At 42.0% G+C, this 60,948-nt stretch overlaps 5 protein-coding genes across 5 annotated transcripts; 4 read left to right on the top strand and 1 right to left on the bottom strand.

Annotated features, from left to right (window-relative positions):
• Window positions 1–2,846: 2,846 nt before the first annotated feature.
• On the top strand, window positions 2,847–4,731 carry LOC133960304 (serine protease 57-like). Its single transcript, XM_062394805.1, has 5 exons — window positions 2,847–2,903; window positions 3,051–3,204; window positions 3,670–3,799; window positions 3,925–4,179; window positions 4,270–4,731. Exons 1-5 carry the CDS (start codon window positions 2,861–2,863, stop codon window positions 4,420–4,422), a joined length of 735 nt encoding a protein of 244 aa, XP_062250789.1. The 5' UTR covers window positions 2,847–2,860; the 3' UTR covers window positions 4,423–4,731.
• Window positions 4,732–11,958: 7,227 nt separating this feature from the next.
• LOC133961296 (serine protease 57-like) lies at window positions 11,959–14,419 on the top strand. The gene is made up of 5 exons (XM_062396385.1): window positions 11,959–12,053; window positions 12,202–12,355; window positions 13,350–13,479; window positions 13,597–13,851; window positions 13,960–14,419. The coding sequence occupies exons 1-5, from the start codon at window positions 11,969–11,971 to the stop codon at window positions 14,110–14,112; spliced, it is 777 nt and encodes a 258-aa protein (XP_062252369.1). The 5' UTR covers window positions 11,959–11,968; the 3' UTR covers window positions 14,113–14,419.
• Window positions 14,420–15,862: 1,443 nt separating this feature from the next.
• Window positions 15,863–20,302, top strand: LOC133960301 (spindlin-1-like). The gene is made up of 5 exons (XM_062394802.1): window positions 15,863–16,138; window positions 16,607–16,645; window positions 16,987–17,234; window positions 17,347–17,580; window positions 18,279–20,302. The coding sequence occupies exons 2-5, from the start codon at window positions 16,626–16,628 to the stop codon at window positions 18,482–18,484; spliced, it is 708 nt and encodes a 235-aa protein (XP_062250786.1). The 5' UTR covers window positions 15,863–16,138; window positions 16,607–16,625; the 3' UTR covers window positions 18,485–20,302.
• Window positions 19,659–22,948, bottom strand: micos13 (mitochondrial contact site and cristae organizing system subunit 13). The gene is made up of 4 exons (XM_062394803.1): window positions 22,782–22,948; window positions 22,317–22,473; window positions 21,034–21,091; window positions 19,659–20,822 (listed from the first exon to the last, which is right to left on the bottom strand). The coding sequence occupies exons 1-4, from the start codon at window positions 22,808–22,810 to the stop codon at window positions 20,725–20,727; spliced, it is 342 nt and encodes a 113-aa protein (XP_062250787.1). The 5' UTR covers window positions 22,811–22,948; the 3' UTR covers window positions 19,659–20,724.
• A 1,931-nt stretch (window positions 22,949–24,879) lies between these two features.
• hsd11b1la (hydroxysteroid (11-beta) dehydrogenase 1-like a) lies at window positions 24,880–37,229 on the top strand. Its single transcript, XM_062394801.1, has 6 exons — window positions 24,880–25,104; window positions 26,967–27,097; window positions 31,846–32,049; window positions 32,130–32,223; window positions 34,165–34,330; window positions 34,439–37,229. The coding sequence occupies exons 1-6, from the start codon at window positions 24,909–24,911 to the stop codon at window positions 34,620–34,622; spliced, it is 975 nt and encodes a 324-aa protein (XP_062250785.1). The 5' UTR covers window positions 24,880–24,908; the 3' UTR covers window positions 34,623–37,229.
• The last annotated feature ends 23,719 nt before the right edge of the window (window positions 37,230–60,948 follow it).

Below are 60,948 nucleotides of genomic sequence, written 5' to 3'. Positions count from 1 at the left end.
GGCTAGTGCGAATGTTGCGCCAAGTGGTGAGGATGGCTTCACGAAGGGCATCCACTGTCTGGAACTGAAGTCCATTTTTGTAAACTTCCCTTGCCATCCATCCCCAAATGTTCTCAATTGGATTAAGATCAGGGGAACACGCATGATGGTCCAAAAGAGTGATGTTATTCTCCTGGAAAAAAGTCTTGGTCAGACTGGCATTGTGAATTGGAGCGTTGTCCTGCTGAAAAACCCAGTCGTTACCACACAGACGAGGGCCCTCAGTCATGAGGGATGCCCGCTGCAACATCTCCACATAGCCAGCTGCTGTTTGACGCCACTGCACAACCTGGAGCTCCATTGTTCCATTGAAGGAAAAAGCACCCCAGATCATGATGGCGCCCCCTCCACTGTGCCGCGTAGAAAACATCTCAGGTGGCATCTCCTTGTCATGCCAGTAACGTTGGAAGCCATCAGGATGATCAAGGTTAAATTGTTCTCGTCAGAGAATAAAACTTTCTTCCACCTTTGAATGTCCCATGTTTGGTGCTCCCTTGCAAAGTCTAAACGGGCAATTTTGTGGCGTTGAAGGAGACCCAGGCTTTGAAGATGTTTCTTGTTTTTGAAGCCCTTCCTTCGCAGATGCCGTCTGATGGTTATTGGATTGCAGTCAGCACCAGTAATGGCCTTAATTTGGGACGAGGATCGTCCCATGTCTTGACGGACAGCCATTCGGATCCTCCGGCTCAGCGTCGGTGAGATTTTTTTGGGTCTACCACTTGATTTTTTTGTTCCATAACCCTGAGGATCTTTTAAGAAATGCAAAATGACTGTCTTACTGCTCCCAACCTCAGCAGCGATGGCATGTTGTGAGAGGCCTTTTTTATGCAGTTCAACAATCCTACCACGTTCAAAGACTGTGAGCTTTTTTGCCTTTGCCATCAAGAGATCTTTACAGTGTGATTACTTGACAGGAAATGACATGGAATCCAAATTATTGCACAGATTTGGGCTTTAAAGGCTGTGGTCTTAAACTTTTGATCATCTGAACAGCCTATTTGAGTAAAATTGTTTTCAATAAATTGCCTGCTCACAACTTTTGGTCTCTTGTTCCCATTTCTTCTTTTTGCATTTTGAAGCTCTACTTAGAACCTTCCTAAGATCCAAAAGTGCAAAATGCAAATTCATGCAATTTTTCATCTTTTTTGGTCTAAAGATTTTGATCAGGAGTGTACGTGCTTGTATGTTTTTTTTTGATTAATTAATTAATTTTCTTATGATTAATTAATGTTCCCCGAGGGGAAATGTTTTGGGGTCCAAGTCACTCTTTCAGTGTTTGTTACAAAATACCATAAAACGTTTTCTTAATTTGTTTCCTATGATAACATTCTTCATATCACAAGGCAATAAAACATTTGAAAGTTTTTCCTGTCTTTATTTGAGCCGAATACAAATTCAACAGCGTTAAAATGCTTTTCTTTCCTGATTCACATCATATTCAACAAGAACATTCATCAAAGTTTAATACAGTTCTGGTGAATATATTAAAGATGTACTCTCTGTTCTCAACAGATGAGTTCAGTTTCAGGCTGTGGTATGTTGCATGACTCAAAACCACATTCTTTCTTCAGAACTGTTTCTACAAGTATTGTAAAAAGAGGAAACTGATGTAACTGTCATTAATTAAGCAATAACAAAGTCCACATTTTTCTGATCATTTTTCAATCATCTTAACTGTTGATCTTTGCTGAAGAAGAGTATGACATCAATTCATCACTGTCAGCAATTGTTGCAGTAAAGATTTACAATAAAATATTCTATATTTTGCATTTTGCATTTCACTTTTTACTTTTTACTAACCCTAACCCTAAATATTGGAAAAAAGTGAGTAAATAAGAAGTAAACAGTGAGTAAATATATACTGGTTTTCTATTTTTTATTGCTTTTCCTATGTATGTTGTATTTATTGTGTTTTATGTTTCTATGTTCATTGTATGCACCAATAACCAGAGCAAATTCCTTGTAGGTGTAAACCTACTTGGCAATAAAATACTTCTGATTCTGATTCTTCTATCATTTTAAAAAGTTGCAATACTTCATTAGTCCAAAACTATTACAGTAGATATCATGTTATTTTTTTCCGCTCTAGCATATTGTAGTAAATGATGGTTATAAAAGTTACTGTTGATAATAACAGTGTTTTGCACAAGATAGTTTGAACGAAGCTTAACATGATTTGATGGCAGATGTGGAGGAGCTCCAGGTGCTACCATCCGCTCCACACTAATATGCAGGCTCAACTTGAATTTCCTAAATGGCTCAGCCATAGAAGTAATAGGGACTGAGAGGAGGAACAACTCTGTGCTTTCTCAGGCGATTAAGGCCACTTGGCTTTTAGGATCATCTAATGGGATGAGTTTTGGTTGGCAATTAAATTAATAAAACAAATATAAAGTTGGTCTCAAATCAAAAAACTCCAAAATGGTTTTCAATGTTGTTTAACTACTTAACTGTTTTCTACCGGTAGGGCATGACCCAAGAAAGAACCCCCTATATTTTGGTGAATATCTAGATCAGAGGGTGGAACAAGGATTTTTTTATTTCAAATTATATATTAATCCTGATCATGATAAGAAAATAAATTTAGCAAACGTGAATTACAATCATGAGCCACTAAAGCTGTTGAAACATTAACCACAACTGTCCTGTGCATAAATTATGAAACCCTGTTTGGAAAATGAACCCATTTCTTTTGTCACAGCTTCACAAAAAGCATGTTAGCACCTTCACTGAAGCAATAAAGACCACAAATTAAGCAAGAGCTTTTCTTCTCCAAAAAACCTACAAAACAAAGAGTGGAAGGCAGATCAGAGCAGGGACCATGGCTGTCAGGTTCCTACTCCTGCTGGTCTTTGTCCTAAATGGTGAGCTAAACCTTCTCAGTGATAAATCGAAAATCATACAAGCAGCCATTTTTCTTTCTGGTTTCTGTATACGGTAAAAGACTATTGAAAAGCTACATATGATGGTTGGATTATGATAATTGAATAATGATGCCTTTTGTGTTTCAGGAGCTGATGGTTCTCATATTGTTGGCGGTCGAGATTCCGCCCCCCACTCTCGGCCCTACATGGCTTCGCTGCAAGTCCGTGGTCGCCATAACTGTGGAGGAGCGCTGGTGAAAGAAAACTTTGTGCTCACGGCAGCTCATTGTAAGATTCGTGGGTAAGCTCAAAAACTTTCTTCTTACAACAGGAACAATAACCTTAACAGATGCCTTCTGAAAGAACACGTGTGTCAAATATCTGAGGCAAGATTAGATAAAACACAGTAGACCAAGCCCTAATCTTTATCTCTGGTCTTCTAACCCAACGTTAGAATATCTCAACATGTCCACTGATGCAGACTCCAAAAATATTCTTTTTATAGAAGTAAAGGACAAGTTAAGGACTTTGAACCTTATATCTACATTTCATCACACATGACCAGGAGTTGTCCTCAATAACCTCTGAGAAAGGTTTAATAAATGATACAAAATAACCATCTGAAGCTCAAAGTTAATCTAGTTAGTCAGTGTTAATTCTCAGCATCAAACCTCTAAACACAGACCAATGTGGAAAATGATCTCTGTGTATTTGCAGCCATGACATCATATCTAATTTCTGGTCTTCATTAAATTGTGATTTCTAGACCTTACACAGTCGTGCTCGGCGTCAATTCCCTGTCAGCTAATGAGAGTACAATGCAGGAATTCAGGACTGTCAGATCCATTCCCCATCCTGGGTATGATGGGCATGAAAATGACATCATGCTCCTGAAGGTGAGGACAGTTTCAAAAGTTGTCTACTGCACTTTCACATTTTCATAATTGTCTCTAGCTTGCACAAAATCCTTCTAACCTGATATATTTTCTGTATTTCTCATTCATCAATCCTCTCATCTCAGCTCAATGGCAGTGCACAACTGACTGTAGCAGTGCAGTTGATCTCTCTGAAAACGAGCAGGGTGGCGACAGGAAGTCGTTGCCTCACAACCGGCTGGGGGGACATAGCAGATGACAGAAGCAAACCCAACACGCTTCAGGAAGTCAACGTAACCACGCTGTCACGGCGGACATGTCGTAGGAGATGGGGATCGGTTCCCGTCACTAGATCCATGGTTTGCGGTGTAGGAGCGAGAGGTTTTCAAGGCTTCTGCTCGGTGAGAGAGTAAACGAGCTGGACATTGAGCAAGATTTTTGAATTGAGCATTTTTAAACACACCTAATGTTATGTATCTTTTCTCTTCAAGGGGGATTCAGGTGGCCCTCTGGTGTGTGATGGAGCTGCAGCAGGCGTGGTGTCCTTCTCTGGCAGGCGATGCGGAGACCCCAAGACCCCTGATGTCTACACAAGTGTATCCTCCTTCGGCGACTGGATTAGAGAAGTGTTAAACAGCAATTAAGCAAATCAGATTTACTGATAATTTGCCGTTGTGGATGATGGGGTTGATTTCTTCAAGACAAAGAAAAAGTGTCGTGCTATGTTGTTTAATATCTGTGCAGTGCTGTGGTTTTGTTTTTGAGTGGGCACTTTTTGTTTTGAAATGGGTCAGGCAAAATTCTTTACATCATACATTTTCAAAGTATACCAAGCTGAATACGGAAATAAAGTTAGCATGAAAGTGTTGTGTAAATTGCATATATTTCTGTATTGTTTTGCAAATGTGAAATATGTATTAACATGATGAATAAAGCCATAAAATCTGTTGTCAGCTCTGGAAAAATAATGTTTGATCGGTCAAAGTTTTGTTCAGTGTCGATAATGTCACTAATTTGATCCTTATCAGCTGGGAGCAGGTCTAACAGCCTATAAAACATCAGTAAATGCAGACGTTCACCTTTACAAACGCGCCTGAAAATAAACTAAAAATGTTTTTTTAAAGATGCTCAAGCGTAGGTCTGAGTTTGCATTTAATGATTAGGGTTAGGGCAACTAAATGTTAAAAACTAAAAAACAAATTAGAGACCAGAATGGCACTCAGTAGAGTGTGTATACATCCACCAAGGCTCAACCGTCCCCTAAAACCACATTTATGTTCGCAAGATCCAGATTTGTATTTGGATCTTCACCAGGCACGTGGACAGATTAGCCCCTAGAGGTGCTCAAGCACTGGCCCTTTTGCCTTGGATGAGAAAAGTGCTCTTCTGCTGGAGCCCAATTTTTTCTTCATTCATCAATAGTTAAGAATAACAATGACTCTCTTTCATCAATTGATGATTGCTGGTTGTACATCAAATTGCCCTTGAAGGATATTAAAGATTTTCTTTTATGAACAACTTCGGTTAATCACAAGCTGCACAAACCAAGCTAGAGCAGCAGAGGAACCCAGCAGCCAGCAGGGGTCAGCCTCAGGACATCACAGCAGACAGTGAGTCTTGTAAGGCGTCTGAAGACAAGGTTGGAAAAGTACTGGGTTATTCTTTAACAATAGGTTTTTAAAGTTTGTTAAATCATCCAGTATCTAAATGCCAAAAATATAAAAGTACATTTTAAGTAAGGCTGTCAAAAATATGTAGTAAAGTAGAAAATATTTCCTCTGAAGCTTTAGTTATAATTTGTCAATGTTATTTTTCTGCTTAATTTCTTGTGGCAATCATCAGGTGGTGTGGCCTAGTCGGCAGGGCGTCCACTCTCCAACAAGAGAGACCCGGCTATGAAACCCACTTTTTCCCATCTTCTAGCTGGCAAAATACTGAACTCTTAAAATTAGCAGGATTTTTCATATTAATTGCAAAATATATTACACTATGTAAATTTGAATTAATTAAATATAAAAACAGGGGGAAAAAATGCGCGCGCAGTTACTGCGCAGTTCGCTTCTGCGCAGGATGTGCGCAGTTCGGTTCTGTGCAGGACGTGCGCGATGGACTTCTGCGCAGGATGTGCGTGCGCAGTTTTTAAAATTCTAATTCAAATTTAATTTAATTACATTTTTTTTATTTAATTATATATATATTTTTTATATTTTATTTTTCATCATCATCAACATTTCTCCGCTTGTTCAGGGGAACATGATGCTGGACTTCACAGGTGACTGAACTACGCAAGCCTGTAACCGCCACCCCCCCAAAGGAGATTAGGTGCTTATGTGTGTGTGGCCGCGGTGCTTCCCGGTTCTTCCCGGCACTACGCTGCTGGTGCGAACAGCCGAAGTATTAAACATTGGCTAGGAAAGGAGGCAGACCGCTTTTCGCAGCGCTTCTACCTCCGGTGCGTCCCCGGGGTTAGAGGCTGATGGTGTGACGTTAATGTATTGTTTGCATGTTTCACCTCATGATAAATCAGTCTCGTATGTCGCCTGTACCAGGAGCCGCCCCTGTCACTGGCTATCTTGGCTCGCTGTCTGGCCGGTAACCAGCCGTCCGGACCGCTCCGTGAATAAGGAGGAGATACAGATGGCAAGAGAAAGCAGAGAGGGATTTTTACACACTGTCTGATAAAGATGCCGACAGTAAAGGGGTAGTGATGGATAAGGTTTTCTTTAACAAGTTAAGACTTTTATTCTCACTTTCCACCTTAAAACTATGACATAAACTGAACTATGAACTAGTTAATGACGGTGTTTGTGCAATCCCCCGACGTTGTTTGGTGATAAATGAACCACAACATTAGCGCCGCTGAAAACATTACGTCGCAACTGGTCTGACGTTTCCTAAAAAATAAACAAACAAAAAACTCCGTGATTTCAAAGCCTCGTACAGCTGTTTACTGACGCTTGACATGTTTAATGAAGAGAGAGAGAGAGAGAGATACAGACAGACAGACAGACAGAAAGACAGGCAGGCAGGCAGGCAGGCAGGCAGGCAGGCAGACAGACAGACAGGCAGATAATTTAAAGGCAGCTTTACAGTTCTACAAATTAGACAAGTTTTGTTTAATTTAAAATCGTAATTCTTGAAATGAAAGGTAGGTCTTAAGTTGAGCTACATGACAGTCTGGAGAGGTAAATTATGGTATATTACTAGTTTAATGCTGCTTATGCTTCAACTCTGTCAGAAAACAGTAAAAAAAATGTAGAGATTATGTAAGTCACTCCTGATATCATTGATTTATCTCATTTACTAAATTTGCAGCATAATGCCAAGAAAAGAGAGAATCCAAAAGCAGAAGGACAGGGAACTGCAGCAAGCAGCCCAGGGTAGCAGCTCTCTTTTATCTTGGATCAGGCCATCAACTTGTAAAACAAATGAGGGAGAATCAGTAACCCTACCTGGTCCAGAGGAGCCCATCACATCACTTACCCTAACATTAACATATTATTTGGTTATTCAATATGGCCTTGTTTTGTCTATTTTTGCCTGTTATTCATTTATTTATTCAAATTGATAATTTGAGTTAGTTTAAAAATAAATATATAAGTTGAAAATATCCTACTGTGTTTTTTTATTAGGGCCCGAGCACCGAAATCGGTGGGAGGCCCTATTGAAATTGAAATCATTATTATTATTATTATTATTATTTTTCTCCCGGGTTAATGAATTGGATTTTTGAGGGCTTTAACATGCTCAAAAAGTTTTTAAAGTTTGCAGTAAGTTAGAAAGTCGTGAAAATGTAAGTATTCTGGGGTATTTGGAAGTGGGCGTGCCAAAATGGCTCAACAGCGCCACCAACGGAGCTTCCCCTCATTTACGGAGAGCCCCTCATTTAGCATTCACTGATCCTCACGGAAATGAAGACAGTTGTGTATCATGCCCAGATGCACAAAAAAGCCTCAAGGAGCATTATGAAAAACTCAACAGGAAGCCCGCCATTTTTGATTTAGTGGCCATTTTGGGCATATTCCATGTTTTTTACTTTGATATACTTCTCGTTGTTTATTATTATTTTTAATTTCATAAACAATTTTGGCGATTGGTGCCCTTTTTTTGGTTTGAACACCTGCCCCCCAAAATGTCTGTGCATGTGCCTGATCTGCACCAAATCGTACACACTTGTAAATACCAGTCCTTAAACATGACAGGTTTTTCTCATCAGGATCCATAATAATGATCTCAGAAATCAACTATAATGTTGAAAACACAACTTTATATAGAAATTAACTGGATCCAATGTGACGTTCTGTCATTGTAGTTTGTTAATTTCAGTGTCTTTGTGTTTTCTGCTTCCTATTTTATTTTGTAGTCTCGTTTTCCTTGTGTGTTTTCACTTCCTGTACTGGTGATTGTCTTCCATCAGTCCTCATGTGTTGCACCTGTGGCTTATTACCCCTGCCTTCCCTGTGTCTCTTGTGACAGAAATCTGGAGATTCAAGAGGCTGGAAACAACAAAGTTATCTACGTGTATTTAATAAGGGGCTTTCTTCAGAAAGGATCAACACACCAAGAGTCCTAAGGATCTCAGAGTGATGATGGAGAACAGTCAAAAGCCAGTGTTGTGCATGAACGAACGCAAAAGAATGCGTTCATTGAACACGTTCACTTTTGCGAGAACGATGAACTGAACGCACCTCAATTACAAATAATGAATTTGAACGTTGAACACGTTCATATTTCAGCGTCCTCGCTTATATACGACAGGAAACTTCTCTCTTTATGTGTAACTTTATTAAAGTCCAGCGAACACGACACACTTCTTGTTGTAACTCCGACACTCCTATCATCCACCACTGTGTTCTTCACTCCCCTTCCTCATTCACCCTTGACATGCCAAGTCAACAGCCAATGAGAGCCTGTCATGCCAGGTAACTCTCCAGCCAATGGTCTAGAACTGTCACTTGCCCCACCCCAATTGGTTCACTGACCCTCTGGAAATCCCAATACTTATTGACATGGTGTAGTTAGCTGAACATAAGTCATAACAAACACATAGCAGTCTAAGAGAACATAAACCTAACTACCAATCAGTTACAATATTATCTGAGGTCTAGCTAAACGTTACGGAATGTTTTCCTTTTCCTGAGGAGAGACGCTGTCTAAATCGAATGCTTGCACCATGTCGTTGCTCAGTGCCCGTGAAATGTCCGCGATGGAGCCTAACCTGAACCAAGTAACGCGACTTCGCACTACGTTACCCATGATTCGTCGCACACACACATGCAGACCAAACAAGCAACGTATTCCAAGTGTTTTCTTCTCTGGCCAGTGTCTCGGCCCCGAGCCGTAGTCTGGAGTTCGGCTCACTGGTTATCTTGGCTCGCTGTCTGGCCGGTAACCAGCCGTCCGGACCGCTCAGTGAATAAGGAGGAGGAGATGTTTCTTTACTTAGAATGCGGCCACTTTATTTCACGGATATACAGCAAGAGCGACACTCGCATCACCTCTAGGTGGTCCGCCACTTCTCGTTATAAACACACTTTTAACGTCTCTTCCCACAATGCCCAGGTGCACTATGTCACACACTACAAACTTTCCTTAAAAGGGCAGGCCATACCTGCAACACAACAGCTCTGGTCTCTTACAAAAATGGCTCACTTTCCACCTTAAACTATGAAATGAACTGAACTATGAACTAGTTCAGAATTTAAATGGTGAACTATGAACGTGAACTATTCATATTTACTTGTGTGAACTGAACTTTGAACTAGTTCATGAGAGGTGTGAACTTGCACAACACTGTCAAAAGCACAGATCTTATATAGGAGGACTTACGGCTGTCCTTCTGAACCAATCCAGGAAGGTTCCACAGGTGGGGGAAGAAGAGGAATCTAAACACAACAGATGATTCACATGTTTTTCCTAAGGTGATAAGAAGACATACACTACTTCCTTTGATGGGTAAGTAAGTCACAAATGATCTCACCGCATTCACGTCATAAACAGTTACGACCATAAAACAGCTCAAGTCATAAAACATTTGGTGTATGTAAATACAAGTCATAAAAGTCTCTTGACAAGGCTGCAGAAACTTACTATCCAAATAGAAAATAGTTTGTCAACCATGCTTAGTTAATTTTTCTACTTCCCTCTTTATTAGCCTCTGTGTTCCCCTGTGTCCTTTGTCGGTTCGTACTCGTTGTTGCTACTCGTTTCACTCTTTGTCGATTAAGGTTTGTCCTGTCCTGCTTTCCCGTCCTTAGCTTCAGTGTTCCCCGTGCGTCTTGACGCTCAGATTCTGCTCCTCTGTTTTGACTCTCCTGTAGTCACCTGTTAGTGTTTATGCTCTGTTTTTGTGTAGTTTTAGACGCTCTTTATATTAAAATTATATTTTCTGTTAAACCTCTGCATCCTGGGTCCATCTCCTTCCACAAACCCTGACATCCACAACCTGATGCAGATGAAAACATAAACTGTTTGGCAGAGGTAGCAATATTTTGTTTTTAGGATTTTGCACCGTTGCTAGAGTCTTATCTTTATATTCTACATGCTGAGATTAATATATTTTAACATTTGTTTTATTAATTTCCCCATTGGTTTAATATATACGATAGTTTATTTTATATTTACTTATTTTTTAAGTGCTCAGATTTGACTGCTTCTTACTGCTTCTTACTCAAGACTGTATTCTGAACAGTGGTGGGATGTAATAAAAGTACATTTTCTTTATTTCCCTTCTTCCACTCCTTCTGATGAATTAATGTTCCCCGAAGGGAAATAGGTTTGTATCTAAGTCACTCTTTCAGTGTTTGTTGCAAATTACCTTAAAACATTTTGTCAATTTCTTTCCTATGATAACATTCTTCATATCATTGAGCCCAAAACAATTTCAACAGCGTTAAAATGCTTTTCTTTCCTGATTCATGTCATATTCAACCAGATCATTCATCAAAGTTGAATACAGTTTTTCTGGTGAATTTAATAAGGCTGTGGTATATTGCATGACTCAAAACCACATTCCTTCCTTAAAACGTTTTTTTAAACACAATGTAACGTTTTAGAAAAGAGGAAACTGATATAACTGTCATTAATTAAGCAATAACAAAGGCCACATTTATCTGATAAATTTCCAATCATCTTAACTGTTGAACTTTGCTGATTAAGAGTATCAGCCTCAATTTATCACTGTCACAAATTGCTGTAGTTTCTGCAGTTTTCTTCATTAGTCCAAAATTATTACAGTAGATGTATTTGTATTTTTTCCCGCTGTAGCATATTGTAGTAAATGGTGTTTATTAATGTTACTGTGGATAATTACAGTGTGTTGCACAAGATAGTTTGAACGAAGCTTGACATGATTTGATGGCAGATGTGGAGGAGCATCGGTGGCGTCCATCCGCTCCACACTAATATGCAGGTTCAACTTGAATTGCCTAAATGGCTCAGCCATAGAAGTAATAGTGCCTGATAGGAGGAAAAACTATGTGCTTTCTCAGGTGATTAAGACCATTTGGCTTTGAGGAACATTTAATGAGATGCATGATTTGCAATGATTTTCAAGTTGCTGAACTACTGTTTTCTACCGGTGGGGCATGACCCAAGAAAGAACCCACTTTATTTTGGTGAATATCTAGATCAGAGGGTGGAACAAGGATATTTTATTTCAAACTATGTATTAATCCTGATCACGATAAGAAGATTCAGACCTGAGTGTTGGTATCAATGAGTGTGTGAAGATTCAAAGGAAAAGATGGATCTGGTGCATCTGAATGAGGATTTATAGAGAAGTAGTCTTTTTCAGACACATGGCAACAAGTAGAGCCAACCAATAACTGCCACTAATGTTTAGCTGAGATGCAAACTGTGGCTTTTGCTATGAGACTTGCTTCAATTTAAAGGGATTGTTGGGCCTTGGTGGTGTTATGCATTCTACTGCGTTCAAATCGGATTTCTATTTTATTAGCAACTATTTTTACACATATTTACTTTAAATTCTACAGTCAATTCTTGAAAGTGTAGACATGATTCAACTAAATCTGTTGAAGCATTAACCACAACTGTCTTGGCCATCAATTATGAAACCCTGTTTGGAAAATAAAACCATGTCTTTTGTCACAGCTTCACTAAAAGCATGTTAGCACATTCACTGAAGCAATAAAGACCACAAAATAAGCAAGAGCTTTTCTTCTCCCTAAAATGTATAAAACCAAGAGTGGAAGGCAGATCAGAGCAGGGACCATGGCTGTCATTTTCCTACTCCTGCTTTTCTTTGTCCTAAATGGTGAGCTACACCTTCTTAGTGATAAATCGAAGATCATACAAGCAGCAATTTTTTCTTTCTGGTTTCTGTATACGGTAAAATACTATTGAAAAGCTACATATGATTTAAGTTGGATTATGATTGAATAATATTGCCTTTTGTGTTTCAGGAGCTGATGGTTCTCATATTGTTGGCGGTCGAGATTCCGCCCCCCACTCTCGGCCCTATATGGCTTCGCTGCAAGTCGGCGGTCGCCATAACTGTGGAGGAGCGCTGGTGAAAGAAAACTTTGTGCTCACGGCAGCTCATTGTCAGATTCATGGGTAAGCTCAAAAACTTTCTTCTTACAACAACAACAAAAACAACCATAACAGATGCCTTCGGATTTTGAATCATTTTAAAGTGATGTATATTTTCCACAACTTCATAATGACAATCTCTGTCTTAATTTGAGAGTCTCTGAGAAAACAATGCATCACAGTCAGATCTGCACATACAATGATATTGACTCTGGCATTAAAATGCTCTCAGTGCACTTATTTATAAATAGACATACAGTGAGGGATCAGGATAACTAAAATATAGGTTAGGTTAAAGAACGGTACAAAAATATTTGAATACAATTATATTCTTTTTAGTTATCATTGTATTTATAATACAGTATTCAATTCATATATGATTATAGTGGTGGCTTGTCTGGACTATAGTGGAATGAAATGAATAATAAATACTGTATAAAGACAAAGACAGGGTATATACTGACTATTGATGATGTCATGCAAAAACTGTGCATATTAGGACTTGCACTAAAGTTAGTCTGTTGTGGATTTCCTGTTGAAGCACTGAACACTAATACATTAGAACCACAATTTAAAGTTTTCTTTCAGTCGAGGGGAAGCAAAAACGCAGTCAGCTGAAAAGTCTGAAAAAGACTCTTCCACACTCTCCGACAGACCACGTGTGTTATATGTCTGAGGCAAGATTAGATAAAACACAGTAGACCGAGAGCCCAATCTTTGTCTCTGGTCTTCTAACCCAACGTTAGAATGTCTCAACATGTCCACTGATGCTGAGTCCAAACACATCCCTTTTATGGAGGTAAAGGACAAGTTAAGGACTTTGAACCTTATATCTACATTTCATCACATGAATGATAAAAGATAACCATCTGAAGCTCAAAGTTAATCTAGTTAGTCAGTGTTCATTCTTCTCAGCATCACACATCTGAACACAGACCAATGAGGAAAATGATCTCTGTGTATTTGCAGCCATGACATCATATCTAATGTCTGGTCTTCATTAAATTGTGATTTCTAGACCTTACACAGTCGTGCTTGGCGTGAATTCCCTGTCAGCTAACGAGAGTACAATGCAGGAATTCAGGACTGTCAGATCCGTTCCCCATCCTGGGTATGATGGGCATGCAAATGACATCATGCTCCTGAAGGTGAGGATGGTTTCAACAGTTGTCTACAACATTTTCATTATTGTCTGTAGCTTGCACAAAATCCTTCTAACCTGATATATTTTCTGTATTTCTCATTCATCAATCCCCTCATCTCAGCTCAACGGCAGGGCACAACTGACTGCAGCAGTGCAGTTGATCTCTCTGAAAACGAGCAGGGCGGAGACAGGAAGTCGCTGTCTCGCAACCGGCTGGGGGGACATAGCCGATGACGGAAGCAAACCCATCAGGCTTCAGGAAGTCAACGTAACCACGCTGTCACTGCAGACATGTCGTAGGAGATGGGGAGCGGTTCCCATCACTACATCAATGGTTTGCAGTGTAGGAGTGAGAGGTTTTCAAGGCCCCTGCAGGGTGAGAGAGTAAACTTTCTGGACATTGATCAAGCAAAACTGAACACAGGGAAAAACAGCATCTTTAAACACCCCTACTGTTCAGTGACATGTATCTTTTATCTTCAAGGGGGATTCAGGTGGCCCTCTGGTGTGTGATGGAGCTGCAGCAGGCATGGTGTCCTTCGGTGGGCGGCAATGCGGAAACCCCGCCAACCCTGTTGTCTACTCAAGTGTACCCTTCTTCGGGGACTGGATTAGGGAAGTGTTAAGAAGCAATTAAGCAAATCAGATTTACTGATAATTTGCCGCTGTGGATGATGGGGTTGATTTCTTCAAGACAAAGCAAACGTGTTGTGCTACGTTGTTTAATATCTGTGCAGTGCTGTGGTTTTGTTTTTGAGTGGCCACTTTTTTTTTTAAATGGGTCAGGTAAAATTCTTTACATCATACATTTTCAAAGTATACCAAGCTGAATACGGAAATAAAGTTAGCATGAAATTGTTGTGTAAATAACTTTGCACACATTTCTGTATTGTTTTGAAAATGTGAAATATGTATTAACATGATGAATAAAACCATGAAATCTGTGTCAGCTCAGGAAAAATAATGTTTGATCGGTCAAAGTTTTGTTCAGTGTCAATAATGTTGATAATTTGATCGTTATCAGCTGGGAGCAGGTCTGACAGCCTATAAAACATCAGTAAATGCAGACATTCACATTTATAAACGCTCCTGAAAATGAACTAAAAATGCTTTTTTAAAGATGCGAAAGCGTAGGTCTGAGTTTAACATGACTGATTTTCCTCATCAGGGTCCATGATAATGATCTCAGAAATCAACTTTAATGTTGAAAAACACAACCTTATATAGAAATGAACTGGATCCACAGCCTGATGCAGATGAAAACATAAACTGTTTGTCAGAGGTAGCCATATTCTGTATAATGCACTAGCACCGGTGCTAGTCGTATCCATATATTCTACATGCTGAGATTGATTTATTTTAACATTTGTATTATTAATTCCACCATTGGTTTAGTTTAATTGAACATTGATTTTCGATTCAATCATTTCTTTTTTTAAGGGTTCAAATTCTACTCATGTGACTCTTACTCAAGAATGTCTTTTGAATTGTGGTGGGATGTGACACAAGTACATTTACTTTATGTATCTGTGTTTAGTTGATTTATTTTCAGGTACTTTCTCATTTACTTTACTTCATGTATTTCTCCATTGATCCAATCAGAACAGCAGCTAAAATAATATGACAATGTAAAAATTTCGGTAGAAACATCCGCATCATTCTTTTTAATTATGACAGAGTCAATACCATTGTTGTCTTAAACAGAAAACCGGTATACAGTTAAAGATGTAATAGTTTAATCTAGGCGCCAACCAAGTATACCATTGCATTGGGGAATAGACCACTCTCTCTACAAGTACTTTTAATACTTTAAATATATTAAAACCAAGTACTTACTTACTTTTGGTCAAGTAGAAAACGTATTTTTGCTTTAACTTAGTAAGATTCGTGTCTGTTTATTAGTACGTTTGCTTGAGAAAGACGTTTGAGTACTTTCTCCACCCGTCTGTCCTCTTCTTGTCTGTGATCGAGACATGTCCCCTCTGCTGAGGTGGTAACGAAGTCTCGACTCCCGGGCACAAGGTGACATTGAATGATCCTGTTTACAACTTCAGCAGCTGTCCCGTGCTTCCTGTCCGCAGAGGGTAGATGTGGAGCCGCCTCGGGAGGAGTCCTGACCCCCAGGGTTCTGATGCAGCGCGTTGTGCCGCAGCTCCTGACAGGTTGGTGAGCAGCGTGTGTATCAAACAGCTGACGTTTAAACCCCCCCCCCCCCCCCCCCATGTTTAAAGTCCACACCGTCGTCACCAAAACACCAACTCCCGGTGTGCATTGCGCCAGCGCTCACGTACCTCTCCGCGGTCATGGCGGCTGGATGCTCGCCGGGAGATGAAGTCCTTTTCGCCAACTCCCGTTTTACCGCCCCCCCCCCCCCCCCCTCCCCGCCCCCATTTACAGGTTTCGCGAGACTCACGCAGACGCGTCGGTGTGCGGGAGCGTTTGTCCGCCTGACAAACAGGACGATACTGATATGAAATCTGCGTCAAGGTAATCAAAATGCGTTTTCTGAGCAGAGGGCTCGGCTGCTAACGCGATGCTGCTGCTGGTGTCTGTTAGCTGCCGCAGGGGGACGGTGCTAGCGCAGCGTTAGCTAGCCGCCTCCACTTGGACCCACAGTCACATCTGCATTGAGGTAGAGCCAGGACCAACGGGAGGAGCTGCAGGTGAGTTGGTGGAGCACAGGGCAGCTCATTTCGCCTCGTCACGTTTGAGCTCATGTACAAGATGTTAGCAGCAACATGTCCCTGTCCAGCCTCCACACACTAGTGATGTGCCTGACGTGTTCTCCGGAAGTTGCCCCATTATTCACATTGGCGTCTTTAACCCCTCAACTCAGGCCATATGACAAACCACACGGTCTCTCCTCCGTTGTGCTATGTGTGTGTGTCACACACTGACCTCCATGACTGTGTAGTGGAAGTAAATACCCAGGAAGTTATTAGTCCATCATGCTAAACCATTGGCTGCTGGAGTTGTCAGTCTGTCAGGAGAGAGCAGGCTGCTTCCTGTCACAGCTCTGCTCTGACAGGAAGCACAGGCCCTCTGTCATGGTGGAGCAATACTTTGCATGTGAAGTTTGACAGCTGTCACCTTTTAACTGAGCATTGCCCTGTTTGTCCTTTAATCTGTAGCCTTTGACTTTCTGGAGGCATGTCCAAGAAAAGAGGCAGGTATGTGGATCTCTGTGTATGACATCATATGTTGCCATTACTGGTGTTTTTTAATAATGAAACGAAACAGTAAAACTTAAATGTCCCAATTGGAGAGGTTAGAAAATGGTTAATTAACGTGTAAGACATTGAATTGCCAAATAACGTGTGGCTGATCCAAAGGCTGCAGTGTTGATTTAAATAATGATTACATTCAAAATGAACCCACATGAGCAAGTAACTTCAGCTTAATCTAATTCTCAGATTAAAATTTGATCAAATACAAATTAGTGGCATGGCCTGAAATCTTAAAAACATTATGCATTTTGTATCAAGTCACATATTCATCCTGTTTTTTCCAGAAAGCGAAGCAGCGGGGAACTGAGTGACACAGTGAGCCCCGACCCCAATAGTATTCTGGGAGTGCGTATTCAACACAACTGGCGTGAGAAGGGGAACCAGAGCAAATGGAAGGGAACAGTGCTCGACCGGCTTAGTGTAAATCCCTCGCTCTTCATGGTGAAGTATGACGGCTTTGACTGCGTCTATGGCATCGAGCTGTTCAAGGACGAGAGAGTGTCCAACTTGCAAGTCCTGTCCGAAAAAGTTGGTGAGTTGGGAGGAGCTTCTCTATTCCTTTGAGCAATTTATGTTTTGGATTATTTTTGCAACAGTTGGGCTTTACAGTCTATCATACATCCACTGTGCCCGCATCTCCACAGTAAACAACAAAATAAAGATACCTCCCGGGGCGGAGGAGCTGGTGGGCAAAGCTGTTGAGCATCTTTTTGAAAAGGAGGATGGAGAGAAAAATGAATGGAGAGGCATGGTCCTCTCCAGAGCTCCAATCATGACCAACTGGTATTACATCACGTACGAGAAGGACCCCGTTCTTTACATGTACCAGCTGTGGGATGACTACGCTGACGGAGACCTAAGGATTCTTCCTGAAGCAGGTACTTGTAACGTGTGTATGACGAAGACAAATTGATACTCGACAAAGCTTCATTAAGAATCTGGTATTCGTGTTCTGATGCGTCCTAGATAAGATCAGGAGCAACCACAGTGTGTTGTAAATCGGTTTTCCCCTCAGGGGAGATTGCGTCGGTTTTGGTAGACATGAATGCCATGTGACTTCACCAACAGTCACAGCGGTCATGGAAGTCTTATTCATTCGCAGACGTCTCTATCACAGGTTTTGTCAGCCGGCAGTAGACAGGGAGAGTTAGAGAGTTATATCAGACTGTGACATCATTGCGGGATCAGATATTTATGCTCATGAAAATAATTATGAGAAACGGTTTCTTGAGGGTATTTTCTGAAGCTGCTCCTCTTTTAGTGCCAGACTCTTAAAATCAATACACAAGTGCGATACACCACAATTTATTACAATATATATACATTGACCTCCTTAGCTGTTGTGTGTGTGTGTATGTATGTTTATATACATATATAAAGACATGATGGAGAAACTGAGAAAACAAGACTGGACTAAAGAAAGATTCACAAATGAATCATAATTTGTTTGTACACTACCAGTGAACTAGAAGTAGCATATTTCCTCATTTCATATGATAAAAACTGGTGAGACTGGCATTTTTATTTGTCATTGTTTTGTTAATGTTCTGTTGTTATGTTTCATTCCTCACCCCAGAAAACAAGCACCTGTTGCCTGCAGACAGGAAGCCAGGAGAAGAGACAGAGAGTCTGGTGGGGAAACAAGTGGAGTATGTTACTGACAAGGGCGTGAAGAGAACTGGCCTGGTCATCTACCAAGTCCCGGCCAAGCCCTCCGTCTACTATATCAAATACGATGATGACTTTCACATTCATGTATATGACCTGGTCAAAACCACCTAGAGAGAGTGGACACTGACCGCACCCTCCAGCCCTCCCTCCATCTGCTTCTGTTCCACTCATCGTTACAATCTTGTTATTCAAAGCCAGGGCAGGGTTGGGTAGTTAATAGGCTTTATTGTTGAGAAGAAAGTGCAATCTTTTGTTGTATGCACAGCAGAACTGTAGCATCGCTATGCTTTGCTATTTTGAGGGAGTCAACTTGTTTTATTTGTGCTGCTCTACTTTATACTTTATACTTTAACATTTGGATAGAACAATATTGCACTGCCCAACAGCTGCAAAGTGCAGTTGATACTAGAATTTTGCAATGTTGTCCTGGACACAGTAATCTGCTTAAGATTTCCCTTTAAAGACCCTTTACTTTAGGTTTTCTGGGTAGTGCGTTTGGTATACACACTTTTGTCTGTGTAGAAGCATTACGGGAGACATTTATTTAATGTTATGGGTAGATAAATACCTCTACTGTATTTATCTAACATATCCAATCAATCAGTGTTAGTAGTGTAAGAAATGAATAAAAGCAGCATTGTAAAGTCACCTTAATGAGGCCCTTGTGTTGTCAAGAACAGTTCAAAAGAGTTGTGCTCATGAAGAAATATCCCCCTGCATCTTTGCACCATGTTTTTATTGTAATATCCATGGCGGAGAATTCACTTTTCTTTTTTCATGCTGTACATCTCTTCTTTAAGCCTTGAAGGAAGGTTTCTGCACAGATTCTATTTAATTAGTTTGAACAGCACAAGGAACATCAGATTCTTTGTCCTGCTAATTGAGATGCTTAATTCCCATGATCCCACACAAATCATCAAGTGCCTTCCGGCTTGTCATTTTGCAATATTGTACATACTGTGTACTCTGACTATCTACGCTCTAAATGAATCTTTGCGTATGAAGGCTGCTATTAGGTTTTCATTCAGAAGTGGTGCCACTGACAGCTTGTGGAACGTTTTGCTTTACATTAGTGCTGTGTTTTTGCTTTATAATGCAGTATGAACAAGTTCTTTAAATATAACACACATCATCATTGGTTGTGAAAAGTCACCGTTGATATTGTGGGGAGCACTTTAATTGTATAAAGTTTACATGTTTAGGTCATGTTATGCTGTTTCCCCAAAATATGGCAGAGTAATGCTTTATATCACATGGATTAGGAGAAAAAAATTGTTTCAATGCATTCAGATGACAGTATTTAATCTGTACAACTTGTTTATTGCCTTGTAATGTTGCCTGTTGTGATTATTCACAATATGAATATCTCACTGAAACACCACCACCACCCTTTAGTGAAAGGGTCATTCATACACAAAAAATTATAACCGGTGTAATCTAAACTGACAAACCACTTTGTAGACAGTAGCTAACTGTGGTTCCAGTCTGTCCTGTCTGTCTGGTATTCTCACAAACGCGACATGTATGCTTGCAGTATGGATTTCATCTCAACCTTCTGTCATTCAGTGTATCCCTCAGTAAACTAGTTAATAAGTAGGTGTACCGTTACTGTTATTTTTAACTGTCGGCGCTGCATGCACCATCTGGGCAGTGTCAAGAGATTTTCAATTTGAACTTTGGCATTGGAGAAGTGACAGTGTGTGGCATAATATGTACTGTTTGTTTAAAGCCACTTTTAAAATATCAATCCAAAAAAAGGTTAACACTGTACATCACCCCTAGTGGTGCTGTCGAGTGGAGTTACAAACGACTGTGCGCGCTCTTCTTCGTGCTTCAATCACCACCTCCTGTTCTGAAGTTGTAGCAGCATCAACAGGTAATATGTGTCGTTATTATTCTGTCATGGGTAATAAAGACTTTTGCACATTTGATGCTCTTGTTCTTCAAACACTTCAATTATAAGCATGCATTGTGTTGTACTTCGATTTAATAAATATACAGGACATGTTTTAAGATTGTTGTATTAGTCACAAAGTGAAACTGCATATATATATATAAATATATATATATATATCAGACACTCGTTATATTTTTTGAATGGTTTGGGGGGGTGTGTGAATTAGTCTGTACAAACAAATTTGTGGTATACATAAATGACATAACGTTTTGTCTAATGTATAACTCAGAGCAAATGCCGCTGAACCATTCAAAAGAGGACAATCCTCGTAGCTTAATTTTATCAAGCAGTTTTCTTATTTTCTTTTGAGGGGCGACAACATTTGAAGAAGTGATGTTGCTCAAGTGCAAGAGTCAAAAAGATGGATGAATGTCTGGTTGCCCAGACTTCCAGTTCACTTGATGAGGTCTTTCAGGTACTGCAGACCCTGACTTGAATATTCAGTTGCCTTCATTGGAGCCTCCGAAAGAGATGAAACCGTCCACCGTACTCCTGCAATAAGAGACAAATGAATGGCTTGGGTTGGCAGCATCAGAGACACATACAAGGTCCAGATATATAGAGCTAAAATAACGAAAGGAAAACAATTGAAATGGATCACTACACAATTGAAATTCCCATTCGTTCACACTCAAAAACCATTACTCATGACATGACTTATGTGTTACTCCACTTTAAAAGGAGCTTCTCGTTCAGTTCGTACCAGAGTTCCACGACTGAACGGGAGAGAATTCAACCTTCGGCATGGCTGGGAGCTGAGCCTGTGGAGAGGGAGGACCCATTAGTTTGACAAATACAAACAAGATCATAAATCAAATAGGAAAGAGCCAATATTGGCTGAACATTATTTTTTCTTGCGGTACTTCTCAACAGCATGCAGTGAAACAGTGAGCCACGCCAACTACTGAAATTAATGATCCAGCTTTGACAGTTGTGACATGAAATAGGAATAATGTTGTAGGAAAACATCGTCACTTCATTACTGAGTTTAGTTGTCATTTCTAAAGAGACAACTGGTTATATCACACCTTGATTAAACCAATGCAACATATTTACTGTCAGATTAAATGTTAGTATTTTACTGAAAATAATGTTATTTTTACACTCAGTGGCCTGGTTATTATGTAGAACAGTCAAATATATCGCAAAGCAATACAACTCAGCCAACAATTCTACGTTAATAAAGATGTTTCATTTTGATGGACGCTAGCAGAAATGAATTAAACTATCATGGTTATTGTAGTTAACTTGAACACATTTCAAATTATGGATTTCAGTACAACTATTACTGTAGTAGAAAACATACAGTTTTATGGATGAAACCTTTTGTTTTGTTTAAAAGCCATTGTAGGCTTTGTAGATGTCGACTACAATATTGTTTATCATTGGATTGCATTTAAATGTATAAAGCTGGACAAATTTTCGGTATTGAAAATAATTGGCATGCTGTTTTGGAAAAGAAAAAAATCCAATAAAATAGTACATAAATATAACTATTTGGTTGTTGTTGGTCTTTTATGACTTCTGGTTGGGAAATTAGTTGACCCTTTGTTCTTAGAACTAAAAAGATACCAGTAACATGTTAGATATTAATGACTAATGTCATCTAATGGTTGTTTGAAAGGATCTTGAATGACAACTTATGTGGTGAATCTATTGGAGTTCTGGAAGAAAATCTCATGATATTGAATGTTGATGGACGTGATCACATTGCTCGAAAACCAATGTTGAATAAACACTGTTGGGTTTTGTCTGCTCTGTTGTCGCATCAAATGAAGACAACTCAACACAGTCCAGTTGTGTCTTTATCCAACTTGTACAATGAAAACAGACACGACAGGCTTTGCGTTCACTGCAGTCATACATTGATTGTAGGAGCATCTACAACACTGACCCGACAGGATGCAGTCTGCTCACACATGTTGCCATGACCCATGACTGTGCTGGATCATGGTAAGATATTAACTCAGTGCATGTTATCTGTACCTCCAGGCCGAAGTACTTCATCCATTCCTGTATGGCGGGGGGTATTGCAGCCTTGGCCTTCTGCAGCGCCTCCGAGCCCTGCTCGCTGCCCCCCAGCAGACCAGAGTCACAGGCGACATACAGAGTTCCTCCTGCTATGGTCACCTTGGCGGCCAGTCTGGAAAGGAAAGGGCAGAAAGAGTTGAGCTGATCAGAAACATGGCCTCCCCTGTTTCCTTTAAACACTGACACAAAGCACGGGTACACTTCGCCACTATGACATAGCTCTACGAGAGAGTCTCGTGGAGATCAGATGTCAGAAGCTGTATCGATAAATAACGAATCTAAACACGACTGATGCACTGCTCCTGGACAGATAAACAACCAACCTAGCATCCGTTAGCTAACAGGCTAGCTGCGCTGCTAGCTCCTAGCGACAGCGGCAACGACTTGAGTGGAATTGAGGGAGAAATTAAAAGTACTAACTTCACTACGGGCAAAATCTTTGCCGCCATGATCCACAGTGGTGTCGTTTTCTTTCACGAACACGTATTCCGGGTTTGCTGCGGATGAAAAGTGGTGACTGCTTGATGTTTAGCACTGAAGGACAAGTCCTGGTTGTTCTTACAAGATGTGTGTCAATAAAGTTGCTCTTTCAAACGCCAAGTCTGACGGTATGTAAAAGCCGCAGATTCGTCATCTCGCTCTTTATGCATTTAAACCATCTAAATGTTTTTTTAATTATTTTGTTTTGTGTATCGAACAACTGTAATATCTGTTTGATTCTGGGAAATATATATATATAAATATGTATATATTGTTTTTTTGCAGAATCTTTGACTGTATCTTCTTTTTCTTCCAATGTTTATTGGCGGTTGGCAAACAACGCCTTTGGGCAATACCGCCTCTTACTGGCCTGGAGAATTTAGTATTTTCCCTTTTGGACGGCCCAGGGAATTCCTTTATCAAACCATATCCCTGAGAACATTTGCTTTCTAAGGCTGTTCTACTCTTGATTGTGTAATAACAGCTTACAATTATTTTCCTTCTATAAATATCCTCTTATCCATAGACTTTATATACAAATTATCATCAAGTGAAAATTTTAAACCCCCTTTGTATGATCACTTTGAATTTTTTTTGAAAGAATAAAAATGATGTATAGCTGGTTCAGTTGAGTTTGATTTTCTGCGCCGTCGAAGCAGAAGAACGACATTCAGAGTGAGATATCATACCATTACATAGAGACAACAGAGATGAAGATGACTCAGGAACAACAGGACAGGCTGGAATGAAATACAACCGGATTTAACGTACCAGCAAAACATTGGACAGATCTCTTCAATACCTCTGCCAACGTGATATCTCTATACACGTATAAGAAAGTCTTTCAAGAGCCATCTTCTTGGAGAAGTAAAACAATATTTACACATCAGGATCTGTTAATTAATCTAGAATAGTTAGTGTCAGCATAGAGCTTGTAGTCATGACAAAATCAGACATATTTAGGTCTACAGAAAATATGAAGAGAAAGAAAAGAAAACTCAAACTCAAAGTTATCTTCATTGAACAATAACAGTAGCCCATTAAATCCTTCAAGTATGTTGTTTTTGACATTTTCCACTGCCCCCCTGCTTGCAACTTGATGTGGAAATGAGGACCCACTGATATTATTGTTTTTCTATTTTAACGTCTCCCTTGCTGCCTTCTCCTGCAGTCATCCACATCAGAGGGGCTGTAATCAAAGGTTTCACCTTGGACTTTCAAACAGATCCAGGTGTTGTCCATCCAGATATGTTTTATTGTCACTGCCAGGAGTCGAACCGGAAACCTTCCGGTCTGATGTCCGTAACTTTCTGACCATAGTCCAATTTTTCTGCCACTAGTCCACCGCCTCTCCCATACAGCATGATCGAGGTAACATTGTAGGATATTCAATCTTGATCAATCAAAGGAGAAATTAACAGGATCATATTGTGGTCAAATGTTACATTTCCCTTACACTCTTTTGATGTGTCTATCCCCCCTGACCCTTCAAAGCAGGTGCCCGTCTCAGCAGGGAATCTGGGCGAATGTGGTGGGAACACAGACAAACTGGACTTTAAAGATTCCCTAAAACCACTGATTTACTTGGTTTTACTCACACTAGTGAATCTAAAGCCCATTTGAATTGATATGGGTCCAATTTGACCAGGAACAGCCTCAATGTACAAACACGTGTAGCACCTGCACAAAAGTACAGCATTTTTATATTTACATTTTTGTGTATATTTGGAGTAACTTTGGGTAGAGTCATACAGTTTCAAGGTATACGAATGAAATTTAGGATATTTTTATTACTTTAAAATATCAAAACTGTTCAAATTTGACCCAACCTGAATGCAAGGGTCAAAACGAACCCTGCAGCAGTTCGTCTAAACTCCACTTCAACCTCTGTGGGTAGTGGCAATCATTACAGTCGTTCTTTACAAAAATTCTGTTATAAAACCCAGAGCATCTCTGCCTGCTCTGAGGTTACTGAGGATCACTGGATTTGTGTTCGAGCGACACGCCCCCTTTCTACGTCTAGAAAGGGGAGAAACAGAATGACAGGGTTACATAAATGGCAAGCTTATGCGTGTTGCTTATTTCCTGTTTCCAGTTGCAGGCATTCACAGGAGCGGGATTTCGTTAGAGATCCGGGCTCACTGTACGACGAACACAACCGGACACTTAGCAGTTAAAATGGGAACCATCGCTAAAGTGCTGCTGGCGAGTATCTGCGTAGTTTTCCTGGCTGTGAAGTGGAAGGCGCCCACCTTGGATGCAGGTAAGAAAGACGCAATTTCCATTTGTACAGACTGTGAAGAGCGGATCTGTCCACTCAGTGACAGTCGAGTAGGTCCTCGGTTCCCAAACTGGGGTACATGTACCCCCAGGGGTACGCGAAGTGGTTCAGGGGGTACATGGGGAGAACATTTTATTTGCGTTTTCAAAGTGAAAAAGGCCATTTGCATTATCAAACTGAGTTATAAATAATCATGCAATATTAAATAGTCTACATAGCCAAGTCGCAGTGCGAAAAATACTCATGTATACCCATATTCAGCAAAATAATTACACTGCCAATAAAAGTTACAGGTAGGTTAGTGACTGTTAGTAAAAACGAGGGATCGACAATCGATTAATTGATCCTTAAGGATTTCCTAGATGACATTTTGACAACTGATAGATAAACTCTGTTTGATCTAAACTTCCATCCCTGACAATTTCAAAGTTTCAAGTGTTATATGCTGTATACGTGCGTCGGGGGGGGGGGACGTAGCTGGAGATTGAATGTCTGAAGGGGTACGAGACTGTAAAAAGTTTGGGAACCACTGGAGTAGATGATCGGTGATTTATTGCTGTACTTCTGTCTCTTGTAAAACTGCGGCAGGGGAAATAACGGCACAGGGGCTTTGCCCGGTGTGCGGACACCTGTCACCTTCTGATTTCCGTCAGTTCTCTCCAGCACCTGGGGGTCGTCAGGTGTGGCTGGACACTTTGTGCACTTTCTCAGCCTCTGTATTCTGCCCCCACCGACCCAGCCCAACACACCTGCACCGCAGGCTCCGTGGATCGTGGCTCGATGCTGTGCAAGAACAAATATCTGTGTATGATAAACAGGTTTGTGAAAGCTGAACGTTTCGGAGAGAGGAAGCCCGAAATTGTAGCGAGTGCAGCTTTGGGATGATCTGACATGCTTTCCGCTTGTGACCGAGGAATTACCAGAGAGAGAGCGAGAGAGAGAGAGAGAGAGAGAGAGAGCGAGAGAGAGAGAGAGAGAGAGAGAGAGAGAGAGAGAGAGAGAGAGAGAGAGAGAGAGAGAGAGAGAGAGAGCGCTGCATTTATCCTCAGTGAGAGAAGGCAGTGAACTTTTCACATGTAATTGAGTGATATGGTTTGAGTCAATGGGACAGTGTCTTTTCCCAAAGTTATCAACATTTCCAACGGCCCCCAATGAAACAGTTGCCTGACATTTGATTGGAGTGCAGCTGACTGATTCGTTTCAGGTCCACATGTGGAAAGGTGTGTTCTTGTGGAGGGACAGCTGGCTAGATTTATAAAGGGGCTGATATTTGCCTCTATATAATTTCAGCATCTATATTAAAGCAGCAGACAAAGAGTTGAAGCACCAGAAGGACTGATCAGGGAATCGCTTCAAAAAGTAGCAGCCTCTTGGACATAAAGAGTTCGGCTTTTAGTTAATAAATAAACACAATATCTCACTATTTTACCACCATAAAGATAAAAAAGTGTAGGAAGGATTGTGCCCTCAAATAATCTGTTATTTAAACCTTTAAGTGTCAATGTCCTTTAACCCCACATGCAGCCATGGAAGGACTATGCTTTCTTTATCTTGACTGTGTAAAGATATAATGTACTAGATGATTTTGTCAAATGAGGACAATTGTGTTAGATAACAATTACAACTAGAATGGCAGTAGGGGGCACCCCTGCGCCACCAAAGTTCGAACACTCCTATCTGTCCCCTTGGCTGATATATTTTCACCCAGATACATTAATTATTCCTGTGTATAATGCTAAATGCATAATGATACTGGCCCAAAGGCCAGTATCATTATGCATCTGTTTTTAACACAAGTTTGTGTGTTTGTAGTGTACCAAGTTAAGTGTATGAATCTGTTTCAGAATCTCTCCGAGGGGCCAGGGTGTTGGTGACTGGGGCCAGTACAGGCATCGGTGAACAAATAGCGTATCATTACGCCCGCTTCGGAGCCCGAGTTGTTATTACAGCAAGAAGGGAGAAAGTCTTACAGCAGGTCAGTGAACTTGTTAACATGTACCGTGAATGCTCCAATGCCCTGTTCATTATTCACATTAACATGTGTCTTAGAAGCAGTCATGCCTGTGCGTTGAGCTGTGCATGTGTGATCTGATCACCTGGAGGAGGATGGTTACGGCATGTCTGAACAGAGCCTAATGCACTAAGGCTTGCAGCAGTACAGGCTTTTAAGGTCTGATAACTGTTGCAGAAAATGTTACCTTGACTTTGTGACAGTTGGTAGAGCAGGATCATGATGTGTCTTTGCAGAGCTTGTGTGTCCCTAAAGATGTCACAGAATTGGAAAAATAGACAAAACTAAAATGGCATTTAATTATTTCCTGGAAAATCTGTGAAAACCAAAAAAACGTTGTATCTCACAATGCAATGGTTTAATCAAAAGAATTCCTGAATCCGTGCTCTGAATTGGTTTGGTACAACAATTTAATGGGCTCTCCTTTTACCTATACACCACACCCTTCCACCGAGGTGCGTGGTAATCCCTCCTGTAGTTTCTGCGTAGTACTGCTAAAAGACAAACAAACAAATGCAGAGGAAAATATTATTTTTAAAAAAAGCATGTAACTACAATGTGTTATGACTAAAGCGTGATCATCAGTGGTGGAGGAATTATTCACATCCTTATGTAAATGTTCTAATGCCAAATTGTAAAAATAGTGGATGCGATCTTATTCATCTTCGTGATTTACTGTATAGCCCTCTAGTGGACTTCTTTGATTTAGCCCTTCCTCCTCTGTAGATCTTTGCATTCAGGGTAACTGCACACTCGTCCGTCACCCACCAATCAAAGTCCATTCTCTACACATAGCGGCCCTTTTAAATATGACCTCCTCCGTACTGAGCCCTGCTCAGCTACACTGCCACTCATGCTCTGCTGCCGGCTACTTGCCTCCACCACCCAAGCCCATGAATAGTTATTAATAGGTTGAAGTTTTGACCTTTGGGACCTACTATTTGTGAACTATGGTCAGGTTAAACACAGAGTGACGCAAGACTAAGGACTTCAGCACGAGTGGCGACGAAGCTGACTAGCAGCAGCAGCAGAACCACACACAAACACCCCTCCAAACCTTCATTCGTATGTGTGACACATGCATACAAATACAAACACCTGTGTATAGTAAGTGTATTTTAGTTGTGTACACTTGAGTACATTGTGTTTTTACTTTTCTGATTTTCATAAGATATGTTTTATTGAACGTAGATTTTTTTCATATATATATAATGTTAATATTTGTAATATAAAATTAAATATATTTTATATTTGGTCATCCAATTAATTCATTTAATTTATTTGTTGACCAAAGGCACAACATTTGATGGTGCCATGTTTGAGGAAGAGCACTGTTAGCAATTATTCATATTTATGCAATATAAATTTGTTTCATTTTGGCCAATGCCAAAAATAGGTAGAATCTTGAACTCTTTAGTCAAGCCAAAAATCTAAATTCAATTCCACTGGTCTGTTACAGGAGTAGACATTCAACTGTATTTACAAAAAAATGTTACTGTCGTGCTGCTACTTAATAAACTGTTAATGTATTAATAAATTACCAGTTTATTAATAACTCACTCAATTTGAATGGATTTTTGAGGATTTCAGTTTAGTATTTCAATAGTGCGCATTCAATGCAAACTACAAGAGGTCTCAAAAAATGCATGTTAATTTGGAGAAAAATGCATGTTAATTTGGAGTGCTGTTTTAAGTTACTCCAAATTAATCTTCATCCCATGGGCCCACCACCTGTGGGAAGACCCGTTGGGGTCGGGTGCGCAGCCACATGGGTGGCAGCGAAGATCAGGGGTCTCGACGGACCAGACCCGGGCGGCAGAAGCTGGCTCTCGGGACGTGGAACGTCACCTCGCTGTGGGGAAAGGAACCGGAGCTTGTGAGGGAGGTGGAGCGCTATCAGTTAGATCTGGTGGGGCTTACCTCCACGCACAGTCTCAGCTCTGGTACCGTACTCCTGGATAAGGGTTGGACTCTATTCTTCTCCGGAGTTGCCGAGGGCGTGAGGCGCCGGGCGGGTGTGGGGATACTCATAAATTCCCGGCTGAGCGCCGCGGTGTTGGAGTTTACCCCGGTAGACGAGAGGGTCGCCTCCCTGCGCCTAAGGGTTGTAGGGGGGAAAACTCTGACTGTTGTTTGTGCGTATGCACCAAACAGCAGCTCAGAGTACTCGGCCTTCTTGGAGACCCTGAATGGAGTCCTGTATGGGGCTCCAGTAGGGGACTCCGTAGTTCTGCTGGGTGACTTCAACGCCCACGTGGGCAACGATGGAGACACCTGGAGAGGCGTGGTGGGGAGGAACGGCCTCCCTGATCTAAACCCGAGCGGTCGTTTGTTATTGGACTTCTGTGCTAGTCATGGATTATCCATAACAAACACCATGTTCGAACATAAGGGTGCTCATAAGTGTACCTGGTACCAGAGTACCCTAGGCCTCAGATCAATGATCGATTTTGTGATTGTGTCATCTGATCTGAGGCCGCATGTTTTGGACACTCGGGTAAAGAGAGGGGCGGAACTGTCAACCGACCACCATCTGGTTGTGAGTTGGATCAGGGAATGGGGGAAATTTCCGGATAGACCTGGTAAGCCCAAACGAGTACGAGTACACGCCCTCTATGTTGGAGGCAGAGCTCGAGGTTGATGGTGTTTCGTCGCCAATTTCCCTGGTGGAGGTCACTGAGGTAGTCAAACATCTCCGCAGTGGCAAAGCCCCAGGGATTGATGAGATCCAGCCAGAAATGCTAAAGGCTCTGGGTGTTGAGGGGCTGTCATGGTTGACACGCCTATTCAACATTGCGTGGGAGTCGGGTACAGTGCCAAAGGAGTGGCAAACCGGGGTGGTGGTTCCCCTGTTCAAAAAGGGGGACCAGAGAGTGTGTACCAATTACCGGGGTATCACACTTCTCAGCCTCCCTGGTAAAGTCTACTCCAAGGTGCTGGAAAGGAGGGTTCGGCCGATCGTCGAACCTCAGATTGAAGAGGAACAATGCGGTTTTCGCCCCGGACGTGGAACTACGGACCAGCTCTTCACTCTCGTAAGGATCCTGGAGGGGGCCTGGGAGTATGCCCATCCAGTCCACTTGTGTTTTGTGGATCTGGAGAAGGCGTATGACCGGGTCCCCCGGGAGAAACTGTGGGAGGTGCTGCGGGAGTATGGGGTAAGGGTGTCTCTCCTCAGGGCCATCCAATCTCTGTACTCCCAAAGCAAGAGCTGTGTTCGGGTCCTCGGCAGCCAGTCAGTTTCGTTCTCAGTGGGTGCTGGTCTCCGCCAGGGCTGCGCCTTGTCACCAATCCTGTTTGTGATATACATGGACAGGATATCGAGGCGTAGTCGTGGTGGGGAGGGGTTGCAGTTCGGTGGTCTGAGGATCTCGTCACTGCTTTTTGCGGATGACGTGGTCCTCATTGGATCATCGGCTTGTGACCTTCAGCACTCACTGGATCGGCTGGTGGCCGAGTGTGAAGCGGCTGGGATGAGGATCAGCACCGCTAAATCTGAGGCCATGACTCTTAGCAGGAAACCGATGGATTGCTTACTCCGGGTAGGAAATGAGTCCTTAGCCCAAGTGAAGGAGTTCAAGTACCTTGGGGTCTTGTTCGCGAGTGAGGGTACTATGGAGCGTGAGATTGGCCGGAGAATTGGAGCAGCGGGGGCGGTATTGCGTTCGCTTTACCGCACCGTTGTAACGAAAAGAGAGCTGAGCCGCAAGGCAAAGCTCTCGATCTACCGGTCGATCTTCGTTCCTATCCTCACCTATGGTCATGAGGGCTGGGTGATGACCGAAAGGACGAGATCGCGGGTACAAGCGGCCGAGATGAGTTTTCTCAGAAGGGTGGCTGGCGTCTCCCTTAGGGATAGGGTGAGAAGCTCTGTCATCCGTGAGGAACTCGGATTAGAGCCGCTGCTCCTTTACTTAGAAAGGAGTCAGCTGAGGTGGTTTGGGCATCTGGTAAGGATGCCCACTGGGCGCCTCCCTTGGGAGGTTTTTCAGGCACGTCCAGTGGGGAGGAGACCTCGGGGAAGACCCAGGACTAGGTGGAGAGATTATATCTCAACACTGGCCTGGGAACGCCTCGGGATCCCCCCGTCAGAGCTGGTCAATGTGGCCCGGGAAAGGGAAGTCTGGGGCCCCCTGCTTGAGCTGCTCCCCCCGCGACCCGACCCCGGATAAGCGGATGACGATGACTGATGAGTGAGTTTTAAGTTAGACATATCTCGCCACCTGCACTATGCAACAGGTTAGAAATGAGAGCCTGAGAAAGAGAGACAGTGTGCAGCCAGTCTACAACCAGAGCTACACTACTTCTACACGAGGTTCAGATGGTCCTACCTCACCTCAGTCTTTCAGACAATGTGATTCCGGTTACTCCGATTCACTCCCCTCCAGTAGTGAAAGGTCAACTCCCTCTTCACTCAGAAGATGGGACAGAATCCCATCCGAGCCCAAGTCTTTGGGAATCAAGTCACCTCATGAGCAACCACAGACATTTACATAAAATGCAGTTTGACCTCTAGGAAATATTCAGCCTCATGTTTTTCTCAGCCACTGTTACATGGCCACAGGTCAAGTGAGATCCTGAGACCGAAGGAGGGCGTTTGGGACCTACTACTTGTGAACCATAGATGGGTATCCCGACAAGACCAAAGGTGGTTTTCTATGCTATTTTCGTGAATGGTCAGTTAACCCTTTCCTCTTGATCTCTGCTTATAGGTGGCAGAGAACTGCACAAGATTGGGAGCCCAAGAAGCGCTTTACATAGCTGCCGACATGAGCAGCGAGCAAGATCCTGAAAAAGTGGTGGAGTTTGTGCTGGAAAAGCTTGGAGGGTTGGATTATCTGGTTCTCAACCACATCGGCACGAGCCACTTCAGAATGTGGGATGGAGATGTGGAATACTTCGAGTGGCTGATGAAGGTAATGCAGCATTTTAGGCATTCTGTCAGCACATAAATAGTGCCCTTATTAATACTGTATTTGTGTGTGTGTCTTCACAGGTCAATTTATTCAGCTATGTTCAGATGGCTTCGAAGGCTATGGACGCTCTTGAGCAAAGTAAAGGATCACTGGTGGTCATTTCATCACTTTTGGGTAAGACGGCTCTGCTATTTCATTCACGGAAATATTGAAGACAGCAAACTTGCACGTAAACAGGCTTATGAATGTATGTATCGATTACATTTCCATCATATATTATAAACTTTGCTTGAATAGCAGACAAAGGGTTACACAAGGAAAAAAAGATTAAATAATTCTTGGCTTGACTAATCTATGTAGGAAAAACATGAAAACACCACCAAGGCCCAACAGTCCCCTTGTGAAACGACGTTTATGTCCACTGCGACTGGATTTTATTTGGCTCTGCGACAAATTGCAAATTCTCATAAACATCAGTCCCCTAAACATACCGGATGTCCCCCATTAAATTACTCCTTAATCTTACGATGTAAAAGAAAGAATGACAAAATAATTCCTGGATCCGCCCCCTGATCTGGATAGACACCAAATTGGAATGGGTTCTCACCGGGCCGATGCCACATCCTTCCACCAAGAGGCGTGGTAATCCCTCTGTTTCTGTGTAATCCTGCTGACTAACACTCACACAGTTACAAGGGTGACATGTGCAATGTGTGGAGTACTGGTACTCACTTGACATAAATAGCAAATATAAAAAGGGGAAAGAAGTTAAAGGCCAAATTTACAAAGTTAAAATCTCATGCGTGAGACGATCACTGCACACTTTGAAAATCCTAACACAGGTTCTATTTGCACAAGTGGATTATTATTGCAGGTGATACTATACCATAAAGTAATAGAGGAGGGTCTCTCATCAACAGAGCCAATAACTCACAAATATTTAAGTCATTCCACACAGTACCCATCAACCATATTGCAAATTGCCCATTTAGCCAAGAACAAAATAAAATAAAACAGGGAAAACAGAAATCAAACAAATTAACCAGAAAACTAACACATTTTAAACAAGAGGCCAAATAATCCATATGAAACCTTAATGTGGGAAAAATAACAGTGAGTGTGAATATCCTGCCTGAAGGCAGCCCTATGACACAAACATGAAGATTAGGTTTTTAAACAAGGTAATAAAAATATTGTATAAAATTAAAAAATTAAACACAATAGTATTAATTCATTAAAATAGAGCAGAGACCCAGGCCGCCCGTATTGTCTAATGACAAATAATTAACCAGGAAAAGAAAATTACAGTCAAAGTCACAGATACATTAAAGTATAAACTCTTGATATACTGTATGTCAGGCGCATCTGCATGCACATGAGGCACTGATACCAGCACACGCACGCACTCACGCACACAGCTGTGCTCTGGGCTCATATGGACATAAATGCGTTTCATGTTTAAGCAACGTTTTCTGTGTGATCTCAAATCACGTGATAGAGACTTTCAGTTCATACAACTCTACAGTGCTACTACCGGTGTCCCTGCATAATCTTCCCCCGCTCCCTGCATCCTAAAGCCATCTCTGTTCTGCCTGTGAAATTATGTTTTAAACATAACCAGAAAAAGTAAATGAAAAGAATGATTAAAAGTAAATACTCATTTGAAACATTTGCAAAAACTTATATTCAGACTGCAAAAAAAAGGAACTCTGTTACATAACTAAGGTGAGATTGAAAGCTCAAGAAAGCTCAAGAACAACATTTAAAGGTGAATTAGTTTAAAACGTTTCATAGACTTTAAATCTTTCCCTCTGCTGAGGGGGGATTATGTTTTCACCCCCCACAATTACACAAACATAACTGAACGTATTTCCACAAAACTTGATGGAAGGATGATGTAAGGGTCAGGAAATGCTAGTGCATATCCAGATTAGTTTAGATTATACTTTTTTTTATCCCTTCATTTAACATTGCTAGTTCCTCTTGTCTTTGAACGTTTTTTCATTTTTTTGAAAGAAGCGTTAAATTTGTCCGTATGCACAGATCAAATCTGTGCGTCGGCCCCATCAGTCTTATATTTCACATCTGACTCCAATCGTTTTTAATGCTTCACAGGCAAAGTGGCAAGTCCCTTTATGGCACCATATTCATCAACAAAATCAGCCTTGAATGGTTTCTTTAGGGCGCTCCACCATGAGCTGTCACTGAAGAAGAGCAACGTGTCCGTCACTATATGCACTCTTGGGTTCATCGATACTGATGCCGCCATGGACAAAGTCGGGTAATTCAAATAAAATTGAAACTAACTATGTGGCATCATTGATATTCTTGTAGTATTTTTTACTGTGTGCCATCCAGTGGCTAAGTGTATCATTTTTCTTCATCCCAGGAAACTCACTGATGTGCCGGCGGCCTCTGCCACAGATGCAGCCTTGAACATTGTCATTTCAGGAGCTCTGAGAGAGGAAGAGCTCTTTTACCCTTGGAGCACCTACCTTGTGACTCTCACCAAAGACTGGTACCCTCCTATCACGAACCATATCATGCAGAGCATATTCAAGTATGAACCATGACAAAAATATGAACCTCAATATTTTTGTAATATAGTGTATTAGGGTCATTTTAGATTTTTAAAAATGACAAAATATGAGCTGGGATATTCTTTATTCCCACCATTGCCTTGTTAATTTGACTTAATTTTAAGATAATATCTTTTTATATTTGTTTTACATATTCCCTATTATAATCTCAGGGAATATAAACACTGCTGAAAAAAAAACCTTGATCCTCACATTACAACACCTAGTCAGTTAAACTTCAGGGATATCAGTCTGTCCATTAAGGAACCACTAGTGATTGTGAATCAGTTTCACTGCTCTGGTGCAAATGGAAGTGACAACAGGCGCAATGGAGAAGCAAAAGCAAAATAACCCCCAAAACAGATTTTACATGTTGTGGCCACAGACACTTGTTTTCTCCTTCCCCTTCCTGAATGAGTCTTCGCTAGTTTTGTGTTCTGCTGGTGTCCTTGTCACTGCTGGTAGCATGAGGCGGTATCTGCAGCCCGATTAGGTTGCACAGGTAGTCCTGCTCCTCCAGGACGGCACGTCTATACGTGCCGTCACAAGGTTTGCTGTGTCTCCCAGCACAGTCTCAAAAGCTGGTAGGAGTCACCAGGGGATTGTTGTTGAGGAGAACTGGATAGGGCCGTAAAAGGGCATCAACCCAGCAGCAGGACCGGTAACTACAAAATTACCTCCAGAAGACCAAACCGTCAGAAACAGACTCCATGAGGTTGCATGAGGGCCCTGCAGCCTCTAGTGGGACCTGTGCTCACAGCCCTGCAGCGTGCAGCTCGATTGGTATTCGCCAGAGAACACTATAGGGTTAGGTCCACCATTGGCGCCCCTTCTCTTCCCATATGAGAGCAGGTTCACGCTGAGCACAAGTGAAACGCATGAAAGAGTCTGGAGGCGCTGTGGTGAACGTTATGCTGCCTGTAACATCATCCAGCATGACCGGTTGGGCGTTGGTTTAGTGATGGTCTGGTGAGGCATATCCTTTGAGGGTCGCACAGACTATACTATAGGCGACCTAAATCCAATTGAGAACCCATCAAGTACCGCCACACACTGTCCAGGAGCTCACTGACGTTGTGATCCAGGTCTGGGAGGAGATCCCTCAGGATACCATCCGTAGACTCATCAGGAGCATGCCCAGATGTAGTCAGGAGGCAATACACACTACTGAGTCACCGTATGAGTTACTGTGATGAAATTCATGCAAGTTGGATCAACCTGTAATATCCATTTTTTGCTTACATTTTCTATACGGTCTTGAGTCCAGCCCTTAGTGGCTTCATGATTTTGGTTTCCATGGACCGTTGTTACGTAATTTTTCTCCTCAATGTACATCAGTAAAGATGTTGAACTTGAATAATTCATTAGTCAAGATCTGATGTGTGATTTAAGTGTTCCCTTCATTTTTTTGAGCAGTGTAGATTTTCTGTAAATTTGTGAGCTTCTTTAATGTTTCAAAAATATTACTCCCCCCTCAGCTCTTTTTTTTATACCATAAAATGGCCCTAAAGGACTGATTTTGACATAATATGTATAATGTAGTGATATATTTTTGACATGAGCATGGGCACGTCTTCCTATGACTGCTGTCGTCCACTTCCCAAATGTATCCATTATGTTGTGGTTGACCCAAATTCTTTATCTTTAACAATTGAAAAAAAAAAAATCCTCACAGCTGAACTGATGAAGTTAATTTGTATACAAAGCATTTTGTAGACAGATAGCATCACATTGCTTTGTTTTGGTGGCATCTGTCATTGCAGCCTCATGTACTCTGAGATAAACTCCAAACCAGTGTTATTTAAAAGACTATTTTTCGTAGCAGCCCTTGCTTGTACCAAATCATGTATTAAAAAAAGTTTAAACTATCTGACACACTTAAAAGTAATATGTATGCAATCAATACTATAAGTGTTGAGGAAGAGAATGCGTAGTACTTTATATGTCCACATGAGGGCAGTAGTACTTAAGTCATGAACAGAGATTACCTCCTGAAGTCCATACCCTGTTGAGTGAAATAAATCATCTTAAAGGAAGACCATCATGGACATTTATTTGTTCCGAAATAATAAAGAATGGTGCTTGAAAGAATGTCTTCAGATTTATTTATTAACTTTGACTTAACTCTCATCAACATATCAATCCTCACCCACCCTGTTCCTCCTCTTAATGTATCCATTATGTTGTGGTTGACCCAAATTCTTTATCTTTAACAATTGAAAAAAAAAAAATCCTCACAGCTGAACTGATGAAGTTAATTTGTATACAAAGCATTTTGTAGACAGATAGCATCACATTGCTTTGTTTTGGTGGCATCTGTCATTGCAGCCTCATGTACTCTGAGATAAACTCCAAACCAGTGTTATTTAAAAGACTATTTTTCGTAGCAGCCCTTGCTTGTACCAAATCATGTATTAAAAAAAGTTTAAACTATCTGACACACTTAAAAGTAATATGTATGCAATCAATACTATAAGTGTTGAGGAAGAGAATGCGTAGTACTTTATATGTCCACATGAGGGCAGTAGTACTTAAGTCATGAACAGAGATTACCTCCTGAAGTCCATACCCTGTTGAGTGAAATAAATCATCTTAAAGGAAGACCATCATGGACATTTATTTGTTCCGAAATAATAAAGAATGGTGCTTGAAAGAATGTCTTCAGATTTATTTATTAACTTTGACTTAACTCTCATCAACATATCAATCCTCACCCACCCTGTTCCTCTTCCTGTCCCCACTGTTCTCTACCCCTGGATCCCAGCCCCATCTCTATTCTTCTCTTACTATAACCATGTTATTAAGTTTAATCTTTCCAAAGCTGGTCACAGCAGGCGTCGCAGGCTTCCTACAGGACTTTCTCCGTGGGTTCCTTTGTGTCTTTGTTCCTCATCCCCCAAAAGGCTTCCTGTGAAGCTGCTGGCTCAGTCCATCCTGGTGGTCTGTTCCTTATTGTAATACAGCCTATAGGTTGTGTCCTGCTGACAGAGCACTTTTCTACTGTCTACCTTGAGTGAGTAGTCATTGTCAAAAAAAGAAAGCAAGACAATATAGAAGCCTTACTAAATCTTATAATTTGATTGGAAAAGCTGAGAAAGAAAAACAACTGCCATTTCTCCTGCAAAACAAGTGGCCTTCCCTGTGTAATGGAAGTTTGCTCTTTGCTGTTATCTTGTGGTCCTTCACTTGATAGAGAAGTCAGTGGATCCATCTTCTCTTTGTCCTCGATGCTGTGGCCAGTTTTTAGAGGATTTTGGAGGTGGTATAATCTCCCTGCAGACACTTTGGAAAGAGAAGAAAAATCTCGCTCCTTCTGTCCCTTTCTCTGTCGCTCACACACACTCACAGGCATACACAAATAATTGGGGCCTCTTGAGGAGGAGAGCTTGCATGGCCTGGGAGAACAGCCAGAAACACCTGCAACAGATTAGTGCTCCTAATGCACAGTCATAAATCTACTCACCGTCTTCCGGCATCTCCATCTCCAACATGCAGGGATCTCATAGATCTTATAGGAGCATCCAACCACAACCAACACGCATACACACACAGACAAAACATAGAGTACAACACCTTGATAGATAGATAGATAGATAGGTAAATAGATAGAAAGATAGATAGAGAGATAGAGCGATAGATCGAAAGATATGTTGATTAGATAGATAGATAGATAGATAGATAGATTAATTGATTGATTGATTGATTGATAGACAGAAAGATAGATAGATAGATAGATAGATAGATAGATAGATAGATAGATAGATAGATAGATAGATAGATAGATGGATACTTTATTAATCCCGAGGGAAATTCAGATCATCCAGTAGCTTGTACACTTAACACATCACTGACAAATATACATAAATCACATAAATCACATATATCACATACGGAGAGCATATATACAGATACAGGTATGGAATGCAATGATGTGATTGTGTCAGTATCCAGTATTTAAAGTGATTTTGTGCTGGAGTGGATAGTACAACAAAATATAAACTGTATCTATATTATAAAAACAGCAGAAATATATATATATATATAAATATATAGGAATATCAATCAATCAATCAATCAATCAATCAAATTTCCAATCAGATTTTTACCTGTATAGCCCATATTCACAAGTTACAATTCTTCTCATGGGCTATAACAGGGCATGACAGGGCGTGACACCCTCTGTCCTTAACCCTCAACAAGAGTAAGGAAAAACTACGAAAAAAACCTTTGACAGGTAAAAGTACATAGAAACCTCAGAGAGAGCCACATGTGAGGGATCCCTCTCCCAGGACGGACAGCAGTGCAATAGGTGCCACGAATATTGTCATTTCATGCCGGGAAGATCTCTCCTCCCCACTCTCCCTCTGTGTGGCGTTATGAAGCCGAATGGCTCTGGGGACAAAGGACCTCCTCAGCCTTTCCGATGAGCATGACAATGACAGGAGTCTGCCACTGAAAACGCTCCTCTGGCCAATGAGAGTTTTGTGAAGTGGGTGGTGCTCATTGTCCAAGATGGACCGCAACCTACCCAGGGTCCTGCTCTCAGCCACTGTTGTGAGGCAGTCCAGTTCAGAGCCAACGACAGCTCCCGCCTTCCTCAACAGCCTATCCAGTCGCCCTGCATCCCTCTTCTTTATGCTGCCTCCCCAGCAAACAACAACATAGAAAAGGACGCTGGCGACAACAGACTGGTAGAACATGCGCAGGAGTTTGTTGCAGATGTTGAACGACCTCAGCCTCCTCAGGAAGTAGAGCCGGCTCTGACCCTTCTTATAGATTGCGTCCACATTTGCTGACCAGTCCAGTTTATTGTCCATATGGACTCCTAAATATTTGAAGGTGTTGACCACCTCCACACTGACCCCCTCGATGGAGACGGGGAGCAGAGGAGGCTGAGACCTCCTAAAGTCCACCACCATCTCCTTGGTCTTAGTGGTGTTCAGCTGCAGGTTGTTGAGTGTACACCACTGCACAAAGTTATCCACCTGGCTTCTGTACTCCCCCTCCTGGCCATCTCTGATACATCCCACAATAGCAGAGTCGTCAGAGAACTTCTCGATGTGGCATGACTCCGAGTTGTAGTTAAAGTCAGATGTGTACAGGGTGAACAGTACTGGTGAGAGCACAGTCCCCTGTGGAGCGCCGGTGCTGCACAACACAGTCTCAGAGACACAGTCTTTCAGCCTGACGAACTGTGGTCTCTCTGTAAGGTAGTCAGTGATCCAGGAAACTAGGTGGATGTTCACACCCATCTGCAGGAGCCAGTGAATAATCATGGATCTTGATGAAACAAATCAGACATATTAAGGGAACTGATATTCATGAGTGTATGCAATTGGGTGCAGCTTGATTGAATCTAAAGTGGTTTTCAGACATGACCTGTGGGTCAAATCCGGAGAATTGGCTATGCAGGTTACCCGCAGTCTATCTTTCACAGGCACACACCACAGCAGGATGTTTCTTGCAGAGATGCGTTCACGTCAGTAACAAATCCTCCGCTGCAGGGACCATGTGGTTTTCTTGACAATCCGCAGACACTGATGTCAGTTCTTATCACCACAAACTCTTTTGACATCTTCGTCCGTGTCTTCTACGTGTGTCACTGCCTTGTCACCGAGAGATATTTGTTTCTTTTAGTTTTTACATGTATGTGCCGGTCACACATTAGAAGCATCATTAATCACCCCCCTCACTCTCATTTACGTTCACACATGCACCTCCTCCGGAGAAAATACGGAGGAACTGCGGAGTCCAGTGCATGTCTGAATGCAGCTGTGAGGGACATTTGGGCCATGGCAAAGTCATGTGCTATACTGAGTGCCCTACGGGTGTGATCACTGTTTCATGCCAAACATGCAAGTACACTATGGTAACGTTTAACAGGATGTTGCCACATAAAACAAATGCAAACAGTTAGTTAAAGAACAAGTGTAAATGTTAGCCTTCCTGAGTCTATGCATTTATTTGCTCTTCAAGTTGAAAGCAGCCATTGATCTGTTGTGTGAGCCAATTAATTTTGAAAATGTGTTGTTGAATGTTAATCCTCCTGAATACCGAGCTTGTGCATGACCTCTGAAAAGTTTTCACAAAACACTGAGCGCTGATAACAAAGGATAGAAAGAGGGAGAAAGAGAGAGAGCGATAGAGAGAGAGAGAGCAAGAGAGAGAGAGAGAGAGAGAGGGAGACTTCGTAGGGGAGTGCAGTGAAAACCTATGGAGCGTTGGTGTGAATAAAAACTGTGGGTGTGAGAGGTGGCCCTGCGACCCCTGACCTCCTTCCACCAGGTCCATTCAGAGCCGACACAATGGTTGACACCTGTGTCCTTTCAATACTGGCACTATTATTATTTACATCAGTCAGAGGGAGAGAGAGGGTCAGACAGAAAGAGGCCAGAGGTTCTGTGAAGCAGGGTCCAGCATCACACCAGTGCCCCCACCCAAAAAAACATCCTCTTTCTTTTTTTGAACACAGGTGCCTTCCAATCTCTCTCTCTCTCTCTCTCTCTCTCTCTCTCTCTCTCTCTCTCTCTCTCTCTCTCTCTCTTTCTCCCTCCCCCCCTCTCTTTGTGTTTGCCAATCTCTCTCTTTAATTACTTTAGATAACTCCAAACCCATCAGCGTAAGGAGAGGATCCTCAGAGAGGACAGAGGGGCTGTTTTTACATCCTGCACCTAATGGTCTGACGTGGCTCTCTTCCTGCATCAGATAAATGTTAAGGAGTTTGTGAATCTTCTTGTGCATTGTTAGCAGAAATACACTTTCAACTGTCTTCAACTACTTTCTAAAGTAGCTGCTCGTGAGCTGAGGTTTGCTTGTTTGATATTTCGGCACCTGCGGAAACAAGGGAGAATAATTAGTGTCTGCAATTTTTCCAAAAAACATCAAAACAATGAAATTCTTCTAGTTGATATGCAGGTTTTTCCAAATTCAATTAATTTCGCACCATGGACCCTTTCAGTTACATCTCATATGATGAAATATGGAGCCGGACACACAGATTTGTGTGCATCTGCAGCGTTTAATGACGTTCACCGGACAATCCATTCGTTATGTCTTTGTCATTTATCCCTCGCTTGCTGATCGGGCTGGTGGGCCGAGTCACAGGGCGCATGGGTGGCAGGCAGGCTGGGGGTTACATGAATTCTTTTTTTTTTCACTGGGGGAGAGAAAGCCCAATTAACAAAGGATAAGAAGTGAACCGTAAACACCCTCAACAAGGCCCAACAAACCTACAAGAACAAGAGCTGTCTCTCCCTCTCTCCCTCTCTCCCTCTCCCTCTCCCTCTCCCTCTCCCTCTCCCTCTCCCTCTCTCTCTCGTCCCCCCCTCCCCTGCTGACCTCCCTCCTCATCCCCCCTCTTGCTCGCTCACTCTCTCTTCCACTTCCCTCACAAAAGGAAGGCTCAGAGCTTACAAAGTGCCAATTAACACTGAATGTTTGCCCCTCGCACCTCCCTCTCTGAACTGCTGACAGCTCTGGTGTTTGGGTTAATACCAAAGGCCTGCAAAGAATTATAATTCTCCTCCTTGCTGCCCCATCCCCCTTCTCTCCCTCTCTCCTATCCTTTTATTTAGTTTCCAATGGGGTGGTTTTACAGTTCAATGCACAGTCAAAGGGTGATATAAAATGACTTTCCAAAGAATTTCATTTAGGGAGAAGAGGGGCTGTGTTGCATCGGGGCAGCCTGGGACGGACCGGGGATAGACGTGGGGGGAGGGAGGATTATAGAGAGGGAGAAAGAGAAAGAAATAAAAAAATATGCACAACTTAACTGTTAAAGATACTGAAAATATTTCCATCAAAATATTTGCATCGTGTGTTGACAAAAATTTTGTTTTGTTTTTTTAAATATTTTCTTTCACTTCAAGGTTACATCCACCCTACTATGTCTGGTATCCACACTACTCCAGAGTTTTAGAGCTAAAACAGATTGGAAACGCTGCTGGCCCCGTTTCAGTTTGAAAACTACTGGGCTGTGTTTTAGTCTGGACGGGCAGAAACAGAGATAACAAGGACGTAGACACGGCCAGTTGCTGAGTGGGTCTTCTCTGTCATGTCGTAGCCTTCGCTGATTCGTCAAACTCCTATCACATGACTACCTACTGGAGGACAACAACCTAAATTAGCCTCAGCTATCAGGGTAGAACGCAATATGGATAATCAATCACAAGCATTACTGACACTGTTGTCTTTACAGCTGTTGTGCAGTTAAATTCTGTGATTTATGATGATACATCTCTTTACCTGCGTCGGAGATGAGCTACTGTTGTAGCATTCTCAGAAAAGGATTGTGTCCAGTGGGATGCCCATGTCTTTTTCCTTTTAGCAGCTTTCAAAGTTTTGTGGACGTCAGGCACATCTGTAGCAGAGTTGATGTGTTTCCAAATGAAAACGTAGTAGTGTGGATGGAGCATGATTTCGGTCGCTAAAGAACTTTACACACAAGTCAACACACAGAAACATACACACACATCTATTCATATATATGTGTGTGTATATAAATGGTCTCAGACTTTTGGGCCCCCCACACACCCTGTCTCTGTCGTTAGAACTGTAGGTCCCAGTTGAGATGAAGATAGCAGCGTGGGTCATTTATCACAGGCCGGGCTGACGGCTGTGCTATGCCTGTTTTTATCCCTTGTGAACTCCCAATAAATCAGCCTCCTGAATAAAAGAGTGGCCAATGAGAAGAGGTGAGAGGGTTAAACTCTGGGAGAAACCGAGACCACTAAACTCTTTGAGGGAGCTTCTGCCTGGACTCATTTCTGTGTGCAAACTGGGTCTGCCTCTACAATTTATGACCTCTTGAGACCCCATCTCCTCTTTCTTTAACTCTGGGATGAGGTCCCCAGTTTAAAATGGGTTATTCCTGGGGAGGGAGATTTGGGGGGATTGAATTGGATTTTGCTTTCTGTCGGGGTAAGGCAATATGGGTATTGCTAGATCACATCATGGTATGGAAACAATTCATAACTTGCATTTAAAGTTCAAGATTTGTGGAAATGATATTCGCTTTCTAATACAAAGTTAGATCAGTAGATTGATAACCCTCTGTCTGTCATTTAAATATAAGCTAACCAGCAGATAGTAAGCTAAGGTCACACAAAAACCAGATACAGGAAAAGGTGTCATTTTACAATGGGATTTGATTTGAATTCAGCGGTTTTCAGACACGAACATCGGAAAATATTTGTCATCATATCACAACGGGAAAATCACATCAGTGTTTTCGGGCTTTCAGTGGACTTTGTACTAGGGGACTGATCGGAGAAAGCCCGCAGACAGTCTGTAGTCTCTGAGTTGAACATTTGTTCGACTCCGGAGAATGTCTGAAGGTGGCAATTGTAAGATTAATTAGTGCTGGTATTCTTTATTTACATTTTTTGGGACAAAGCAGAGGCTACATGATTCCCTTTGGTCAAATCTTATGTTGAGCTAATCTAGTTGATGGATCCAGCTACATATTAACTACAATGAGAAGATAGTGGTGTTTGTGAATTTTCTGAAAACGTAAAAATTATGATCCATAAAGTATATTAAATGCTCAACTTCATTATTGTTAACGAAGAACAAGTTATTTTGAGAAAAACCTTCCTGTTTGAATGTCATCTGTTGGCCCTGACAAAAGAGGGTGAGCAGGACCGCTGGTGTGGAACAGAGCCAGACTGGCTTTATTTACATTCAAGTAAGTGGAGCTGAGCAAAGAGCTGACATGACCTGACACGGTTCATGGTTCCACTCGTAGGGCAGACTGGGCCTCCACCTCAAGCCTGGGACCCTGAGGTCAAGCTGCTCTGCAACCTCTCAGGGATGAAGGCGGCTGACGAAACATGTGACTGTTGCTTAAAACCCTCAATTCTTGGATTTACTTCAAGTCCGATAGAAATGGGAACTTGAGGAACTCTGGGCTATAGATGAAGAATTCATGGGGGAGTAAAAGAAAAAAAAACAGGAATCAGATTTCCACATGTCCAGACATATGATCAAGCTACAGTATATCATATTTATCTGGAGATTTATGTGGAAACAGGTGCTCCTCCTCTGGCCGAGCTGCCAGGCAGCCCAGGAGCACTCAGTCTCCTCTTAGTAACATCTGATTCACATGAACTATATTTTCTGCTTGCCAAACGACCAATCCAAAGGTCAGTGATGTGGCGGTGTCAAACGAAGGTCGTGAGAAAAGCAGAGCGGAGCACGTGCCTGGAATTAGACCAATGTCCAAATTTGCTCCGCGTCTTTTTCAAAAACGTACACATGAGTGGATTTGACCTGAGTGCAATTGCACGTCTCTCACAGTAAAACAGAATTTCCTGTCCTTCATTTCAAACATTCTTTGTTTTTTCTTTATTCCTGTCGAACCCATAGGAATTTCCTCCGATGGGACCATGATGTGAGTGGTTTGTGCACGTCTGGAGTCTGAGTGACCCTGTCAGCGATGAGCTGAGCAGAGGGAAGAACAGAGCCGACCGGCCACAGGGGCCGAACGCCCTGGGACACAAATTCTGGCCCTGGATCCGGGAGCGTTCCGCACCACATTGGATCTCAGGCTGTAACTCACCCTCTGTCAGTGGTTTGTGATGGTGCGGAGGTAGGGGTGAATCGCAGGTCAGCCATGGAAAAGCTTGCTTTATTGTCTGTCTCGGGGAATGAAGGATGGAGGGAAGAGGGGGAGAGGGAGAGCGAAGGTAGGAGGTGAGGGTGGATGGGACAGGAGGGCAGCTGGTGGTTGGACGAGAGAAGAGCATAGCAGGGAGATAAAGGAATTAATTAAAAGAGTCTGAAGGTAGAGAGGTTGACACCTCTAATTCCATATGTCAGTCTCCTTCATCTGTGATTTGCAGCTATTCCAAATGGAGGAGTGAAAGACAGCTTCCCCTCAGCAGAATGACTGTAAGCTCATAGTTATGTTTCAAACTGAGCCAATGCCTTTGACACGGTATTTGTATCAAACAGTAGATCAAACGCAACTCTTCAAGTATGTATGTGTTCTACACATAGGCTCTACACTATAAGTGAACGGCTTGTTATACTGAGTACACTTGACAGTTCTGAAGTGCCCACAAAGAATAGCACAGATAGTTGGACTCAGAGAGAACGTGGACTTCAACAGATTTTTAGAGTTATCTAGGTTATCAATCGAGGTGATTTCTACCAGACTTTGGGTGTCAGAGTTCTTCGCAGAAAATGATTGATGAGTGCTCTGTAATTGTCCATTGTGAGGAGATGTCAGGGGGCGACGGCGTGTCACCTCGCAGTGAGAGTAAAAGAGCCGGCAAATGGAAGTGATTACGTCTAATATTCTCCATCTGGGAGTGATTGCCTCAGAAGACGAGTTTCAAAGAGGGAGTTCAGTGGGGAGAAAGAGAACGAGGCAACAGTAATTTGCACAGGATTTACAAATCTTCTGAATCGAATTTGGGAATCTCTGTGCACATCTTGTTTTATTCCCTCGAGACCATCACTCATGAAATGCACGCACACGTGCATAAACAGCTCCGCACAAACAACTCACGCTGCTCTACGGCGCAGATATGTTCACAGCTGGGAGATAAAATTGTGCACAAACCTGAACAATCCCAGGGAATAAAGTCATAATATTCCATGCAGCACGCTGGATTTCTGAGGCTCACACATCAATACTCAATATATTTCGCTGTCTGTCTGCGAGCAATCACAAACCACCCAAGAAATGGTTGCCAGTGTGTCAGAGCTGAGCCAGAGCCAGGTCAGAAGTGATCAAAGACTCCTGAGGAGGGAGAGAGAGAGGGGGTTATCTGGTCCCAATTACATTCAATCATGGGAAATTGGCAATGTGCAAAGCGAGAGAGATCTTCATGATGAGAGCAGGAGGCCAGATGAGCCGAGGTGGTCTGTCGACATTTCTGACTTCACAGAGAGGATGGGAAAATTAAGATTGGGGCTCTAGTCAAGACTTTTTTTCCCCTCCTTTTTTAGTATTAGTATTATTTTGAGGGACAAACGGCAAGAACATCATAATAGGATTAACCTGATGATGTCAAACATGGTGTAAACTGCAGAAGAAATGGAAAAAAGTGGACAAAATCTGACAAATCAGAACTGTAAGTGACTGAAACCTGACCAGGGACATATACAGTATTCTGATGATCCACGTCAGTGTGGGTCGGGCACAAATGTATTTACCACGCATTGCAAACAATATCATCAGTTTCATTCTGACAGACCAGTACAGCTCTTTTTCTTTGATTATTTAGGGGTTTTCAGTCTCTCTAGAGCTGATTTCAGACATGCACAGAACTCTGCAGTTCCTCCATATAAAATGGGAGAGATAGACCCTCGGTTAACACTACATTCAGCAATCACCGTGGTTTTTAAGGACCAGCAGTTAATGCAGTCACTAGGGATGAAGTAAAGTTTGCTGCTGATGGTCAATACCTCTAAACTACTGAAATCAGGGTAACAAGTTGCATCGGACTCACATGAATGTTTTGCATTAAAGCTTGACAGTTGTTGCATGATCAACATAACAACAACAATCACAGTTTCACTGTGTTTGGGACACGCAACAAGGCTGGCTTTCATGCTAACGTGCCATGCTAGCTATCATACACAATGCTATAGTGACAGACACAGGAAGTAAAATCGACACGCGGTGAGGTGATTTGATTGGCTGGTGATGTGATTCCGCTGCCACATTAAAACTTCTGCTCAATGCAATGGAACCACAATGCAGTTTGGAGTTTGAAGTAAAATGATAAATTAAAATTGGTATTTGAACAGTAAGTCGTTTCTTTCTTTCAATGTGTAGAGAAGAGATCAGGGTTTTAAGACCAAGAATGTAGGATTTAAATAGCCAACAGTTGATAAGTGTGACAATGGGATGGACGATAAGTTAGAGAAACTTTAAAAGATGATCAACCTCAAACAAAGGCTTGTCTTCACATACAAAGGAAGAGAACAGACTTCATTTCCCCACCTAATGAATGAATGCTGATAAAGTGAGCGGAGATAACCAAACACGCATAACAAAAGGGATTTCTCTCACTGAGGCTTTCACTCTGATTCGCCAAGTGAGTCCTTCTCCCGTCTGATTGGTTAGAAGCTCTCACCAAAGAATACCAACAACACAGAAAGTGACCACACCAGTGAGCACCTCCTCCCTCAAACGCCTGCATCCCCCACCTCACACTCCACGCTCTGCGTCCCTCAACCACCCCCCCCCCACTCCCTTCTGCCCACCACCCCCACCTTACTCCTCCACCACCTCACTCTCCCTCCCTCTGCTGTTCGCTCCCAGTTGCCTCACGACTTGCTGTGACCCATCTTGCACCTCCCCAAGCCCACAACAGACGCTTGGTGTGTGAAGAAGGTCAGGAGTTCAGGCTTGGCTGAGGCTCCATCCCTCCCTCTGCACAGAGGAGGCCTGCCCTGTGGGTTTATAATTATCTGCCGTTGGCATTCAGCACAGGTTCAAGCACAGTGCAAGCGCTGGCACCAGCGTGGGGGGATGCGCTTGGCTACACATTTGGTGATTAGTTGTCCCTAATTGTCAGTTCCTCGTTCCTTTTTACCTTTCTCTCCCTCTCCTAGTCTCCCCACCCCTTATCAGTTAGCACATCTTTACATAAAACTCAGTGCATGGTTTGTTGTCCAAAAAATGCTTGCATCTTATTTCCATTTAATTGTTGTTTGGATCGGTCTCGCAGCATTTTAAAATTCCTCTTACTCACTGAAAATATATTTTCTCTCTTTTGGCATCTGGACACGAGACAACTTTTCACAAACTCTTATGTCCCATAAGATTCGAGCAATCGGAACATACATGTCTGTCTCTCGATGCACCTCCAAGCATTTCTTTCTCACGACACTCAAGTAAATGCAAACAGTTGAGAATTTAATTCGGAACGATTAATGAATACTGTTTTACGTCCCATTGTGTTTTACGATGAATTTAAATATATACGTGACTAATTCCAGGTTGTCCTTTAAGTGGGATGGCTCCTTAAACCTCACTGATGGCAGATGCAAGAAGCAGGCAGTAAAATCATTCCTAAAGAAGAGCCGCAGTTATACAGCCTCCACAGATGGTCTGTGTGAGCCACAGTCACTTATATGGGAAAACCAGGTGGCCTTGAAGCTGTCGTATTCTTGTCAACATTTGATTATTTATTTCACTTGTCGTGTTTTATTCAATTTCATAATTCAACAGGAACCTGTATTTTGCCTTCTTTATTTGTTTCCATACTACCTGTATTTAGTTTTTGATATTAAAATGTATACAATTTTTTTCTCTCAAATCTGTATAGATACTCTATGTTGTGATTCTATTGTGGTACGAGTGAGTGGGCTCCACTCAGAAGTGAATATGTGCCCTCCATCAGGCATTAATATTGGCACCAACAGGCGACGTGACAAACGGCATTGGATAAATCCATTCCTCAATGCCTTCAGAGATGTCTCCGCGCCATTAGTCACTCACACTCGAGATCTCTGCGAGAGTCCATCATTGCTGCTCTGAGACACACATCTGCAGACCTTGAAACAGACCCTGAAACGGGCTGACAACTGAACCAATACTGTGAGGGGGCTGCCGGGGGGAAAAGAAAGAGAGGAACAGCAGTCAGGCAGATGTGGGGCCTGGACGGCTGCCAGGCAGCACCCTGTCATCCAACAGCCGACCCTTCATCTCAAAGTGAGTGAGGGAGGGATGGAGAGATGGAGAGATGGAGAGAGAGAGAGAGAGAGAGAGAAATGTGGAAAACAGCAGGGAGCAGGAGAAGGAAGAGGGGGGGCATGGATGGATTTTATACAAAGGCTCCATGACTATTCCTCCATCTGAGAACATCCTCTAAAGCTCTTGGTATCACAACGCCTTGACTGCACACCCAAAGCTCAATCAGCAGCGCCAGCTGATGTTAAGGAGACAAAAACAAATTGAATCTGTAATAATTTATTGTCCAAACACCTCGCCGAATGTAGCACCTTGAATGGCCTATTATTCTTTGACATTTCAGTGGAAAGTAGAACTAGTCCTTTGAGCCTTCTATAAAGATCTATATTTAACACACGCACAGATGGTTGGAATAAAAACCCACATTTGCCCTTCTTCCCCTCTGTTTTCGGTGCAAGGAAGAAGTCGAGATTTTTGCCAATTTCCAAGAGCTATGTGTTATGAGACATGGACTTTTGACAGGTGTTTGTTTGACTATGAAACAGAGCCACAGAGGCCTGCAGATGGCAGGCAGATTGCATTCCAGACAGGGGCATCAGTCTGGGGTCGGAGCGGTGGGGGAGAGCCCCATCTTGGCTGTCCGGTGGTTCTCCAGGTCGGACAAACCTATCGTCTGCATGACCATCATCATCATCATCATCCTCATCCTCGTGGACAGACACGTGTCTGTCCACTCTGGAACAGCACGGCACTTTGTTTTTCCATGATCTCTGCGCAGACATGGTCTCAGTGTTAGGTCACAGCCAAAGATTCCTTTTTAGTGTTTGATGACAGCATCTATATATATTTATGTACTTTATCTATGTACATTGTCTAAGAGGAAGTAAAGGCCAAGGTTAAAACCATAGAATGTGTGCTAAGAAAAGGTGGTTAACTGCATTATAGATAATATATCCCTCCTTTCCCTCCTCTATGTCAGTGGATGGGACATGGGTCAAATGGCTAGGTCCACGTCACATACATTTTTCTTGAAGATGGTGTCTGTCATTTCAGACTGATGTTTGTTCAAGTGTTAATTTTTCCCAGTAAGTTTTGTTTGAATTAGTTATATGATGCAATAAAAATGGGGTGAAACAGCAGGATTGAAAGCTGAGACTGTCACTACCGCGGCTCCACCCCTGAGCCCCAGCACATAAATGGCAGCATGCGTATCCATTTGCTTTGGTTTAATTTCAGGATGGTATACAGTCTGTCTGTTTTCTTGATTATTGTTCAAACACTGCCTTCCTGGCTTAACACTGAGTGACCATATGTAGGTTGGGTCTGCACACAACTTTCCTCTTCACTGAAGAATTATTAAATGTGTGATTAATATTAATTTCCTACACAAACAAAGTAGTTTAGATTACCTGGATTGTTTAAAATCTGATTGCTCTGGACGTCTGAATGCTCATGTATCTTCTACAGCTGTTGTAGCGACGTCACCACGTTTCCTGGTCTCTGAAATGACTTTAGTGAGCATCATAACTAACAGAAATGCTCATAACTATCAGACCCAAAATGCAATAACTCATAATTTCTGTCAACCAAATTTCACATCCCAAAATGATTCTGGTCCAGATTTGGCCCACATACCACGTGGAAGGATGGCACTTGGGTGGTCTGTCAAGTATGGCAAGTAGGTCATAACAACACATGTCAACCAAAGGTGTCAAAGGTGGCCTGAATTAGTTTTGTGCTATTTAGGCCACATTTACCATTTACAACCTGTCCCAGCAATTTTGTCCAGGTAACAAGAAGGCCAGGAGTGCTGCAGCATTGCCCGAAGTTATAAACTGTGTCTCTTAATCAAATACATTCAGTGAAATCTAGAGGACATAAGTGAAATAGCTTAGTAAGTTTATAATTATCTCTTCTACCTGCTTACCTTATTTTCACTTGCCTCAAACATACTTATCTGAGAAGATAAAGGTTTTCCATTGCTTTTTCCTTATCTCTTAGTGCAATTGAGCAAACAAAACCACAAAGAAAGTAAAGACCAGATTGCTTATCAGATAGATTTTCCCATCTGGGTCTCTGGTTGGCTGGCTCATGTGCTGGTTAGCTCGCTTTGCTGAGTTGCTGGAGAAAATAAAAAGTGGGAGGAAAGTATGAATAGCTGGCAAGGTGCTCCTCAGTGAGTCAACAGACACCGAGCACTGCCAGAAAAGCTCCATCGGCTGTTGGCTAATGCAGGAGTAAGTCAGGTTGTTTGTTCTAGCCTCCATGCTCTGCTTCTCGTCATTACGTTTCTTTGAAAAATCTTAAATGGACATCAGTTTATAGTGGTTTTCGCTGCTGTTTACGTCAAATCTGTAATAAGAGAAAAGCGACGTTGTGGATTTGCGATAACAAAAAAGGGAGAAATGGTGAAGAAGAGCTGAGAGCCCTGAACACAGGCCCCTGTCGTTCCTGCAGACTGGTCCCGAAGAACAAGGCCAATGTCAACAGCAGCCAGGCCACAGCTTGGTGCTCCAGCCCACGCATACATCACCTGTTTGGGCTTCAGTACATAACCTCTTCAGAGAACAACTGGTCGAGTGTGGTTCTGTTACTCCTACGGACATTCATTCTACAGACTCAAGCGGCCTGCAGCTGTATCAATGTCCAGGTTTTCCATGTCCCATGGAACCAGAACCAGCAAGAATAAAAGTCCAAAGGGAAGGTTAAAATTCCCCTACAGTTACATTTTTTGTCGGGATTTTTTAAAGCAATTCAAGACCATCTGCACTTTTAAGACAAAAAAAAGTAGTGCACACAACAAGTACCAGATGTGCTTTCGGGCTCCACCGCCAAGTCTCCATCAGCGGCCTGCACTCTCCTTCCCCTGAGGGTGGCAGGCCGGCAGCATGCATAATGCCTGAGCTGTTTCATGCAACAGGTAGCCTCAATTTCCACAATCACCCCCCACAGCTTTGGAGATAAAAGGGTAATCTGCAGATCCCTCACTGTGAGCGAACCCCAGAGAGGAGAGGAAGGAGGGTCTGATCACCCTGTAGCTCCTTTGTGATAACCCCCCCAGACCCCCCCGTGCTACTTTCTACTGTAACAATGACCCGTGGATGAATGCCCCTGCCCCCAACCCTTCGCTGACCCTGACCCACGCTGAGGTAAAAGAATGAGGTTATTTTCTTAACCCCTGATTCAAGACAAGTACAACGTCCAAAGAGAGGATCCTGCCCCAAATTTGTCTTTTAATTCTAAAAAGATTGCCTCTGAGGGGGATACATCGGCTGGAATGTTTGACTGCATCTTTCCTAGACCAGATGGGGGGGGGGGGGTCAGATACTAGTCAAGCAGAACAGAAGACTTGGCTAAAAAAAGGGAATTTTTTTTCTTTTCACCGGGAGGGTTCTCTCTTTAAGTCAGACAACTTCAATCACATTTCCTCAGAATTGTTCCCCCTATAAAGACGGAACATTTTTCATTGTGCTTTCACTCTGACAGAAACCACATGACATGGGTAATTGTGAAAAGCCAATGAAATTTCCCATATGCTAATACTGACATTATGACAACACAGTGTGGCCACCACAGATAAACAGATCGAGGCCACTTTGCCAATATTCAGGACCAGAGAGACTTTTTACTGATAATATAAATTCAGTTAGGTGTTACATTTAGTTCCATAAAGGCCAACACGGTCGCAGTAACTGATCCTGGCCCCTGTATGTGGTTGGTTATGTCTACTTGTCCACAAAAAAGAGTTCAAGGTGAGAAAAGACCCTGAAACAAACACAAACTTTGAACAAAAGGAGGACGGAGGAATCTGCGCAGAAAGAATGTGACTCCTCTTTCAACTGTCGGTGTGCTCGCGGCACCTCCTATCAAGAGGAGCAAAATCCCAGGAAGAAACAAACTGAAGAAATGCAAAACAATGCCAACCTCCTGCTGCCTGCTGATTGATTGATTAGGACCTGTCGCATTTCTCTTCTTTTGAAAACTCCCAAGGCAATGAAAGGGTAAGTTCAGACATCTCAGTTCATTAACACTGAGACAAAATAAATAAAACAAATTAAATAAAACCCATTTTTGCTCATATTAATGGTCGACATTCGAACAACAATAGCCATTGAATCTGTTGTACTTACTTATTACTTTACTAATTACCTCAGTCTTATTTCTAAAAGTACTCAGAGGAAATGAACTGTGAATATAATCCGTCAAATATAATAATTTTACTTTAGATCGATATCAGCACTCTTTTGTGGCCAGTGCAATAAAGAAAAGAGCCTTTCTTATAAAGGGGTAAAGATCCAGCTACCAAAACGTTTCAAACAATACTAAATTACATTTCAGCCTCACGGTTCATTCCATAATGTGTCAAAGCAAAATCTGAGTTGTTACTGCTGTCAAGGAGGTTATGTTCACAGCCCTGTATGTTTGTTATTCACCAAGATTACACAAAACTACTGGACGCATTACCATGCACTTTAAGGATGTGCTTTGGGTCAGGAAGTATCGAGAAAATGTTGGTGTGGAACCACACATGGATTTGTCTGTAGGGATGTCTTTCAACATTTTCTCAGATTTCATAGGGAATCTTGATTAAAAAAAAGAAGATCAGACATGATCTCTACGTTACAGCTTGAATTGAATTGTTGAGCCTTGGCGGAGGTTTGTGCTCTACTCACTGCTTATTTTTTCTCTCACGCAAACTGAGTTTTTCCACTGATGAACAGGATTCTATTATGCTATGGTTTATTGTAAAGCCATCACAGGTCACCTTATTCTCCTTTAAAGAGTCTGTGATAAAGACAATTGTTTCCTCAGCATGTCATTTAATATGTTTTGGTGTTGGATGATGAGCTGCAGACAACAGGCTGCACAACTCCAACTCCTCAGCAACGAAATCAACTTGAACTTGTCCTTGTGTTGCATTTATTTGAAAACAACAAAGTGTTTGTGTAGCAGCTGTTCTTCTGTATTACGTTTCTGACCATGTAATTGCTCAATACAAGTTTGCTGTTGTATTTAACCATACTTGATGATACCATGTTAACCACAGGTGTTACTAGGACTAACATATTACTGTTTATGAAAGAGTTGGAAATGTCCCTGAGAACTCCTCTATTTTTATTTTGTTTTACCTTTTTGTATCAAATAAACCTATTATAACTTTTCACTGCTTTTTGTGTACATGAGAAAATCGTAATACTAGAGAAGAAGAGAAACATCTGAGTCACACACAAAGCCGATTGTTGGCTTGTTTGCTCTTTCCCTCTTGTTTTCCTTTCCTCTCCTCAAGCTGCAAGTCTTTAGTCTGAGCTTTGCTTTGACAGGTGAAGATCAACCGAAGTCATCGCTATTGGCAACCATGTGGGACTGGGAGGGGGAGAGGTGGCGGCGGGGTCAGTGGCAGAGGAGTTACTCTATACCTTTTCTATAGCTGCGCAATAACACACCCGACTGGGCCAGAGTTCACAACAGGCCTTTATCCTCCTCTCAAACAAATACACTGCAGCACCAGTTCAGAATTAACTCCGAAGCCATCAACGAGAGAAGCACTACTTATTCACTACCTGTGTTGATTGCTCTTCTGTCAGCAAGACATGATGAATGTCTACGATATAACTACCCGTGTTAACCTACTGTTAGTTTTCCTTTCAAGTGTGCCATTACAAGACAACTCTGTTTTCCTGTTGTGCCGAATAGTCAGGGAGGAACAGTTGAGCCTCACCGACTTCCTCTCCAGACTTTTAAAAAAATAGCGGCCGCGTGATTAAGAAGCAATCACATTTGTAATTATGATAATGTCAATTGAGCTTGTCAAGGATGAATAATTTCAGGGGAGACAGTAAAATGCACCAAACAAGAATTTTCTCAGCGGTAAACACGGGGCTTTTAAAACTGTAATTAGCTCTTTAATGTCTAACACATGGCTCACAAGGCCTCCATGGGCCCGACTTCCCTTCTCTCCACCACTTTCCCCGTCCTCCCTGTAGGACACACTATTCACATAGCTGGAAATCTAACCACACAAATAGGAAGCTTTCTCAGGGAGGTTGGGGGGAGGAGCAGGCAGGCGTAATTCAGCAATTGTGGGACAAATTGTTATATTCCTGTACTTAAAATAGACTCGCAGGAAATGCATAATAACATTCTTACTTGGGATTACCTTTGGCTGGAAGCAACGGATTTAATGCAAAAAAATTCTTGACTACGTCTGTTTATTAGCAACCTTAAATGCAAGCAGAGGTTTAATGCAATTCCTCTAAAAGGTTTCAGACCAGAGCAAAAGACAGGACCTGAAACTAAGGAATGCATTGCCCTGCTCCCCAACCACCAATATTGCACCCCAATGCATCCTCTCTATACACCCACCCATGTTCTAGAAGTCCCCCTTGAGAGACAGACACAGATAATTGGTCACAGATTTTTGTTGGCAGGACACAAAGGGACCTCCTATTCACCCCTGTGCAGCTGTCTACTTCCCATTCTACCATCTCTGCTCCCCACTAGTTGCGTCCCCTCCACCAGTTTCCCCCACAACCACCACTGTCATCAATGGACCAAGAGCTGAGCCGCTCCTCATCCCAACAACACAGGCCCTTTCAGTGCCACAATGAAGCTATCGGGACACATGCCTCTCATGACCCTGACCCACAGCCCCATTTCAGCCTCCTTATGCCCCAAGGCCTCAGTGACATCCACAAGACCTTTGGATCTGTAACTAGTTCCCTTTGATAAAAAGCTGTTCCACTAATCAGGAATCCACTGGCCTTGATTAATGCACCTGTAGGGACATAACTCAACGTGTACTTTTACAGCCAGGACCTGACCCTAACCCACCATCGTGGACCATCCACGATAACATAGTGTTTTTTAATATGGTTTATTTAGATTATTGTGTAATCCAGCTCGTATAATGAGGTGTTGTCTCAAGTAAAAACATAATAGTTTATTTCTTTGTCCATGGTGGAGGGAATACAAATAATGACTGGAAAATCACTGGAATCGTTTATTTTTTCAAGCTTGGAGAAAACAACATACGAAAAAATGTCTATATTACCATTAAATGTATTATTTATTATCAATCTATGCCAAAGACCAAGTTACATGTTTATCTTAGTTTAGGGTTATTGAGTCAGACAGCCATAAAATGCATTATTATAAACAACAGGCCATTTATTTATATGAACCTGGTGGAAGCATTAAAAAAACGGTATAATATTGCGATAACACTAAGACATTGAAGTTAATCTCTGTAGGTAGAGTTTAGTAGAGTGTGGATGCAACAGGTGTTAACTTGCATTTGCAAAGATATTTAATCACTTTGGCTACTTAACACTGGATGTGTCCGTAAGCGATGAAAATATGGAGCTTGGTCAGGCTCGGTTTTGTGATTTCTAGTTCTCTCTCTGGCTTGATCTGATACGGACAGAAATGTAAACTCCATGATGGGCTAAATGCTAATATTGTCACGCTGTTATTAACATAATGACAAAGCAAACAGGCTAATGTTGAGAATATCATCAATTACTTCAAAACACTGATGTTGATTGTAAGTTTTGCACACATTTGGTGATAAGCCAAGCTAACCTACATTTAAATTTATCTAATGGACATGCGCTATGAAAAGTCAGGGAATCAAGGTTATTTTAAACCAAATGTTATTTCATACAACAAGACCCCAAGAACATCGAGGTGGTGCGACAAGAAAGATTTGTAATTCCAGATATTTCAAAAGAGAACAAAATGACTGACCTTTAGACTGACATGTCACAGCATGGCTCAAACTGACCCTATCACAGGTTTTGTATGTAAAATTATAACAAGAAAAGTACCAATTAACAACTGCTAAGAAATGTAGTATAATAAAGAGTACGATAACTATATTTCCCTCTGATAAGTTCATAAAGTAAAGTAACGTAGAAGAAAAATGGACGGCTAAGCTAAAATGAGGTACCTCAAAATTGTACTGACATTAAGTACAGTAGTGAGCTGTTCTGTTCTGAGATTCTGTGTCTTTGACAAATATCCCCTTCTACTTATTAAGAAGGGTTGTACGTACGAAACCCCATCACTGCAGCCACAGCTGAACAATACAGTCAAGGACATTACACACTGTGAAGACATCGAGAGCAGAAATGTGTTCATACAGGAAACAGAAAGAAGTCAAGCAGCACGTTTCACCTACAGCTCCCTGTACGTTCTCCCTCTCCCACCTAGGGTTAATGGATCACATGTGCAGAGCTGCTGTTACACTGAAAACACAAGAGGACTAAAACAGACACAAGACACACAAAAAAAGGCATGAATAAGAAAATGCAAAGTGGTGGAAAAAGGGGAAAAGAGGGGGGAAAGAAAAGATATAACACTGAGAGGTAAGCAGGAGAATAAAGTGATTACATTTCCAGTCACAACCAACACAGCAGTTTGTGCAGTGATCCTAGTTTTTTTTTTTTTTTGGAGCAGCGGAGCGAAGCAGTTCCCGAGGGGCTCATGAAAAGCCAGAGGTCAACCAACCCTTTCCTGACTCACCACATGTTAAAGGAATTCAGCGGTGCATTGTGGGATATGACACTGGTAACCCCCAAAAACGAAGTTTCCAAATGACTAACACACACATTCTCCAACCTGTCTGCCATTTCAGCATTGGAAAAATGACAATTGATGTCAAATGGGACTTTGTAATGTGTCATGATAGCAGTGAGTAAGGCACGTTAAAAGTCCAGCATGCACTGAGTCATGGAGAAAATTATTATTCCTTTTTCATTTTACTTTATTGGATATAACTCTCAGCGGAAAAATAGACATCATCACCTGTTTTTTGTATCTCTGCTGAAATGGCTCAGATGACCTCACTAATGGACGACTTACTAACACAACAAGTCCAACTTAATATATTTAACAATAGCTTATCACTGTGTTCTTATTTTTATCTGTTTACCATGTGGAGACAATGCACGCTGCGGAAAACAAAGATAAGAGAGACAAACAGGATTGTTCCTCTGTTTGTAATTCAGTTTAACATTCCACCACACAGCTGGAGGATTATTTATCATCTTCTCTTCTCTTCTCTTCTCTTCTCTTCTCTTCTCTTCTCTTCTCTTCTCTTCTCTTCTCTTCTCTTCTCTTCTCTTCTCTTCTCTTCTCTTCTCTTCTCTTCTCTTCTCTTCTCTTCTTTTCTTTTCTCTTCTCTTCTCCCCTCTTCTCTCCTCTGTCCTCTTCGAAAGCAATTACAGGTTATTAGTAATCTTATCTAAAGGTTATGGGCTGTAACTATCAGCCGCTTGGGCGGAAATTGAGTTAGTGGGGGATAATGAATGAAAACTGAGCCTTTAAACTTTTCACGAACATTTCTTTATCACAGGCATTAATGGTGAGAAAGTTTCCGATAACATTGTGCTGTTGTTTTTACCAGAGGTAAACACAAATCAATGAGCGGAGAGTGAATTAAAATCACATGGAACAAACTGTGACAATATACACATTTGTGGCTGCTGAGGGAACGATTATGTTTACCCAGATTATTGTACACAATCGTGTTATGCTAGAAATAGAGACTTTTTAATCATCATGAACATCTGAACAGTGGGCGTCCATTTTGTGTTTCACAGAGGAGTCATTGACAGGTTCTTGTCGCACTGTGGGGCCTGGAGCTGTGTTGATGTGGGGGCTGGGGGGGGGGGGGGGTAAACGATAGAGCTGAAGGACATCTGTCAGCCACACCAACATAAGGTGAAGAAAAAAAACAGCCTTGCAAGACTGACAACAGGAGAGGGAAAGATGGAGGAAAGAGAAGAAGTAATTACCTCTGCTGCTTTCAGACATTCCCTTGACTCTGGACATTTTCCTGAAATTTTCAGAGTGGGCTGTATGTGAGAATGTCAATGTCCTACAAGCGGATGCAAAGCTAATATCAGGAAAGTTCACCAAAGTAAAACTTCACGTGAAGCCACACAAGAAATTTCCTTATTTTACCAAAGGAAGCAAATATATACTGTATATTCATTCACCTTCTCTCTCTCACAGATCGGAAGTGATTGGGATGCAAAGGTTTTCCATTTGTGACGGGGCCTTCAGTTGCTCCTGACATTTTATTGAATTTTTCTAACCAACGAGTTAAATGTCCTTACATTTTTTTTTAATATAGCAAGAGACTGTCTGGAACTCTCCCAGCGAACCATTGGGTATGTTGCCGACTCAACACTCTCAAGATTAAGTGAAGTTCCCATCAGGAGCTGTTACAGGGGTGCGCCAAGGGGACACCGGCCCAAGCTTAAATCTGATTGGCTCCTGAAGTGTCCCTGTCCTCTCTACTAACAATAAATAAGACAATTTGTAAAGAATATTTATTTTCCAAGCTTTTTGACGTACAAAGAGAGCCTGAATATATTTAACGACATCTGGCTTTGCTCAATTTATGGAGCTGAATCAAACAAGGAATGATGAGCAACTTACTCAATCCAGAATTTGACTATTATTTGGCCTCTTAGTGTGAATTGTAGCCCGTTTATGGCCCCTGATTAAAAACAAATGCATGTAGAGGACATAAAAAAAATTATGTCAAGTTAAAGTATTTTTCCCGTTAATGGCCACTCCAGTGTCGATGTGAATTTATATAATATCTGTAACAAAATTTTGATGTCATGTCCGGCCTCCTGCTCTACCCAGGTGCCACCACTCATCTGAATGGACTGGAAATTTTCTTGCTGCTGCAATCTTCTGCTGCATTCTTGATGTGTAAAAAGGCTGGATAATATTCAAACCCAATTTTTCAGACATTGTCTGGAGTTCATGTCTAAAATCAGCTTTTTTAGGCAATGGCATTTGCTGTAGAGGACAATAATAACACTGTAGTAAAAGTGTGCAGAGCAAGAACAAAGGATCCTTCAAGCATGGTCTGGCTCTCTGTGTGCCTGGACATCTCTGATATCCACAGGCTGAGTCCCTGTGAGCCCACCGGGACTATTTGGAGCCACAACAGGCCTGAGGGAGGGCTCAGCCACAGGTGGTGTCCAGCAGCTGCCATGTGTCTATATACACAAACACACACCGCCTGCACTAATGCACATTCTCTGAACACATTCTGTCTGTCTCACACATACAGACACACACACACACGCACACACACACGCACACACACACACACACACACACACGCACAAACCAGTGTACTGTATGTATTTAACGCATACACCGCATGTCAACATAATTGTGCCAAAAGAAGCCTCGTAGATAGAACCACATTTAAATGCTTGTCACGGCACGCACACACATACATATACATGACTGATGGTGTAAGATAAGGAGACATGTTTGTACACATGCAATATACACTGTATGTACACACAGGCACACTTGTGCACTCACACAGATAGTCCTCGCACAAACTTGATCCGGTGCGAAACCAAATAATGCGCACAGCACACAAACACTCTGACAACAAGCTATCGTTTTAAATATTCTGCCCGCATCTGGCCTACACACATGCCAGCACAAAGTGGGCCTGTCGCTCAAAACCAGAGGAGAAAACAGCCTTCCCTATGACACAAGCACGCAAATATATGCACAACACCGGATATAAGTCTGATCAACTGCAAGCCACACCCACACACGTGCACAAACGCACACACACACGTACAAGGATAAAAAATGTACCTCTCTGCCCATTAAAAAAAGGTA

This window comes from Platichthys flesus, chromosome 9, assembly GCF_949316205.1.
Source record: "Platichthys flesus chromosome 9, fPlaFle2.1, whole genome shotgun sequence".
In the NCBI taxonomy this organism is placed as follows: Eukaryota; Metazoa; Chordata; class Actinopteri; order Pleuronectiformes; family Pleuronectidae; genus Platichthys; species Platichthys flesus.
The sequence above is the reverse complement of the archived record's forward strand: the minus strand, read 5'-3'. Positions and strand labels throughout refer to the sequence as shown.

Coding starts and splice junctions, on each gene's coding strand:
- LOC133960304 (XM_062394805.1), top strand. CDS start 2,861: ATGGCTGTCAGGTTCCTACTCCTGCTGGTCTTTGTCCTAAATG. Junction 2,904..3,050: donor GCTGGTCTTTGTCCTAAATG/GTGAGCTAAACC, acceptor TTTGTGTTTCAG/GAGCTGATGGTTCTCATATT. Junction 4,180..4,269: donor GTTTTCAAGGCTTCTGCTCG/GTGAGAGAGTAA, acceptor TTTCTCTTCAAG/GGGGATTCAGGTGGCCCTCT.
- LOC133961296 (XM_062396385.1), top strand. CDS start 11,969: ATGTATAAAACCAAGAGTGGAAGGCAGATCAGAGCAGGGACCATGGCT. Junction 12,356..13,349: donor GCTCATTGTCAGATTCATGG/GTAAGCTCAAAA, acceptor TGTGATTTCTAG/ACCTTACACAGTCGTGCTTG. Junction 13,852..13,959: donor GTTTTCAAGGCCCCTGCAGG/GTGAGAGAGTAA, acceptor TTTATCTTCAAG/GGGGATTCAGGTGGCCCTCT.
- LOC133960301 (XM_062394802.1), top strand. CDS start 16,626: ATGTCCAAGAAAAGAGGCAG. Junction 17,235..17,346: donor AGTCCTGTCCGAAAAAGTTG/GTGAGTTGGGAG, acceptor GCATCTCCACAG/TAAACAACAAAATAAAGATA. Junction 17,581..18,278: donor AAGGATTCTTCCTGAAGCAG/GTACTTGTAACG, acceptor TCCTCACCCCAG/AAAACAAGCACCTGTTGCCT.
- micos13 (XM_062394803.1), bottom strand. CDS start 22,810: ATGGCGGCAAAGATTTTGCCCGTAGTGAA. Junction 21,092..22,316: donor TGAAGTACTTCGGCCTGGAG/GTACAGATAACA, acceptor CCCTCTCCACAG/GCTCAGCTCCCAGCCATGCC. Junction 20,823..21,033: donor CGTTCAGTCGTGGAACTCTG/GTACGAACTGAA, acceptor CTCTTATTGCAG/GAGTACGGTGGACGGTTTCA.
- hsd11b1la (XM_062394801.1), top strand. CDS start 24,909: ATGCGTGTTGCTTATTTCCTGTTTCCAGTTGCAGGCATTCACAGGAGC. Junction 25,105..26,966: donor GGCGCCCACCTTGGATGCAG/GTAAGAAAGACG, acceptor AATCTGTTTCAG/AATCTCTCCGAGGGGCCAGG. Junction 32,050..32,129: donor ACTTCGAGTGGCTGATGAAG/GTAATGCAGCAT, acceptor GTGTCTTCACAG/GTCAATTTATTCAGCTATGT.